This window comes from Eucyclogobius newberryi, unplaced genomic scaffold, assembly GCF_026437365.1.
Source record: "Eucyclogobius newberryi isolate DKJ021-1_F unplaced genomic scaffold, fEucNew1.0.hap1 SCAF_2, whole genome shotgun sequence".
Taxonomy (NCBI): domain Eukaryota; kingdom Metazoa; phylum Chordata; class Actinopteri; order Gobiiformes; family Gobiidae; genus Eucyclogobius; species Eucyclogobius newberryi.
The window spans coordinates 47,890,903-47,959,866 of record NW_027315834.1 but is presented as its reverse complement, the minus strand read 5'-3'; the positions used below and the strand labels follow the sequence as shown (position 1 = coordinate 47,959,866).

General features: G+C 48.4%; 2 protein-coding genes across 2 annotated transcripts; one reads left to right on the top strand and one right to left on the bottom strand.

The window, feature by feature from the left end:
* Positions 1-25,491: 25,491 nt before the first annotated feature.
* On the bottom strand, positions 25,492-68,585 carry glt8d2 (glycosyltransferase 8 domain containing 2). Its single transcript, XM_072454241.1, has 9 exons — positions 68,538-68,585; positions 57,077-57,160; positions 30,977-31,154; positions 30,361-30,478; positions 29,444-29,528; positions 27,346-27,458; positions 26,989-27,155; positions 26,553-26,665; positions 25,492-25,725 (listed from the first exon to the last, which is right to left on the bottom strand). The coding sequence occupies exons 1-9, from the start codon at positions 68,554-68,556 to the stop codon at positions 25,523-25,525; spliced, it is 1,080 nt and encodes a 359-aa protein (XP_072310342.1). The 5' UTR covers positions 68,557-68,585; the 3' UTR covers positions 25,492-25,522.
* Positions 64,564-66,311, top strand: LOC140367014 (uncharacterized). Its single transcript, XM_072453302.1, has 2 exons — positions 64,564-66,059; positions 66,131-66,311. Exon 1 carries the CDS (start codon positions 64,595-64,597, stop codon positions 65,612-65,614), a length of 1,020 nt encoding a protein of 339 aa, XP_072309403.1. The 5' UTR covers positions 64,564-64,594; the 3' UTR covers positions 65,615-66,059; positions 66,131-66,311.
* Positions 68,586-68,964: the final 379 nt, after the last annotated feature.

The following is a 68,964-nucleotide window of genomic DNA, read 5'->3' as shown; positions in this document are numbered from 1 at the left end:
CTGTTTTGGACTCTGTTGTGGACTGTTTTGGACTCTGTTTTGGACTCTGTTGTGGACTCTGTTGTGGACTCTGTTTGTGGACTCTGTTTTGGGACTCTGTTTTGGACTCTGTTGTGGACTGTTTTGGACTCTGTTGTGGACTGTTAGGACTCTGTTTTGGACTGTTTAGGACTCTGTTGTGGACTCTGTTTTGGACTCTGTTGTGGACTTGTTTTGGACTCTGTTTGGACTCTGTTGTGGACTGTTTTGGACTCTGTTGTGGACTGTTTTGGACTCCGTTTTGGACTCTGTTGTGGACTCTGTTGTGGACTCTGTTGTGGACTCTGTTTTGGACTCTGTTTTGGACTCTGTTTTGGACTCTGTTTTGGACTCTGTTGTGGACTGTTTGGACTCTGTTGTGGACTGTTTTGGACTCTGTTGTGGACTGTTTTGGACTCTGTTGTGGACTGTTTGGACTCTTTTGTGGACTCTGTTTTGGACTCTGTTTTGGACCTGTTTTGGACTCTGTTGTGGACTGTTTTGGACTCTGTTGTGGACTGTTTAGGACTCTGTTGTGGACTCTGTTGTGGACTCTGTTTTGGACTCTGTTTTGGACTCTGTTTTGGACTCTGTTGTGGACTGTTTGGACTCTGTTTTAGGACTCTGTTGTGGACTGTTTTGGACTCTGTTGTGGACTGTTTTGGACTCTGTTGTGGACTCTGTTGTGGACTCTGTTGTGGACTGTTTTGGACTCTGTTGTGGACTCTGTTTTGGACTCTGTTTTGGACTCTGTTGTGGACTCTGTTGTGGACTCTGTTGTGGACTCTGTTTTGGACTCTGTTTTGGACTCTGTTTTGGACTGTTTTGGACTCTGTTGTGGACTGTTTAGGACTCTGTTGTGGACTCTGTTTTGACTCTGTTGTGGACTCTGTTTTGGACTCTGTTTGGACTCTGTTGTGGACTGTTTTGGACTCTGTTGTGGACTGTTTTGGACTCTGTTTTGGACTCTGTTGTGGACTCTGTTTTGGACTCTGTTGACTCTGTTGTGGACTGTTTTGGACTCTGTTTTGGACTCTGTTGTGGACTGTTTTGGACTCTGTTGTGGACTCTGTTGTGGACTCTGTTGTGGACTCTGTTTTGGACTCTGTTGTGGACTGTTTTGGACTCTGTTGTGGACTCTGTTTTGGACTCTGTTTTGGACTCTGTTTTGGACTCAGTTGTGGACTCTGTTGTGGACTCTGTTTGGACTCTGTTTTGGACTCTGTTGTGGACTGTTTTGGACTCTGTTGTGGACTGTTTTGGACTCTGTTGTGGACTCTGTTTGGACTCTGTTTTGGACTCTGTTTTGGACTCTGTTGTGGACTCTGTTGTGGACTCTGTTGTGGACTGTTTTGGACTCTGTTGTGGACTGTTTTGGACTCTGTTGTGGACTGTTTAGGACTCTGTTTTGGACTCTGTTTTGGACTGTTTTGGACTCTGTTGTGGACTCTGTTGTGGACTCTGTTTTGGACTCTGTTTTGGACTCTGTTGTGGACTGTTTTTGGACTCTGTTGTGGACTGTTTTGGACTCTGTTGTGGACTGTTTTGGACTCTGTTTTGACTCTGTTGTGGACTGTTTTGGACTCTGTTGTGGACTGTTTTGGACTCTGTTGTGGACTCTGTTGTGGACTCTGTTGTGGACTGTTTTGGACTCTGTTGTGGACTCTGTTTTGGACTCTGTTTTGGACTCTGTTGTGGACTCTGTTGTGGACTCTGTTGTGGACTCTGTTGTGGACTCTGTTTTGGACTCTGTTGTGGGACTGTTTTGGACTCTGTTGTGGACTGTTTAGGACTCTGTTGTGGACTCTGTTTTGGACTCTGTTGTGGACTGTTTTGGACTCTGTTGTGGACTCTGTGTGGACTGTTTTGGACTCTGTTGTGGACTGTTTGGACTCTGTTTGGACTCTGTTGTGGACTCTGTTTTGGACTCTGTTGACTCTGTTGTGGACTGTTTTGGACTCTGTTTTGGACTCTGTTGTGGACTGTTTTGGACTCTGTTGTGGACTCTGTTGTGGACTCTGTTGTGGACTCTGTTTTGGACTCTGTTGTGGACTGTTTTGGACTCTGTTGTGGACTCTGTTTTGGACTCTGTTTTGGACTCTGTTTTGGACTCAGTTGTGACTCTGTTGTGGACTCTGTTGTGGACTCTGTTTTGGACTCTGTTGTGGACTGTTTTGGACTCTGTTGTGGACTGTTTTGGACTCTGTTGTGGACTCTGTTTGGACTCTGTTTTGGACTCTGTTTTGGACTCTGTTGTGGACTCTGTTGTGGACTCTGTTGTGGACTGTTTTGGACTCTGTTGTGGACTGTTTTGGAATCTGTTGTGGACTGTTTAGGACTCTGTTTTGGACTCTGTTTTGGACTGTTTTGGACTCTGTTGTGGACTCTGTTGTGGACTCTGTTTTGGACTCTGTTTTGGACTCTGTTGTGGACTGTTTTGGACTCTGTTGTGGACTGTTTTGGACTCTGTTGTGGACTGTTTAGGACTCTGTTGTGGACTCTGTTTTGGACTCTGTTGTGGACTGTTTTGGACTCTGTTTTGGACTCTGTTGTGGACTGTTTTGGACTCTGTTGTGGACTGTTTTGGACTCTGTTTTGGACTCTGTTGTGGACTCTGTTGTGGACTCTGTTGTGGACTCTGTTTTGGACTCTGTTTTGGACTCTGTTGTGGACTGTTTTGGACTCTGTTGTGGACTGTTTTGGACTCTGTTGTGGACTGTTTAGGACTCTGTTGTGGACTCTGTTTTGGACTCTGTTGTGGACTGTTTTGGACTCTGTTTTGGACTCTGTTGTGGACTGTTTTGGACTCTGTTGTGGACTGTTTTGGACTCTGTTTTGGACTCTGTTGTGGACTCTGTTGTGGACTCTGTTGTGGACTCTGTTTTGGACTCTGTTTTGGACTCTGTTGTGGACTGTTTTGGACTCTGTTGTGGACTGTTTAGGACTCTGTTTTGGACTGTTTAGGACTCTGTTGTGGACTCTGTTTTGGACTCTGTTGTGGACTGTTTTGGACTCTGTTTTGGACTCTGTTGTGGACTGTTTTGGACTCTGTTGTGGACTGTTTTGGACTCCGTTTTGGACTCTGTTGTGGACTCTGTTGTGGACTCTGTTGTGGACTCTGTTTTGGACTCTGTTTTGGACTCTGTTTTGGACTCTGTTTTGGACTCTGTTGTGGACTGTTTTGGACTCTGTTGTGGACTGTTTTGGACTCTGTTGTGGACTGTTTTGGACTCTGTTGTGGACTGTTTTGGACTCTTTTGTGGACTCTGTTTTGGACTCTGTTTTGGACTCTGTTTTTGGACTCTGTTGTGGACTGTTTTGGACTCTGTTGTGGACTGTTTTGGACTCTGTTGTGGACTCTGTTGTGGACTCTGTTTTGGACTCTGTTGTGGACTCTGTTTTGGACTCTGTTGTGGACTGTTTTGGACTCTGTTTTAGACTCTGTGTGGACTGTTTTGGACTCTGTTGTGGACTGTTTTGGACTCTGTTGTGGACTCTGTTGTGGACTCTGTTGTGGACTGTTTTGGACTCTGTTGTGGACTCTGTTTTGGACTCTGTTTTGGACTCTGTTGTGGACTCTGTTGTGGACTCTGTTGTGGACTCTGTTTTGGACTCTGTTTTGACTCTGTTTTGGACTGTTTGGACTCTGTTGTGGACTGTTTAGGACTCTGTTGTGACTCTGTTTTGGACTCTGTTGTGGACTGTTTTGGACTCGTTTTGGACTCTGTTGTGGACTGTTTTGGACTCTGTTGTGGACTGTTTTGGACTCTGTTTTGGACTCTGTTGTGGACTCTGTTTTGGACTCTGTTGACTCTGTTGTGGACTGTTTTGGACTCTGTTTTGGACTCTGTTGTGGACTGTTTTGGACTCTGTTGTGGACTCTGTTGTGGACTCTGTTGTGACTCTGTTTTGGACTCTGTGTGGACTGTTTTGGACTCTGTTGTGGACTCTGTTTTGGACTCTGTTTTGGACTCTGTTTTGGACTCAGTTGTGGGACTCTGTTGTGGACTCTGTTGTGGACTCTGTTTTGGACTCTGTTGTGGACTGTTTTGGACTCTGTTGTGGACTGTTTTGGACTCTGTTGTGGACTCTGTTTTGGACTCTGTTTTGGACTCTGTTTTGGACTCTGTTGTGGACTCTGTTGTGGACTCTGTTGTGGACTGTTTTGGACTCTGTTGTGGACTGTTTTGGACTCTGTTGTGGACTGTTTACCTGTTGGACTCTGTTTTGGACTTGTTTTGGACTCTGTTGTGGACTCTGTTGTGGACTCTGTTGTGGACTCTGTTTTGGACTCTGTTTTGGACTCTGTGTGACTGTTTTGGACTCTGTTGTGGACTGTTTTGGACTCTGTTGTGGACTGTTTTGGACTCTGTTTTAGACTCTGTTGTGGACTGTTTTGGACTCTGTTGTGGACTGTTTTGGACTCTGTTGTGGACTCTGTTGTGGACTCTGTTGTGGACTGTTTTGGACTCTGTTGTGGACTCTGTTTTGGACTCTGTTTTGGACTCTGTTGTGGACTCTGTTGTGGACTCTGTTGTGGACTCTGTTTTGGACTCTGTTTTGGACTCTGTTTTGGACTGTTTTGGACTCTGTTGTGGACTGTTTAGGACTCTGTTGTGGACTCTGTTTTGGACTCTGTTGTGGACTGTTTTGGACTCTGTTTTGGACTCTGTTTGTGGACTGTTTTGGACTCTGTTGTGGACTGTTTTGGACTCTGTTTTGGACTCTGTTGTGGACTCTGTTTTGGACTCTGTTGACTCTGTTGTGGACTGTTTTGGACTCTGTTTTGGACTCTGTTGTGGACTGTTTTGGACTCTGTTGTGGACTCTGTTGTGGACTCTGTTGTGGACTCTGTTTTGGACTCTGTTGTGGACTGTTTTGGACTCTGTTGTGGACTCTGTTTTGGACTCTGTTTTGGACTCTGTTTGGACTCAGTTGTGGACTCTGTTGTGGACTCTGTTGTGGACTCTGTTTTGGACTCTGTTGTGGACTGTTTTGGACTCTGTTGTGGACTGTTTTGGACTCTGTTGTGGACTCTGTTTTGGACTCTGTTTTGGACTCTGTTTTGGACTCTGTTGTGGACTCTGTTGTGGACTCTGTTGTGGACTGTTTTGGACTCTGTTGTGGACTGTTTTGGAATCTGTTGTGGACTGTTTAGGACTCTGTTTTGGACTCTGTTTTTGGACTGTTTTGGACTCTGTGTGGACTCTGTTGTGGACTCTGTTTTGGACTCTGTTTTGGACTCTGTTGTGGACTGTTTTGGACTCTGTTGTGGACTGTTTTGGACTCTGTTGTGGACTGTTTAGGACTCTGTTGTGGACTCTGTTTTGGACTCTGTTGTGGACTGTTTTGGACTCTGTTTTGGACTCTGTTGTGGACTGTTTTGGACTCTGTTGTGGACTGTTTTGGACTCTGTTTTGGACTCTGTTGTGGACTCTGTTGTGGACTCTGTTGTGGACTCTGTTTTGGACTCTGTTTTGGACTCTGTTGTGACTGTTTTGGACTCTGTTGTGGACTGTTTTGGACTCTGTTGTGGACTGTTTAGGACTCTGTTGTGGACTCTGTTTTGGACTCTGTTGTGACTGTTTTGGACTCTGTTTTGGACTCTGTTGTGGACTGTTTTGGACTCTGTTGTGGACTGTTTTGGACTCCGTTTTGGACTCTGTTGTGGACTCTGTTGTGGACTCTGTTGTGGACTCTGTTTTGGACTCTGTTGTGGACTGTTTTGGACTCTGTTGTGGACTCTGTTTGGACTCTGTTTTGGACTCTGTTTTGGACTCTGTTGTGGACTCTGTTGTGGACTCTGTTGTGGACTCTGTTTTGGACTCTGTTGTGGACTCTGTTTTGGACTCTGTTGTGGACTGTTTTGGACTCTGTTGTGGACTGTTTGGACTCTGTTGTGGACTCTGTTTTGGACTCTGTTTTGGACTCTGTTGTGGACTCAGTTTTGGACTCTGTTGTGGACTGTTTTGGACTCTGTTGTGGACTGTTTTGGACTCTGTTGTGGACTGTTTAGGACTCTGTTTTGGACTCTGTTTTGGACTGTTTTGGACTCTGTTGTGGACTCTGTTGTGGACTCTGTTTTGGACTCTGTTTTGGACTCTGTTGTGGACTGTTTTGGACTCTGTTGTGGACTGTTTTGGACTCTGTTGTGGACTGTTTAGGACTCTGTTGTGGACTCTGTTTTGGACTCTGTTGTGGACTGTTTTGGACTCTGTTTTGGACTCTGTTGTGGACTGTTTTGGACTCTGTTGTGGACTGTTTTGGACTCTGTTTTGGACTCTGTTGTGGACTCTGTTGTGGACTCTGTTGTGGACTCTGTTTTGGACTCTGTTTTGGACTCTGTTGTGGACTGTTTTGACTCTGTTGTGGACTGTTTTAGGACTCTGTTTTGGACTGTTTAGGACTCTGTTGTGGACTCTGTTTTGGACTCTGTTGTGGACTGTTTTGGACTCTGTTTTGGACTCTGTTGTGGACTGTTTTGGTCTCTGTTGTGGACTGTTTTGGACTCCGTTTTGGACTCTGTTGTGGACTCTGTTGTGGACTCTGTTGTGGACTCTGTTTTGGACTCTGTTTTGGACTCTGTTTTGGACTCTGTTTTGGACTCTGTTGTGGACTGTTTTGGACTCTGTTGTGGACTGTTTTGACTCTGTTGTGGACTGTTTTGGACTCTGTTGTGGACTGTTTTGGACTCTTTTGTGGACTCTGTTTTGGACTCTGTTTTGGACTCTGTTTTGGACTCTGTTGTGGACTCTGTTGTGGACTCTGTTGTGGACTCTGTTTTGGACTCTGTTGTGGACTCTGTTTTGGACTCTGTTGTGGACTGTTTTGGACTCTGTTGTGGACTGTTTTGGACTCTGTTGTGGACTGTTTAGGACTCTGTTGTGGACTCTGTTGTGGACTCTGTTTTGGACTCTGTTGTGGACTCTGTTTTGGACTCTGTTGTGGACTGTTTTGGACTCTGTTTTAGACTCTGTTGTGGACTGTTTTGGACTCTGTTGTGGACTGTTTTGGACTCTGTTGTGGACTCTGTTGTGGACTCTGTTGTGGACTGTTTTGGACTCTGTTGTGGACTCTGTTTTGGACTCTGTTTTGGACTCTGTTGTGGACTCTGTTGTGGACTCTGTTGTGGACTCTGTTTTGGACTCTGTTTTGGACTCTGTTTTGGACTGTTTTGGACTCTGTTGTGGACTGTTTAGGACTCTGTTGTGGACTCTGTTTTGGACTCTGTTGTGGACTGTTTTGGACTCTGTTTTGGACTCTGTTGTGGACTGTTTTGGACTCTTTTGTGGACTGTTTTGGACTCTGTTTTGGACTCTGTTGTGGACTCTGTTTTGGACTCTGTTGACTCTGTTGTGGACTGTTTTGGACTCTGTTTTGGACTCTGTTGTGGACTGTTTTGGACTCTGTTGTGGACTCTGTTGTGGACTCTGTTGTGGACTCTGTTTTGGACTCTGTTGTGGACTGTTTTGGACTCTGTTGTGGACTCTGTTTTGGACTCTGTTTTGGACTCTGTTTTGGACTCTGTTGTGGACTCTGTTGTGGACTCTGTTGTGGACTCTGTTTTGGACTCTGTTGTGGACTGTTTTGGACTCTGTTGTGGACTGTTTTGGACTCTGTTGTGGACTCTGTTTTGGACTCTGTTTTGGACTCTGTTTTGGACTCTGTTGTTGACTCTGTTGTGGACTCTGTTGTGGACTGTTTTGGACTCTGTTGTGGACTGTTTTGGACTCTGTTGTGGACTGTTTAGGACTCTGTTTTGGACTCTGTTTTGGACTGTTTTGGACTCTGTTGTGGACTCTGTTGTGGACTCTGTTTTGGACTCTGTTTTGGACTCTGTTGTGGACTGTTTTGGACTCTGTTGTGGACTGTTTTGGACTCTGTTGTGGACTGTTTAGGACTCTGTTGTGGACTCTGTTTTGGACTCTGTTGTGGACTGTTTTGGACTCTGTTTTGGACTCTGTTGTGGACTGTTTTGGACTCTGTTGTGGACTGTTTTGGACTCTGTTTTGGACTCTGTTGTGGACTCTGTTGTGGACTCTGTTGTGGACTCTGTTTTGGACTCTGTTTTGGACTCTGTTGTGGACTGTTTTGGACTCTGTTGTGGACTGTTTTGGACTCTGTTGTGGACTGTTTAGGACTCTGTTGTGGACTCTGTTTTGGACTCTGTTGTGGACTGTTTTGGACTCTGTTTTGGACTCTGTTGTGGACTGTTTTGGACTCTGTTGTGGACTGTTTTGGACTCCGTTTTGGACTCTGTTGTGGACTCTGTTGTGGACTCTGTTGTGGACTCTGTTTTGGACTCTGTTTTGGACTCTGTTTTGGACTCTGTTGTGGACTGTTTTGGACTCTGTTGTGGACTGTTTTGGACTCTGTTGTGGACTGTTTTGGACTCTGTTGTGGACTGTTTTGGACTCTGTTGTGGACTCTGTTTTGGACTCTGTTTTGGACTCTGTTTTGGACTCTGTTGTGGACTCTGTTGTGGACTCTGTTGTGGACTCTGTTTTGGACTCTGTTGTGGACTCTGTTTTGGACTCTGTTGTGGACTGTTTTGGACTCTGTTGTGGACTGTTTTGGACTCTGTTGTGGACTGTTTAGGACTCTGTTGTGGACTCTGTTGTGGACTCTGTTTTGGACTCTGTTGTGGACTCTGTTTTGGACTCTGTTGTGGACTGTTTTGGACTCTGTTTTAGACTCTGTTGTGGACTGTTTTGGACTCTGTTGTGGACTGTTTTGGACTCTGTTGTGGACTCTGTTGTGGACTCTGTTGTGGACTGTTTTGGACTCTGTTGTGGACTCTGTTTTGGACTCTGTTTTGGACTCTGTTTTGGACTCTGTTGTGGACTCTGTTGTGGACTCTGTTGTGGACTCTGTTTTGGACTCTGTTGTGGACTCTGTTTTGGACTCTGTTGTGGACTGTTTAGGACTCTGTTGTGGACTCTGTTGTGGACTCTGTTTTGGACTCTGTTGTGGACTCTGTTTTGGACTCTGTTGTGGACTGTTTTGGACTCTGTTTTAGACTCTGTTGTGGACTGTTTTGGACTCTGTTGTGGACTGTTTTGGACTCTGTTGTGGACTCTGTTGTGGACTCTGTTTTGGACTGTTTTGGACTCTGTTTTGGACTCTGTTTTGGACTCTGTTGACTCTGTTGTGGACTGTTTTGGACTCTGTTGTGGACTGTTTTGGACTCTGTTGTGGACTCTGTTGTGGACTCTGTTGTGGACTCTGTTTTGGACTCTGTTTTGGACTCTGTTGTGGACTGTTTTGGACTCTGTTGTGGACTGTTTTGGACTCTGTTGTGGACTGTTTAGGACTCTGTTGTGGACTCTGTTTTGGACTCTGTTGTGGACTGTTTTGGACTCTGTTTTGGACTCTGTTGTGGACTGTTTTGGACTCTGTTGTGGACTGTTTTGGACTCCGTTTTGGACTCTGTTGTGGACTCTGTTGTGGACTCTGTTGTGGACTCTGTTTTGGACTCTGTTTTGGACTCTGTTTTGGACTCTGTTTTGGACTCTGTTGTGGACTGTTTTGGACTCTGTTGTGGACTGTTTTGGACTCTGTTGTGGACTGTTTTGGACTCTGTTGTGGACTGTTTTGGACTCTGTTGTGGACTGTTTTGGACTCTTTTGTGGACTCTGTTTTGGACTCTGTTTTGGACTCTGTTTTGGACTCTGTTGTGGACTCTGTTGTGGACTCTGTTGTGGACTCTGTTTTGGACTCTGTTGTGGACTCTGTTTTGGACTCTGTTGTGGACTGTTTTGGACTCTGTTGTGGACTGTTTTGGACTCTGTTGTGGACTGTTTAGGACTCTGTTGTGGACTCTGTTGTGGACTCTGTTTTGGACTCTGTTGTGGACTCTGTTTTGGACTCTGTTGTGGACTGTTTTGGACTCTGTTTTAGACTCTGTTGTGGACTGTTTTGGACTCTGTTGTGGACTGTTTTGGACTCTGTTGTGGACTCTGTTGTGGACTCTGTTGTGGACTGTTTTGGACTCTGTTGTGGACTCTGTTTTGGACTCTGTTTTGGACTCTGTTGTGGACTCTGTTGTGGACTCTGTTGTGGACTGTTTTGGACTCTGTTTTGGACTCTGTTGTGGACTGTTTTGGACTCTGTTGTGGACTGTTTTGGACTCTGTTTTGGACTCTGTTGTGGACTCTGTTTTGGACTCTGTTGACTCTGTTGTGGACTGTTTTGGACTCTGTTTTGGACTCTGTTGTGGACTGTTTTGGACTCTGTTGTGGACTCTGTTGTGGACTCTGTTGTGGACTCTGTTTTGGACTCTGTTGTGGACTGTTTTGGACTCTGTTGTGGACTCTGTTTTGGACTCTGTTTTGGACTCTGTTTTGGACTCTGTTGTGGACTCTGTTGTGGACTCTGTTGTGGACTCTGTTTTGGACTCTGTTGTGGACTGTTTTGGACTCTGTTGTGGACTGTTTTGGACTCTGTTGTGGACTCTGTTTTGGACTCTGTTTTGGACTCTGTTTTGGACTCTGTTGTGGACTCTGTTGTGGACTCTGTTGTGGACTGTTTTGGACTCTGTTGTGGACTGTTTTGGACTCTGTTGTGGACTGTTTAGGACTCTGTTTTGGACTCTGTTTTGGACTGTTTTGGACTCTGTTGTGGACTCTGTTGTGGACTCTGTTTTGGACTCTGTTTTGGACTCTGTTGTGGACTGTTTTGGACTCTGTTGTGGACTGTTTTGGACTCTGTTGTGGACTGTTTAGGACTCTGTTGTGGACTCTGTTTTGGACTCTGTTGTGGACTGTTTTGGACTCTGTTTTGGACTCTGTTGTGGACTGTTTTGGACTCTGTTGTGGACTGTTTTGGACTCTGTTTTGGACTCTGTTGTGGACTCTGTTGTGGACTCTGTTGTGGACTCTGTTTTGGACTCTGTTTTGGACTCTGTTGTGGACTGTTTTGGACTCTGTTGTGGACTCTGTTGTGGACTCTGTTGTGGACTGTTTTGGACTCTGTTGTGGACTCTGTTTTGGACTCTGTTTTGGACTCTGTTGTGGACTCTGTTGTGGACTCTGTTGTGGACTGTTTTGGACTCTGTTTTGGACTCTGTTGTGGACTGTTTTGGACTCTGTTGTGGACTGTTTTGGACTCTGTTTTGGACTCTGTTGTGGACTCTGTTTTGGACTCTGTTGACTCTGTTGTGGACTGTTTTGGACTCTGTTTTGGACTCTGTTGTGGACTGTTTTGGACTCTGTTGTGGACTCTGTTGTGGACTCTGTTGTGGACTCTGTTTTGGACTCTGTTGTGGACTGTTTTGGACTCTGTTGTGGACTCTGTTTTGGACTCTGTTTTGGACTCTGTTTTGGACTCTGTTGTGGACTCTGTTGTGGACTCTGTTGTGGACTCTGTTTTGGACTCTGTTGTGGACTGTTTTGGACTCTGTTGTGGACTGTTTTGGACTCTGTTGTGGACTCTGTTTTGGACTCTGTTTTGGACTCTGTTTTGGACTCTGTTGTGGACTCTGTTGTGGACTCTGTTGTGGACTGTTTTGGACTCTGTTGTGGACTGTTTTGGACTCTGTTGTGGACTGTTTAGGACTCTGTTTTGGACTCTGTTTTGGACTGTTTTGGACTCTGTTGTGGACTCTGTTGTGGACTCTGTTTTGGACTCTGTTTTGGACTCTGTTGTGGACTGTTTTGGACTCTGTTGTGGACTGTTTTGGACTCTGTTGTGGACTGTTTAGGACTCTGTTGTGGACTCTGTTTTGGACTCTGTTGTGGACTGTTTTGGACTCTGTTTTGGACTCTGTTGTGGACTGTTTTGGACTCTGTTGTGGACTGTTTTGGACTCTGTTTTGGACTCTGTTGTGGACTCTGTTGTGGACTCTGTTGTGGACTCTGTTTTGGACTCTGTTTTGGACTCTGTTGTGGACTGTTTTGGACTCTGTTGTGGACTGTTTTGGACTCTGTTGTGGACTGTTTAGGACTCTGTTGTGGACTCTGTTTTGGACTCTGTTGTGGACTGTTTTGGACTCTGTTTTGGACTCTGTTGTGGACTGTTTTGGACTCTGTTGTGGACTGTTTTGGACTCCGTTTTGGACTCTGTTGTGGACTCTGTTGTGGACTCTGTTGTGGACTCTGTTTTGGACTCTGTTTTGGACTCTGTTTTGGACTCTGTTGTGGACTGTTTTGGACTCTGTTGTGGACTGTTTTGGACTCTGTTGTGGACTGTTTTGGACTCTGTTGTGGACTGTTTTGGACTCTGTTGTGGACTCTGTTTTGGACTCTGTTTTGGACTCTGTTTTGGACTCTGTTGTGGACTCTGTTGTGGACTCTGTTGTGGACTCTGTTTTGGACTCTGTTGTGGACTCTGTTTTGGACTCTGTTGTGGACTGTTTTGGACTCTGTTGTGGACTGTTTTGGACTCTGTTGTGGACTGTTTAGGACTCTGTTGTGGACTCTGTTGTGGACTCTGTTTTGGACTCTGTTGTGGACTCTGTTTTGGACTCTGTTGTGGACTGTTTTGGACTCTGTTTTAGACTCTGTTGTGGACTGTTTTGGACTCTGTTGTGGACTGTTTTGGACTCTGTTGTGGACTCTGTTGTGGACTCTGTTGTGGACTGTTTTGGACTCTGTTGTGGACTCTGTTTTGGACTCTGTTTTGGACTCTGTTTTGGACTCTGTTGTGGACTCTGTTGTGGACTCTGTTGTGGACTCTGTTTTGGACTCTGTTGTGGACTCTGTTTTGGACTCTGTTGTGGACTGTTTAGGACTCTGTTGTGGACTCTGTTGTGGACTCTGTTTTGGACTCTGTTGTGGACTCTGTTTTGGACTCTGTTGTGGACTGTTTTGGACTCTGTTTTAGACTCTGTTGTGGACTGTTTTGGACTCTGTTGTGGACTGTTTTGGACTCTGTTGTGGACTCTGTTGTGGACTCTGTTTTGGACTGTTTTGGACTCTGTTTTGGACTCTGTTTTGGACTCTGTTGACTCTGTTGTGGACTGTTTTGGACTCTGTTGTGGACTGTTTTGGACTCTGTTGTGGACTCTGTTGTGGACTCTGTTGTGGACTCTGTTTTGGACTCTGTTTTGGACTCTGTTGTGGACTGTTTTGGACTCTGTTGTGGACTGTTTTGGACTCTGTTGTGGACTGTTTAGGACTCTGTTGTGGACTCTGTTTTGGACTCTGTTGTGGACTGTTTTGGACTCTGTTTTGGACTCTGTTGTGGACTGTTTTGGACTCTGTTGTGGACTGTTTTGGACTCCGTTTTGGACTCTGTTGTGGACTCTGTTGTGGACTCTGTTGTGGACTCTGTTTTGGACTCTGTTTTGGACTCTGTTTTGGACTCTGTTTTGGACTCTGTTGTGGACTGTTTTGGACTCTGTTGTGGACTGTTTTGGACTCTGTTTTGGACTCTGTTGTGGACTCTGTTGTGGACTGTTGTGGACTCTGTTTTGGACTCTGTTTTGGACTGTTTTGGACTCTGTTGTGGACTCTGTTGTGGACTCTGTTTTGGACTCTGTTTTGGACTCTGTTGTGGACTGTTTTGGACTCTGTTGTGGACTGTTTTGGACTCTTTTGTGGACTGTTTAGGACTCTGTTGTGGACTCTGTTTTGGACTCTGTTGTGGACTGTTTTGGACTCTGTTTTGGACTCTGTTGTGGACTGTTTTGGACTCTGTTGTGGACTGTTTTGGACTCTGTTTTGGACTCTGTTGTGGACTCTGTTGTGGACTCTGTTGTGGACTCTGTTGTGGACTCTGTTTTGGACTCTGTTTTGGACTCTGTTTTGGACTGTTTTGGACTCTGTTGTGGACTGTTTAGGACTCTGTTGTGGACTCTGTTTTGGACTCTGTTGTGGACTGTTTTGGACTCTGTTTTGGACTCTGTTGTGGACTGTTTTGGACTCTGTTGTGGACTTTTTTGGACTCTGTTTTGGACTCTGTTGTGGACTCTGTTGTGGACTCTGTTGTGGACTCTGTTATGGACTCTGTTTTGGACTGTTTTGGACTCTGTTGTGGACTCTGTTGTGGACTCTGTTTTGGACTCTGTTTTGGACTCTGTTGTGGACTGTTTTGGACTCTGTTGTGGACTGTTTTGGACTCTGTTGTGGACTGTTTTGGACTCTGTTTTGGACTCTGTTGTGGACTCTGTTGTGGACTCTGTTGTGGACTCTGTTATGGACTCTGTTTTGGACTGTTTTGGACTCTGTTGTGGACTCTGTTGTGGACTCTGTTTTGGACTCTGTTTTGGACTCTGTTGTGGACTGTTTTGGACTCTGTTTTAGACTGTTTTGGACTCTGTTGTGGACTGTTTAGGACTATGTTGTGGACTCTGTTTTGGACTCTGTTGTGGACTGTTTTGGACTCTGTTTTGGACTCTGTTGTGGACTGTTTTGGACTCTGTTGTGGACTGTTTTGGACTCTGTTGTGGACTCTGTTGTGGACTCTGTTTTGGACTCTGTTTTGGACTGTTTTGGACTCTGTTGTGGACTGTTTAGGACTCTGTTGTGGACTCTGTTTTGGACTCTGTTGTGGACTGTTTTGGACTCTGTTTTGGACTCTGTTGTGGACTGTTTTGGACTCTGTTGTGGACTGTTTTGGACTCTGTTTTGGACTCTGTTGTGGACTCTGTTGTGGACTCTGTTTTGGACTCTGTTGTGGACTGTTTTGGACTCTGTTTTGGACTCTGTTGTGGACTGTTTTGGACTCTGTTGTGGACTGTTTTGGACTCTGTTTTGGACTCTGTTGTGGACTCTGTTGTGGACTCTGTTGTGGACTCTGTTGTGGACTCTGTTTTGGACTCTGTTTTGGACTCTGTTTTGGACTCTGTTGTGGACTGTTTTGGACTCTGTTGTGGACTGTTTTGGACTCTGTTTTGGACTCTGTTGTGGACTCTGTTGTGGACTCTGTTGTGGACTCTGTTATGGACTCTGTTTTGGACTGTTTTGGACTCTGTTGTGGACTCTGTTGTGGACTCTGTTTTGGACTCTGTTTTGGACTCTGTTGTGGACTGTTTTGGACTCTGTTGTGGACTGTTTTGGACTCTGTTGTGGACTGTTTAGGACTATGTTGTGGACTCTGTTTTGGACTCTGTTGTGGACTGTTTTGGACTCTGTTTTGGACTCTGTTGTGGACTGTTTTGGACTCTGTTGTGGACTGTTTTGGACTCTGTTGTGGACTCTGTTTTGGACTCTGTTGTGGACTATTTTGGACTCTGTTTTGGACTCTGTTGTGGACTGTTTTGGACTCTGTTGTGGACTGTTTTGGACTCTGTTGTGGACTCTGTTGTGGACTCTGTTTTGGACTCTGTTTTGGACTGTTTTGGACTCTGTTGTGGACTGTTTAGGACTCTGTTGTGGACTCTGTTTTGGACTCTGTTGTGGACTGTTTTGGACTCTGTTTTGGACTCTGTTGTGGACTGTTTTGGACTCTGTTGTGGACTGTTTTGGACTCTGTTTTGGACTCTGTTGTGGACTCTGTTGTGGACTCTGTTGTGGACTCTGTTGTGGACTCTGTTTTGGACTCTGTTTTGGACTCTGTTTTGGACTCTGTTGTGGACTGTTTTGGACTCTGTTGTGGACTGTTTTGGACTCTGTTTTGGACTCTGTTGTGGACTCTGTTGTGGACTCTGTTGTGGACTCTGTTTTGGACTCTGTTTTGGACTGTTTTGGACTCTGTTGTGGACTCTGTTGTGGACTCTGTTTTGGACTCTGTTTTGGACTCTGTTGTGGACTGTTTTGGACTCTGTTGTGGACTGTTTTGGACTCTGTTGTGGACTCTGTTGTGGACTCTGTTGTGGACTCTGTTTTGGACTCTGTTGTGGACTGTTTTGGACTCTGTTTTGGACTCTGTTGTGGACTGTTTTGGACTCTGTTGTGGACTGTTTTGGACTCTGTTGTGGACTCTGTTGTGGACTCTGTTGTGGACTCTGTTTTGGACTCTGTTTTGGACTCTGTTGTGGACTGTTTTGGACTCTGTTGTGGACTGTTTTGGACTCTGTTTTGGACTCTGTTGTGGACTCTGTTGTGGACTCTGTTTTGGACTCTGTTGTGGACTGTTTTGGACTCTGTTTTAGACTCTGTTGTGGACTGTTTTGGACTCTGTTGTGGACTGTTTTGGACTCTGTTTTGGACTCTGTTGTGGACTCTGTTTTGGACTCTGTTTTGGACTCTGTTTTGGACTCTGTTTTGGACTCTGTTGTGGACTGTTTTGGACTCTGTTGTGGACTGTTTAGGACTCTGTTGTGGACTCTGTTGTGGACTCTGTTGTGGACTCTGTTTTGGACTCTGTTGTGGACTGTTTTGGACTCTGTTGTGGACTGTTTTGGACTCTGTTGTGGACTGTTTAGGACTCTGTTGTGGACTCTGTTTTGGACTCTGTTGTGGACTGTTTTGGACTCTGTTTTGGACTCTGTTGTGGACTGTTTTGGACTCTGTTGTGGACTCTATTGTGGACTCTGTTGTGGACTCTGTTGTGGACTCTGTTGTGGACTCTGTTTTGGACTCTGTTTTGGACTCTGTTTTGGACTGTTTTGGACTCTGTTGTGGACTGTTTAGGACTCTGTTGTGGACTCTGTTTTGGACTCTGTTGTGGACTGTTTTGGACTCTGTTTTGGACTCTGTTGTGGACTGTTTTGGACTCTGTTGTGGACTGTTTTGGACTCTGTTTTGGACTCTGTTGTGGACTCTGTTGTGGACTCTGTTGTGGACTCTGTTTTGGACTCTGTTTTGGACTCTGTTGTGGACTGTTTTGGACTCTGTTGTGGACTGTTTTGGACTCTGTTTTGGACTCTGTTGTGGACTCTGTTGTGGACTCTGTTGTGGACTCTGTTTTGGACTCTGTTTTGGACTGTTTTGGACTCTGTTGTGGACTCTGTTGTGGACTCTGTTTTGGACTCTGTTTTGGACTCTGTTGTGGACTGTTTTGGACTCTGTTGTGGACTGTTTTGGACTCTGTTGTGGACTGTTTAGGACTATGTTGTGGACTCTGTTTTGGACTCTGTTGTGGACTGTTTTGGACTCTGTTTTGGACTCTGTTGTGGACTGTTTTGGACTCTGTTGTGGACTGTTTTGGACTCTGTTGTGGACTCTGTTGTGGACTCTGTTTTGGACTCTGTTTTGGACTGTTTTGGACTCTGTTGTGGACTGTTTAGGACTCTGTTGTGGACTCTGTTTTGGACTCTGTTGTGGACTGTTTTGGACTCTGTTTTGGACTCTGTTGTGGACTGTTTTGGACTCTGTTGTGGACTGTTTTGGACTCTGTTTTGGACTCTGTTGTGGACTCTGTTGTGGACTCTGTTGTGGACTCTGTTTTGGACTCTGTTTTGGACTGTTTTGGACTCTGTTGTGGACTCTGTTGTGGACTCTGTTTTGGACTCTGTTTTGGACTCTGTTGTGGACTGTTTTGGACTCTGTTGTGGACTGTTTTGGACTCTGTTGTGGACTGTTTAGGACTATGTTGTGGACTCTGTTTTGGACTCTGTTGTGGACTGTTTTGGACTCTGTTTTGGACTCTGTTGTGGACTGTTTTGGACTCTGTTGTGGACTGTTTTGGACTCTGTTGTGGACTCTGTTGTGGACTCTGTTTTGGACTCTGTTTTGGACTGTTTTGGACTCTGTTGTGGACTGTTTAGGACTCTGTTGTGGACTCTGTTTTGGACTCTGTTGTGGACTGTTTTGGACTCTGTTTTGGACTCTGTTGTGGACTGTTTTGTACTCTGTTGTGGACTGTTTTGGACTCTGTTTTGGACTCTGTTGTGGACTCTGTTGTGGACTCTGTTGTGGACTCTGTTGTGGACTCTGTTTTGGACTCTGTTTTGAACTCTGTTGTGGACTGTTTTGGACTCTGTTGTGGACTGTTTTGGACTCTGTTTTGGACTCTGTTGTGGACTCTGTTGTGGACTCTGTTGTGGACTCTGTTTTGGACTCTGTTTTGGACTGTTTTGGACTCTGTTGTGGACTCTGTTGTGGACTCTGTTTTGACTCTGTTTTGGACTCTGTTGTGGACTGTTTTGGACTCTGTTGTGGACTGTTTTGGACTCTGTTGTGGACTGTTTAGGACTATGTTGTGGACTCTGTTTTGGACTCTGTTGTGGACTGTTTTGGACTCTGTTTTGGACTCTGTTGTGGACTGTTTTGGACTCTGTTGTGGACTCTGTTGTGGACTCTGTTGTGGACTCTGTTTTGGACTCTGTTTTGGACTCTGTTGTGGACTCTGTTGTGGACTCTGTTTTGGACTCTGTTGTGGACTGTTTTGGACTCTGTTGTGGACTCTGTTGTGGACTCTGTTTTGGACTCTGTTTTGGACTGTTTTGGACTCTGTTGTGGACTGTTTAGGACTCTGTTGTGGACTCTGTTTTGGACTCTGTTGTGGACTGTTTTGGACTCTGTTTTGGACTCTGTTGTGGACTGTTTTGGACTCTGTTGTGGACTGTTTTGGACTCTGTTTTGGACTCTGTTGTGGACTCTGTTGTGGACTCTGTTGTGGACTCTGTTGTGGACTCTGTTTTGGACTCTGTTTTGGACTCTGTTTTGGACTCTGTTGTGGACTGTTTTGGACTCTGTTGTGGACTGTTTTGGACTCTGTTTTGGACTCTGTTGTGGACTCTGTTGTGGACTCTGTTGTGGACTCTGTTTTGGACTCTGTTTTGGACTGTTTTGGACTCTGTTGTGGACTCTGTTGTGGACTCTGTTTTGGACTCTGTTTTGGACTCTGTTGTGGACTGTTTTGGACTCTGTTGTGGACTGTTTTGGACTCTGTTGTGGACTGTTTAGGACTATGTTGTGGACTCTGTTTTGGACTCTGTTGTGGACTTTTTTGGACTCTGTTTTGGACTCTGTTGTGGACTGTTTTGGACTCTGTTGTGGACTGTTTTGGACTCTGTTGTGGACTCTGTTGTGGACTCTGTTGTGGACTCTGTTTTGGACTCTGTTTTGGACTCTGTTGTGGACTGTTTTGGACTCTGTTGTGGACTGTTTTGGACTCTGTTTTGGACTCTGTTGTGGACTCTGTTGTGGACTCTGTTTTGGACTCTGTTGTGGACTGTTTTGGACTATGTTTTAGACTCTGTTGTGGACTGTTTTGGACTCTGTTGTGGACTGTTTTGGACTCTGTTTTGGACTCTGTTGTGGACTCTGTTTTGGACTCTGTTTTGGACTCTGTTGTGGACTGTTTTGGACTCTGTTGTGGACTGTTTTGGACTCTGTTGTGGACTGTTTAGGACTCTGTTGTGGACTCTTTTTTGGACTCTGTTGTGGACTGTTTTGGACTCTGTTTTGGACTCTGTTGTGGACTGTTTTGGACTCTGTTGTGGACTGTTTTGGACTCCGTTTTGGACTCTGTTGTGGACTCTGTTGTGGACTCTGTTGTGGACTCTGTTTTGGACTCTGTTTTGGACTCTGTTTTGGACTCTGTTGTGGACTGTTTTGGACTCTGTTGTGGACTGTTTTGGACTCTGTTTTGGACTCTGTTGTGGACTCTGTTGTGGACTGTTGTGGACTCTGTTTTGGACTCTGTTTTGGACTCTGTTGTGGACTGTTTTGGACTCTGTTGTGGACTGTTTTGGACTCTGTTGTGGACTCTGTTGTGGACTCTGTTGTGGACTCTGTTTTGGACTCTGTTTTGGACTCTGTTGTGGACTGTTTTGGACTCTGTTTTGGACTGTTTTGGACTCTGTTTTGGACTCTGTTGTGGACTCTGTTGTGGACTCTGTTTTGGACTCTGTTGTGGACTGTTTTGGACTATGTTTTAGACTCTGTTGTGGACTGTTTTGGACTCTGTTGTGGACTGTTTTGGACTCTGTTTTGGACTCTGTTGTGGACTCTGTTTTGGACTCTGTTTTGGACTCTGTTGTGGACTGTTTTGGACTCTGTTGTGGACTGTTTTGGACTCTGTTGTGGACTGTTTAGGACTCTGTTGTGGACTCTGTTTTGGACTCTGTTGTGGACTGTTTTGGACTCTGTTTTGGACTCTGTTGTGGACTGTTTTGGACTCTGTTGTGGACTGTTTTGGACTCCGTTTTGGACTCTGTTGTGGACTCTGTTGTGGACTCTGTTGTGGACTCTGTTTTGGACTCTGTTTTGGACTCTGTTTTGGACTCTGTTTTGGACTCTGTTGTGGACTGTTTTGGACTCTGTTGTGGACTGTTTTGGACTCTGTTGTGGACTCTGTTGTGGACTCTGTTGTGGACTGTTGTGGACTCTGTTTTGGACTCTGTTTTGGACTGTTTTGGACTCTGTTGTGGACTCTGTTGTGGACTCTGTTTTGGACTCTGCTTTGGACTCTGTTGTGGACTGTTTTGGACTCTGTTGTGGACTGTTTTGGACTCTGTTGTGGACTGTTTAGGACTCTGTTGTGGACTCTGTTTTGGACTCTGTTGTGGACTGTTTTGGACTCTGTTTTGGACTCTGTTGTGGACTGTTTTGGACTCTGTTGTGGACTGTTTTGGACTCTGTTTTGGACTCTGTTGTGGACTCTGTTGTGGACTCTGTTGTGGACTCTGTTGTGGACTCTGTTTTGGACTCTGTTTTGGACTCTGTTTTGGACTGTTTTGGACTCTGTTGTGGACTGTTTAGGACTCTGTTGTGGACTCTGTTTTGGACTCTGTTGTGGACTGTTTTGGACTCTGTTTTGGACTCTGTTGTGGACTGTTTTGGACTCTGTTGTGGACTGTTTTGGACTCTGTTTTGGACTCTGTTGTGGACTCTGTTGTGGACTCTGTTGTGGACTCTGTTTTGGACTCTGTTTTGGACTCTGTTTTGGACTCTGTTGTGGACTGTTTTGGACTCTGTTGTGGACTGTTTTGGACTCTGTTTTGGACTCTGTTGTGGACTCTGTTGTGGACTCTGTTGTGGACTCTGTTTTGGACTCTGTTTTGGACTGTTTTGGACTCTGTTGTGGACTCTGTTGTGGACTCTGTTTTGGACTCTGTTTTGGACTCTGTTGTGGACTGTTTTGGACTCTGTTGTGGACTGTTTTGGACTCTGTTGTGGACTGTTTAGGACTATGTTGTGGACTCTGTTTTGGACTCTGTTGTGGACTGTTTTGGACTCTGTTTTGGACTCTGTTGTGGACTGTTTTGGACTCTGTTGTGGACTGTTTTGGACTCTGTTGTGGACTCTGTTGTGGACTCTGTTGTGGACTCTGTTTTGGACTCTGTTTTGGACTCTGTTGTGGACTGTTTTGGACTCTGTTGTGGACTGTTTTGGACTCTGTTTTGGACTCTGTTGTGGACTCTGTTGTGGACTGTTGTGGACTCTGTTTTGGACTCTGTTTTGGACTGTTTTGGACTCTGTTGTGGACTCTGTTGTGGACTCTGTTTTGGACTCTGTTTTGGACTCTGTTGTGGACTGTTTTGGACTCTGTTGTGGACTGTTTTGGACTCTGTTGTGGACTGTTTAGGACTCTGTTGTGGACTCTGTTTTGGACTCTGTTGTGGACTGTTTTGGACTCTGTTTTGGACTCTGTTGTGGACTGTTTTGGACTCTGTTGTGGACTGTTTTGGACTCTGTTTTGGACTCTGTTGTGGACTCTGTTGTGGACTCTGTTGTGGACTCTGTTGTGGACTCTGTTTTGGACTCTGTTTTGGACTCTGTTTTGGACTGTTTTGGACTCTGTTGTGGACTGTTTAGGACTCTGTTGTGGACTCTGTTTTGGACTCTGTTGTGGACTGTTTTGGACTCTGTTTTGGACTCTGTTGTGGACTGTTTTGGACTCTGTTGTGGACTGTTTTGGACTCTGTTGTGGACTCTGTTGTGGACTCTGTTGTGGACTCTGTTGTGGACTCTGTTTTGGACTCTGTTTTGGACTCTGTTTTGGACTCTGTTGTGGACTGTTTTGGACTCTGTTGTGGACTGTTTTGGACTCTGTTTTGGACTCTGTTGTGGACTCTGTTGTGGACTCTGTTGTGGACTCTGTTTTGGACTCTGTTTTGGACTGTTTTGGACTCTGTTGTGGACTCTGTTGTGGACTCTGTTGTGGACTCTGTTTTGGACTCTGTTTTGGACTCTGTTGTGGACTGTTTTGGACTCTGTTGTGGACTGTTTTGGACTCTGTTGTGGACTGTTTTGGACTCTGTTTTGGACTCTGTTGTGGACTGTTTTGGACTCTGTTGTGGACTGTTTTGGACTCTGTTGTGGACTCTGTTGTGGACTCTGTTGTGGACTCTGTTTTGGACTCTGTTTTGGACTCTGTTGTGGACTGTTTTGGACTCTGTTGTGGACTGTTTTGGACTCTGTTTTGGACTCTGTTGTGGACTCTGTTGTGGACTCTGTTGTGGACTCTGTTTTGGACTCTGTTTTGGACTCTGTTGTGGACTGTTTTGGACTCTGTTGTGGACTGTTTTGGACTCTGTTTTGGACTCTGTTGTGGACTCTGTTGTGGACTCTGTTGTGGACTCTGTTTTGGACTCTGTTTTGGACTCTGTTGTGGACTGTTTTGGACTCTGTTGTGGACTGTTTTGGACTCTGTTTTGGACTCTGTTTTGGACTCTGTTCTGGTCACGTGAGGTTACAGTGTGAAAAAAGCCTTTTGTTTCACCGGTTTTGCTCTGTGTTGATTTAAAGAGAAATGAACATGAATCAAACAGAATCTCGTTTTCTGTTTTTGGCAATGATTCAGTTCAAACGTCGACAGTTCAGGATAAAATACCACAAAGTATCTTAAGTACTATAAGTATTCAGTTACTTCTGTCTGTAAAACTGCAGGAACATGTTGTCGTGAAGTACTTTCTTGTTTACGAATTACGACATAAAGTGTTTTTATCTGGAACAACACACTTTACACGCTGATATTTAATGTTACTTTCTTATTTTTGATGAATAAAAGTGATCGTGAGGTCAGATCTGTGGAGAGGCGGCGCTTGCTCTCAGGGAGAATACACATTTTATGAGGTTTACACAAAGTATTTTAGCAGCTGTAAACGATGCGTGAGCTTAAAGCCGCACTGTGGAACATTCCCGCCGCTTCAATCGTCTTCATGTTGTTCCGGGACCAGAGTTTGTGAAGCGATTTATTCTGTTTTGAGGACGAGCTCAAAAACCGACGACAGAAATATGAAAACAGAGACGTATTTGAAATGAGGCCCAAAAACACGGAGAGATTTGCAGTTTTTCAGCTGAACTTTTAGTCTGAACGATGAAAAGTGGCACTTTATTCAGTGTGTGACGGGCACGTGGCGCCCCCTGGTGGAGAGTGGAGGTCACTGCAAACCTCTAAACTGTCTCGGTTTCAGGACTTTGTAACTAATATATTGAACTTCCAGTGTAGAAATGTGAGTTATTTTGCTTTTCTGTTACAAACGATGGAAAAAATACTACTTTTGAGCTTCAGAATCAGATTATTTTTGATAAATGTCATATGTCTGTGGATAAAATGAAAAACTGTTGTGGTTTGTCAAGTAAAACCTAAAAGTCTGAATTTTACTTTCATCAAAAGGGAAAGAGTCAATACTAAATGTATTTCAAATGTACAAATGCAGTAAAATCCAGTGTTGACGTGTTTAAATCTGCTTTTTTTAGGCTTTTATTTGGACTAAAACAACTGGATTTGTGCCATTTCGTGCCATTCTCAGGTTAATCTGAGTTTATCCATTAAAATAACATTATGTTCTGGTGAAACTTTTGCTCCATTCTGCGATTTAGAAGGGTTTTGTTTACAACAGATTAGATTAGGTCCTGTTGAAATCATAATTACGGTTCACATGGCAAAGGCTGCGGTTTTTCGATGACAGAACGTCCTCTGCAAAGAACACGGCGTTTTTAAAGAAAACGCTGCTGAACACGTGGGTTTCTTGTGTTGGTTTATCACTTCATATTTCAGTTAAAGTGCTGGAGTTATTCTTTAAACATAAATATACTCAGAAATATCACAGTTATCGCTGAAACAAGCACAAGTTTGTTCGTCTTTTAGCGACAAAATCACTCAAATGTTAAAATCCTGTCCACTGTCATCAGCGTAATGTCATCAGTGCGATGTCATCAGCGTGATGTCATCAGTGTGATGTCATCAGCGTGATGTCATCAGCGTGATGTCATCAGTGTGATATCATCAGCGTGATGTCATCAGCGTGATGTCATCAGTGTGATTTCATCAGCGTGATGTTATCAGCGTGATGTCATCAGTGTGATGTCATCAGTGTGATATCATCAGCGTGATGTCATCAGCGTGATGTCATCAGTGTGGTGTCATCAGCGTGATGTCATCAGTGTGATGTCATCAGTGTGATATCATCAGTGTGATGTCATCAGTGTGATGTCATCAGTGTGATAAGCGTGATGTCATCAGCGTGATGTCATCAATGTGATGTCATTAGTGTGATAAGCGTGATGTCATCAGCGTGATGTCATCAATGTGATGTCATCAGTGTGATAAGCGTGATGTCATCAGCGTGATGTCATCAATGTGATGTCATTAGTGTGATAAGCGTGATGTCACCAGCGTGATGAAGGTAAGGTAATAAAGGTGTTTTATGGTCTTGTTGTGTCATTTATGTGGAGCTTGGCTCTTGTTTACAGTCTGGTTGCTATGGTAACAGCTGTGTCATATTTGTGCTCACGTCCAACCAGGAAGTGACATTATAAACTTTGTTATATATATATATATATATATATATATATATATATATACATGTTATATTTACGTTGATAAAAAGTCACATCCTCTTTTATTATTTCTTAATTATTTTAAAAGAAATGTAATAGTTAAATATAGAAGAACATCAACGTCACGAATAGTGTCGTTTTTAGTATTTTTAAATGTTTTAAATGTTTCAAAAGTTTTAAAAGTGACACATTTACACTCGACCAGAAAAGACTGTTTTATTGTGTTTAATGAAATCACACTTTTCATCTTCATCACATTTTGTGTCGAATCCGACAGTTTTATAGACTCCAGTTCACAGCATGTTTAAGTCTTCCTCCTCCTCCTCTTCTTCCTCCTCCTTCCTCCTCCTCCTCTTCCTCCTCCTTCCTCCTCCTCTTCTTCCTCCTCTTCCTCCTCCTCTTCTCCCTCCTCCTTCCTCCTCCTCTTCTTCCTCCTCCTTCCTCCTCCTCCTCTTCCTCCTCCTCTTCCTCCTCTTCCTCCTCCTCTTCCTCCTCCTCCTCCTCTTCCTCATCTTCCTCCTCCTCTTCTTCCTCCTCTTCTTCCTCCTCTTCCTCCTCTTCCTCCTCATCCTTCCTCCTCCTCTTCCTTCTCCTCTTCCTCCTCATCCTTCCTCCTCTTCCTCCTTCTTCCTCTTCCTCCTCCTTCCTCCTCTTCTTCCTCCTCCTTCCTCCTCCTCCTCTTCCTCCTCCTTCCTCCTCCTCTTCTTCCTCCTCTTCCTCCTCCTCTTCTTCCTCCTCCTTCCTCCTCCTCCTCTTCCTCCTCCTCTTCCTCCTCATCCTTCCTCCTCCTCTTCCTCCTCCTCTTTCCTCCTCATCCTTCCTCAACCTCTTCCTCCTCCTCTTCCTCCTCCTCTTTCCTCCTCATCCTTCCTCAACCTCTTCCTCCTCTTCTTCTTCCTCCTCCTCTTCATCCTCTTCCTCCTCCTCATCCTTCCTCCTCTTCTTTCTCATCTTTCCTCTTCTTCCTCCTCCTCCTCTCTTTCTTTGGCCCGCAGCACTCTGAACCTTCCGCAGGGGTCAGGGATGAACCATCGCTCCCACAGGTCAGAGTGGGCCACGGGGAAGGTCCAGGGTTTGAAGGGGCCGTTCCAGTGCAGCAGCTGCGCCTCCTGCAGCTCTTTGTCTGCGTAGTACCAGTCCGGGCTGAAGCCTGGAAACACCAGAGTCAAACAAACGCTTTCATTGAGGTCAGATGACACGACAGTAAAGTGGATCATTGACCTCCGGCCTGTGACCTCCGGCCTGTGACCTCCGGCCTGTGACCAATAACTGAACACCGCTCGGGTTCAGACGGGCAAGCCGTTCTTCCCGATCACCCGTCTCCTGGAGTCACTGTCATTATCCACATGGATGTTGAAGTCCCCCAGTAGAAGTCCCTGGTCCGTGGACTGTCCAGTCAATTTCAAATCAAATCAATTTATTTTTGTAAGGCCCAAAATCACAACAACAGTTGCCTCTGAGGGCCTCCAGTACCCCTGGGTTTGGGTTAACAAGTCCAACAAGGCCGGGTACAAACAGTGACCTGTCCCAGACCCGAAGGCGCAACCCTCTTATTTGGTTTAATTATTACCTTTAGCCATTTATCACTTAGATTTACAGTATTGGGAGTGAGTTCACATTTGTCCTGGTTTGTACCTGGTTTAGTCCTGGTTTAGTCCTGGTTTGTACCTGGTTTAGTCCTGGTTTAGTCCTGGTTTGTACCTGGTTTAGTCCTGGTTTAGACCTGGTTTAGTCCTGGTTTAGTCCTGGTTTGTACCTGGTTTAGTCCTGGTTTAGACCTGGTTTAGTCCTGGTTTAGTCCTGGTTTAGTCCTGGTTTAGTCCTGGTTTAGACCTGGTTTAGACCTGGTTTAGACCTGGTTTAGTCCTGGTTTAGACCTGGTTTAGTCCTGGTTTAGTCCTGGTTTAGTCCTGGTTTAGTCCTGGTTTAGACCTGGTTTAGTCCTGGTTTAGTCCTGGTTTAGTCCTGGAGTCTCACCCAGGTGCCGGACGTGCCACAGCGGCTCCAGTCGAGTGAATCGATCATGAAACACGATGAGCATCGGAGGAGAGGCCACGCCCCCAACCAGAGCGCTGCTGTACAGGTTCAACCTGAGCACACGAAGGGACTCTGTCAGACCCGGTTCAGACCCGGTTCAGTCCCAGTTCAGACCCGGTTCAGACCCGGTTCAGACCCAGTTCAGACCCGGTTCAGACCCGGTTCAGACCCGGGTTAGACCCGGTTCAGACCCGGTTCAGACCCAGTTCAGACCCGGTTCAGACCCGGTTCAGACCCGGTTCAGACCTGGTTCAGACCCGGTTCAGACCCGGTTCAGACCCGGGTTAGACCCGGTTCAGACCTGGTTCAGACCCGGTTCAGACCCGGTTCAGACCCGGGTTAGACCCGGTTCAGACCCGGTTCAGACCTGGTTCACCTGTAGTTCAGGCTCATCCACTTCTCCAGTTCCTTGGTGATGGTTTGTCTCTTCCACTCGTCGACGTCGGCCACAAACACTCCGGGGTTGAAGCTGCAGTCATTTGGGTTTATGCCCAGGTCTCGCACTTCCTGTTTCCTGTAGTCGAGGAAGCCCATGTACGTCGTCTGAAAAGGAAACACAAAAAGAGGAAATGACCCGGGATTTAAAGCCAAACACTGGAGAGACATCTTCTGGCTGAGCTCACAGTAATTAGCATATTTTCTATAAAGTTAACGATCAGAGAATGAATGACCTCTCACCAGGAAGTACAACTATAAACTTTACACACAGGGTCAAAGGGTCAAAGGGTCAAACCTGCATGCCGATGCTGCGGACGCTCTCGTGGGACTGGGGCAGGTCGCAGTCGGAGGCGAAGGCCGCGGCGTGGCCGGGTTTGAGCTGCACGTGGAACAGCTCTCGGATGTCGCCTGCAAACATCAGACACGTTTTGTGCTCTTCACATTTCAATTCAAAAGATCTGAGAGAAAGACCGAGGGCGACGTTTGGGTGCGGTCTACGGGGCGTGGCCTGCAGCGTAAAGTCTATGCTTTTGTATTTATGACGACGTTTGGTGAGTTTGTCCACGTGGTAAACTATTATCAGAGTTTTACATCAGTTAATTTGCAGATATTAAAGAACATTTGACAAAGATGAAAATGTCAACACCTCTGTGATGTCATCAAAAAGCGCCATTGCACTCTTCATAAACTCTTCATAAACTCTTCATAAACTCTTCGTAAACTCTTGGTAAACTCTTCATAAACTCTTGGTAAACTCTTCATAAACTCTTGGTAAACTCTTCATAAACTCTTCGTAAACTCTTGGTAAACTCTTCATAAACTCTTCATAAACTCTTGGTAAACTCTTCATAAACTCTTCATAATCTCTTGGTAAACTCTTCATAAACTCTTCATAAACTCTTCACAAACTCTTCGTAAACTCTTGGTAAACTCTTCATAAACTCTTCATAAACTCTTGGTAAACTCTTCATAAACTCTTCATAATCTCTTGGTAAACTCTTCATAAACTCTTCATAAACTCTTCACAAACTCTTCGTAAACTCTTGGTAAACTCTTCATAAACTCTTCATAAACTCTTCATAAACTCTTCATAATCTCTTGGTAAACTCTTCATAAACTCTTCATAAACTCTTCATAAACTCTTGGTAAACTCTTCATAAACTCTTCATAAACTCTTCATAAACTCTTGGTAAACTCTTCATAAACTCTTCATAAACTCTTCATAAACTCTTCATAAACTCTTCATAAACCCTTCATAAACCCTTCATAAACCCTTCATAAACTCTTCATAAACTCTTCATAAACTCTTCATAAACTCTTGGTAAACTCTTCATAAACTCTTCATAAACTCTTCGTAAACTCTTCATAAACCCTTCATAAACTCTTCATAAACTCTTCATAAACTCTTCATAAACTCTTGGTAAACTCTTCATAAACTCTTCATAAACTCTTCATAAACTCTTCATAAACTCTTGGTAAACTCTTCATAAACTCTTCATAAACTCTTCATAAACTCTTCATAAACTCTTCATAAACTCTTCGTAAACTCTTCATAAACTCTTCATAAACTCTTCACAAACTCTTCGTAAACTCTTGGTAAACTCTTCATAAACTCTTCATAATCTCTTGGTAAACTATTCATAAACTCTTCATAAACTCTTCATAAACTCTTGGTAAACCCTTCATAAACTCTTCATAAACTCTTCATAAACTCTTCATAAACTCTTCACAAACTCTTCATAAACTCTTCATAATCTCTTGGTAAACTCTTCATAAACTCTTCATAAACTCTTCATAAACTCTTCATAATCTCTTGGTAAACCCTTCATAAACTCTTCATAAACTCTTCATAAACTCTTCATAATCTCTTGGTAAACTCTTCATAAACTCTTCATAAACTCTTCATAAACTCTTGGTAAACTCTTCATAAACTCTTCATAAACTCTTCATAAACTCTTCATAAACTCTTGGTAAACTCTTCATAAACTCTTCATAAACTCTTCATAAACTCTTGGTAAACTCTTCATAAACTCTTCATAAACTCTTCATAAACTCTTCATAATCTCTTGGTAAACTCTTCATAAACTCTTCATAAACTCTTCATAAACTCTTCATAAACTCTTCATAAACTCTTCATAATCTCTTGGTAAACTCTTCATAAACTCTTCATAAACTCTTCATAAACTCTTGGTAAACTCTTCATAAACTCTTCATAAACTCTTCATAAACTCTTGGTAAACCCTTCATAAACTCTTCATAAACTCTTCATAAACTCTTCATAAACTCTTCATAAACTCTTCATAAACTCTTGGTAAACTCTTCATAAACTCTTCATAAACTCTTCGTAAACTCTTCATAAACTCTTCATAAACTCTTCATTAAGACGTGGTCACCTTGCACAATGACGTCGTCGTCCACGTAGATGAGTTTCTTGTGGTTAATGTCCAGCAGGGGGAGGTAGAAGCGCACAAAGTTCAGCTGAAAGACAGTAATGAAGCATGAAGAGCTCTGAAGCTCTGAAGCTCTGAAGCTCTGAAGCTCTGAAGTTCTGAAGCTCTGAAGCTCTGAAGCTCTGAAGCTCTGAAAGCTCTGAAAGCTCTGAAGCTCTGAAGCTCTGAAGCTCTGAAGCTCTGAAGCTCTGAAGCTCTGAAAGCTCTGAAGCTCTGAAGCTCTGAAGCTCTGAAGCTCTGAAGCTCTGAAAGCTCTGAAGTTCTGAAGCTCTGAAGCTCTGAAGCTCTGAAGCTCTGAAAGCTCTGAAGCTCTGAAAGCTCTGAAGCTCTGAAAGCTCTGAAGCTCTGAAGCTCTGAAGCTCTGAAGCTCTGAAGCTCTGAAAGCTCTGAAGTTCTGAAGCTCTGAAGCTCTGAAGCTCTGAAGCTCTGAAATCTCTGAAGCCCTGAAGCTCTGAAGCTCTGAAAGCTCTGAAAGCTCTAAAGCTCTGAAGCTCTGAAAGCTCTGAAGCTCTGAAGCTCTGAAAGCTCTGAAAGCTCTAAAGCTCTGAAGCTCTGAAAGCTCTGAAGCTCTGAAAGCTCTGAAGCTCTGAAGCTCTGAAGCTCTAAAGCTCTGAAGCTCTGAAGCTCTGAAAGCTCTGAAGCTCTGAAAGCTCTGAAGCTCTGAAGCTCTGAAGCTCTGAAAGCTCTGAAAGCTCTGAAAGCTCTGAAGCTCTGAAGCTCTGAAGCTCTGAAAGCTCTGAAAGCTCTGAAGCTCTGAAAGCTCTGAAGCTCTGAAGCTCTGAAGCTCTAAAGCTCTGAAGCTCTGAAGCTGTGAAGCTCTGAAGCTCTGATGCTTTGACAGTCTTTGGTCTTCATCTCACCGGGTGCAGCAGCTCCGGGCGGGCGGAGTCGGGCTTCACTTTCTCTCTGAGCACCATCGGGTTGAACTCCAGCAGCTTGTACTTGATCCTTCTGAGTTTAGTCTTCTCGATGTACTGTCTGTGGGGAGGGGGAGGAGCCACGTGCCACACCCAAAATGACAGAATACAGGTTGTACTTTTGCCATGTATATTCTGTAAATGTACTTATAAAAGTGTCCTGGTCACGAACAGAGACGTGTGAGGGACATTTCACTCGAAGCATCAGGTCCAAGTCGAGTCCTAAACCTCGATCTTAAATGTTTCAGGTCATTTTGTTTCATTTCCGGTCATAAAGTGTTTAAATAAATAAAGTAATGTCATGTTTTATAACTTCATAAATTGCAGTGTCTGTAGTTAAACCAGGTCAGGCCAGCAGAGGGAGCATGGAACAGAGTGAGGCAGTTCAAATGAGGCTAAAAGTAAAGCTGCTATGTAGAGGGAAGACAAGCTTTGAGGTGAGGTGTGTGTAAAAACACAGAGGAGCACCTCATGACATCACCCGGTGGAACAGACCGTTCTGAGGAAGCATCTTTGTGAGAACGCTCCTTGACCTCTGACCTGCTCTTCAGGGTCGTACCGTGTGAGTTTGACGGCGTCGTGCAACGTGACGATGTAGAAGAAGACGTCGGCGTCCGTGTTGCTGTGGATGCTGTTGACGGTCGCCATGGCAGCGCCGAGCCTCTCCTCCGCGGCACAAAGCAGCACCGGGATCACGGCGTCGGGACGAGGAGGACGCTCCAGGCTCCTGAGAGGCTCTGAGGACGTGACAGGACAAAGATAAACTGTTTGTGTTACAGCGCCCTCTGCTGACCGCTGTAGGCCTGAGACTGTAGGTCCGAGACTGTAGGCCTGAAACTGTAGGCCTGAGACTGTAGGTCCGAGACTGTAGGCCTGAGACTGTAGGTCCGAGACTGTAGGCCTGAAACTGTAGGCCTGAGACTGTAGACCTGAGACTGTGGGCCTGAGACTGTAGACCTGAGACTGTAGGCCTGAGATTGTAGGCCTGAGACTGTTGGCCCGAAACTGTAGGACTGAGACTGTAGGTCCGAGACTGTAGGCCTGAGACTGTAGGTCCGAGACTGTAGGCCTGAAACTGTTGACCTGAGACTGTTGACCTGAGACTGTAGGCCGGAGACTGTAGGCCTGAGACTAGGCCTGAGACTGTTGACCTGAGACTGTAGGCCTGAGACTGTTGACCTGAGACAGTAGGCCTGAGACTGTAGACCTGAGACAGTAGGCCTGAAACTGTGGGCCTGAGACTGTTGACCTGAGCCTGTAGGCCTGTGACTGTTAACCTGAGACTGTAGGCCTGATACTGTGGGCCTGAGACTGTTGACCTGAGCCTGTAGGCCTGTGACTGTTAACCTGAGACTGTAGGCCTGATACTGTGGGCCTGAGACTGTTGACCTGAGACTGTAGGCCTGAGACTGTTGGCCTGAGACTGTTGACCTGAGACTGTAGGCCTAAGACTGTGGGCCTGAGACTGTTGGCCTGAGACTATTGACCTGAGACTGTAGGCCTGAGACTGTGGGCCTGAGACTGTTGGCCTGAGACTGTTGACCTGAGACTGTAGGCCTGAGACTGTAGACCTGAGACTGTGGGCCTGAGACTGTAGACCTGAGACTGTAGGCCTGAGATTGTAGGCCTGAGACTGTTGGCCCGAAACTGTAGGACTGAGACTGTAGGTCCGAGACTGTAGGCCTGAGACTGTAGGTCCGAGTCTGTAGGCCTGAAACTGTTGACCTGAGACTGTGGGCCTGAGACTGTAGGCCTGAGACTGTAAGCCTGAGACTGTTGACCTGAGACTGTAGGCCGGAGACTGTAGGCCTGAGACTAGGCCTGAGACTGTTGACCTGAGACTGTAGGCCTGAGACTGTTGACCTGAGACAGTAGGCCTGAGACAGTAGGCCTGAAACTGTGGGCCTGAGACTGTTGACCTGAGCCTGTAGGCCTGTGACTGTTAACCTGAGACTGTAGGCCTGATACTGTGGGCCTGAGACTGTTGACCTGAGCCTGTAGGCCTGAGACTGTAGGCCTGAGACTGTAGGCCCTAGACTGTAGGCCTGAGACTGTTGGCCTGAGACTGTTGACCTGAGACTGTAGGCCTAAGACTGTGGGCCTGAGACTGTTGGCCTGAGACTATTGACCTGAGACTGTAGGCCTGAGACTGTGGGCCTGAGACTGTTGGCCTGAGACTGTTGACCTGAGACTGTAGGCCTGAGACTGTAGGCCTGAGACTGTAGACCTGAGACTGTAGGCCTGAGACTGTAGACTTGAGACTGTAGGCCTGAGACTGTTGGCCTGAGACTGTTGTCCTGAGACTGTAGGCCTGAGACTGTTGACCTGAGACTGTAGGCCTGAGACTGTAGACCTGACACTGTAGGCCTGAGACTGTTGGCCTGAGACTGTAGGCCTGAGACTGTGGGCCTGAGACTGTTGGCCGAAACTGTAGGTCTGAGACTGTTGACCTGAGCCTGTAGGCCTGAGACTGTAGGCCTGAGACTGTAGGCCTGAGACTGTTGACCTGAGACTGTAGTCCTGAGACTGTAGACCTGAGACTGTAGGCCTGAGACTGTTGAACTGAGACTGTAGGCCTGAGACTGTAGGCCTGAGACTGTTGCCCCGAGACTCTAGGCCTGAGACTGTGGGCCTGAGACTGTTGACCTGAGACTGTAGGCCTGAGACTGTAGGCCTGAGACTCTATGCCTGAGACTGTAGGCCTGAGACTGTAGGCCTGAGACTGTAGGCTTGAGACTGTAGACCTGAGACTGTAGGCCTGAGACTGTTGCCCTGAGACTCTAGGCCTGAGACTGTGGGCCTGAGACTGTAGACCTGAGACTGTAGGCCTGAGACTGTAGGCCTGAGACTGTAGGCCTGAGTCTGTTGCCCTGAGACTCTAGGCCTGAGACTGTAGGCCTGAGACTGTTGACCTGAGACTGTAGGCCTGAGACTGTAGGCTTGACACTGTAAGCCTGAGTCTGTTGCCCTGAGACTCTAGGCCTGAGACTGTAGGCCTGAGACTGTGGGCCTGAGACTGTGGGCCTGAGACTCTAGGCCTGAGACTGTAGGCCTGATACTGTGGGCCTGAGACTGTTGACCTGAGCCTGTAGGCCTGAGACTGTAGGCCTGAGACTGTGGGCCTGAGACTGTGGGCCTGAGACTGTTGACCTGAGACTGTAGGCCTGATACTGTGGGCCTGAGACTCTAGGCCTGAGACTGTAGGCCTGAGACTCTAGGCCTGAGACTGTTGGCCTGAGACTGTAGGCCTGAGACTGTGGGCCTGAGACTGTTGACCTGAAACTGTAGGCCTGAGACTGTAGGCCTGAGACTGTAGGCCTGAGACTGTTGGCCTGAGACTCTAGGCCTGAGACTGTTGGCCTGAGACTGTAGGCCTGAGACTGTGGGCCTGAGACTGTTGACCTGAAACTGTAGGCCTGAGACTGTAGGCCTGAGACTGTAGGCCTGAGACTGTTGACCTGAGACTGTAGGCCTGAGACTGTTGACCTGAGACTGTAGGCCTGAGACTGTAGGCCTGAGACTCTAGGCCTGAGACTGTGGGCCTGAGACTGTAGGCTTGAGACTCTAGGCCTGAGACTGTAGGCCTGAGACTGTTGACCTGAAACTGTAGGCCTGAGACTCTAGGCCTGAGACTGTTGACCTGAGACTGTAGGCCTGAGACTGTAGGCCTGAGACTCCAGGCCTGAGACTGTAGGCCTGAGACTGTAGGCCTGAGACTCTAGGCCTGAGACTGTAGGCCTGAGACTGTTGACCTGAGACTGTAGGCCTGAGACTCTAGGCCTGAGACTGTTGGCCTGAGACTGTAGGCCTGAGACTGTTGACCTGAAACTGTAGGCCTGAGACTGTTGGCCTGAGACTGTTGACCTGAGACTGTAGGCCTGAGACTGTAGGCCTGAGAATGTTGACCTGAAACTGTAGGCCTGAGACTGTGGGCCTGAGACGGTTGACCTGAGACTGTAGGCCTGCGACTCTAGGCCTGAGACTGTTGATCTGAGACTCTAGGCCTGAGACTGTAGGCCTGAGACTGTAGGCCTGAGACTCTAGGCCTGAGACTGTGGGCCTGAGACTCTAGGCCTGAGACTGTAGGCCTGAGACTGTTGACCTGAAACTGTAGGCCTGAGACTCTAGCCCTGAGACTGTTGACCTGAGACTGTAGGCCTGAGACTCTAGGCCTGAGACTGTAGGCCTGAGACTGTAGGCCTGAGACTCTAGGCCTGAGACTGTAGGCCTGAAACTGTTGACCTGAGACTGTAGGCCTGAGACTCTAGGCCTGAGACTGTAGGCCTGAGACTCTAGGCCTGAGACTGTTGGCCTGAGACTGTAGGCCTGAGACTATAGGCCTGAGACTGTTGACCTGAAACTGTAGGCCTGAGACTGTTGGCCTGAGACTGTTGACCTGAGACTGTAGGCCTGAGACTGTTGACCTGAAACTGTAGGCCTGAGACTGTGGGCCTGAGACTGTTGACCTGAGACTGTAGGCCTGAGACTGTAGGCCTGAGACTGTTGACCTGAGACTGTTGACCTGAGACTGTAGGCCTGCGACTCTAGGCCTAAGACTGTTGACCTGAGACTCTAGGCCTGAGACTGTAGGCCTGAGACTCTAGGCCTGAGACTGTGGGCCTGAGACTGTAGGCCTGAGACTCTAGCCCTTAGACTGTTGACCTGAGACTGTAGGCCTGAGACTGTGGGCCTGAGACTGTGGGCCTGAGACTGTAGGCCTGAGACTCTAGGTCTGAGACTGTGGGCCTGAGACTGTAGGGCTGAGAATGTAGGCCTGAGACTGTGGGCCTGAGACTGTAGGCCTGAGACTGTAGGCCTGAGACTGTTGACCTGAGACTGTTGACCTGAGACTGTAGGCCTGAGACTGTTGACCTGAGACTGTAGGCCTGAGACTGTAGGCCTGAGACTCTAGGCCTGAGACTGTAGGCCTGAGACTGTAGGCCTGAGACTCTAGGCCTGAGACTGTAGGCCTGAAACTGTTGACCTGAGACTGTAGGCCTGAGACTCTAGGCCTGAGACTGTAGGCCTGAGACTCTAGGCCTGAGACTGTTGGCCTGAGACTGTAGGCCTGAGACTATAGGCCTGAGACTGTTGACCTGAAACTGTAGGCTTGAGACTGTTGGCCTGAGACTGTTGACCTGAGACTGTAGGCCTGAGACTGTTGACCTGAAACTGTAGGCCTGAGACTGTGGGCCTGAGACTGTTGACCTGAGACTGTAGGCCTGAGACTGTAGGCCTGAGACTGTTGACCTGAGACTGTTGACCTGAGACTGTAGGCCTGAGACTGTGGGCCTGAGACTGTTGACCTGAAACTGTAGGCCTGAGACTGTAGGCCTGAGACTGTAGGCCTGAGACTGTTGACCTGAGACTGTAGGCCTGAGACTGTTGACCTGAGACTGTAGGCCTGAGACTGTAGGCCTGAGACTCTAGGCCTGAGACTGTGGGCCTGAGACTGTAGGCTTGAGACTCTAGACCTGAGACTGTAGGCCTGAGACTGTTGACCTGAAACTGTAGGCCTGAGACTCTAGGCCTGAGACTGTTGACCTGAGACTGTAGGCCTGAGACTGTAGGCCTGAGACTCCAGGCCTGAGACTGTAGGCCTGAGACTGTAGGCCTGAGACTCTAGGCCTGAGACTGTAGGCCTGAGACTGTTGACCTGAGACTGTAGGCCTGAGACTCTAGGCCTGAGACTGTTGGCCTGAGACTGTAGGCCTGAGACTGTTGACCTGAAACTGTAGGCCTGAGACTGTTGGCCTGAGACTGTTGACCTGAGACTGTAGGCCTGAGACTGTAGGCCTGAGAATGTTGACCTGAAACTGTAGGCCTGAGACTGTGGGCCTGAGACGGTTGACCTGAGACTGTAGGCCTGAGACTGTTGACCTGAGACTGTTGACCTGAGACTGTAGGCCTGAGACTGTTGACCTGAGACTGTTGACCTGAGACTGTAGGCCTGCGACTCTAGGCCTGAGACTGTTGATCTGAGACTCTAGGCCTGAGACTGTAGGCCTGAGACTGTAGGCCTGAGACTCTAAGCCTGAGACTGTGGGCCTGAGACTCTAGGCCTGAGACTGTAGGCCTGAGACTGTTGACCTGAAACTGTAGGCCTGAGACTCTAGCCCTGAGACTGTTGACCTGAGACTGTAGGCCTGAGACTCTAGGCCTGAGACTGTAGGCCTGAGACTGTAGGCCTGAGACTCTAGGCCTGAGACTGTAGGCCTGAAACTGTTGACCTGAGACTGTAGGCCTGAGACTCTAGGCCTGAGACTGTAGGCCTGAGACTCTAGGCCTGAGACTGTTGGCCTGAGACTGTAGGCCTGAGACTATAGGCCTGAGACTGTTGACCTGAAACTGTAGGCCTGAGACTGTTGGCCTGAGACTGTTGACCTGAGACTGTAGGCCTGAGACTGTTGACCTGAAACTGTAGGCCTGAGACTGTGGGCCTGAGACTGTTGACCTGAGACTGTAGGCCTGAGACTGTAGGCCTGAGACTGTTGACCTGAGACTGTTGACCTGAGACTGTAGGCCTGAGACTGTAGGCCTGAGACTCTAGGCCTGAGACTGTGGGCCTGAGACTGTAGGCCTGAGACTCTAGCCCTTAGACTGTTGACCTGAGACTGTAGGCCTGAGACTGTGGGCCTGAGACTGTAGGCCTGAGACTGTAGGGCTGAGAATGTAGGCCTGAGACTGTGGGCCTGAGACTGTAGGCCTGAGACTGTAGGCCTGAGACTGTTGACCTGAGACTGTTGACCTGAGACTGTAGGCCTGAGACTGTTGACCTGAGACTGTAGGCCTGAGACTGTAGGCCTGAGACTCTAGGCCTGAGACTGTAGGCCTGAGACTGTAGGCCTGAGACTCTAGGCCTGAGACTGTAGGCCTGAAACTGTTGACCTGAGACTGTAGGCCTGAGACTCTAGGCCTGAGACTGTAGGCCTGAGACTCTAGGCCTGAGACTGTTGGCCTGAGACTGTAGGCCTGAGACTATAGGCCTGAGACTGTTGACCTGAAACTGTAGGCCTGAGACTGTTGGCCTGAGACTGTTGACCTGAGACTGTAGGCCTGAGACTGTTGACCTGAAACTGTAGGCCTGAGACTGTGGGCCTGAGACTGTTGACCTGAGACTGTAGGCCTGAGACTGTAGGCCTGAGACTGTTGACCTGAGACTGTTGACCTGAGACTGTAGGCCTGCGACTCTAGGCCTGAGACTGTAGGCCTGAGACTCTAGGCCTGAGACTGTAGGCCTGAGACTCTAGGCCTGAGACTGTAGGCCTGAGACTGTGGGCCTGAGACTGTTGACCTGAGACTGTTGACCTGAGACTGTAGGCCTGCGACTCTAGGCCTGAGACTGTTGACCTGAGACTCTAGGCCTGAGACTGTAGGCCTGAGACTGTAGACCTGAGACTCTAGGCCTGAGACTGTGGGCCTGAGACTGTAGGCCTGAGACTCTAGGCCTGAGACTGTTGACCTGAGACTCTAGGCCTGAGACTGTTGACCTGAGACTGTAGGCCTGAGACTGTGGGCCTGAGACTGTGGGCCTGAGACTGTAGGCCTGAGACTCTAGGTCTGAGACTGTGGGCCTGAGACTGTAGGGCTGAGACTGTAGGCCTGAGACTGTGGGCCTGAGACTGTAGGCCTGAGACTGTAGGCCTGAGACTGTAGACCTGAGACTGTAGGCCTGAGACTGTAGGCCTGAGACTGTTGGCCTGAGACTGTTGGCCTGATACTGTAGACCTGACACTGTAGGCCTGAGACTGTTGGCCTGAGACTGTAGGCCTGAGACTGTAGGCCTGAGACTGTGGGCCTGAGACTGTTGGCCGAAACTATAGGTCTGAGACTGTTGACCTGAGCCTGTAGGCCTGAGACTGTAGGCCTGAGACTGTAGGCCTGAGACTGTAGGCCTGAGACTGTTGGCCTGAGACTGTTGACCTGAGACTGTAGGCCTGAGACTGTGGGCCTGAGACTGTTGGCCTGAGACTGTTGACCTGAGACTGTAGGCCTGAGACTGTTGGCCTGAGACTGTAGACCTGAGACTGTAGGCCTGAGACATTTGGCCTGAGACATTTGGCCTGAGACTGTTGACCTGAGACTGTTGTCCTGAGACTGTAGGCCTGAGACTGTTGACCTGAGACTGTAGGCCTGAGACTGTAGACCTGAGACTGTAGTCCTGAGACTGTAGGCCTGAGACTGTTGCCCTGAGACTCTAGGCCTGAGACTGTGGGCCTGAGACTGTTGCCCTGAGACTGTAGGCCTGAGACTGTTGACCTGAGACTGTTGACCTGAGACTGTAGGCCTGAGACTGTAGTCCTGAGACTGTAGGCCTGAGACTGTAGACCTGAGACTGTAGGCCTGAGACTGTTGAACTGAGACTGTAGGCCTGAGACTCTAGGCCTGAGACTGTTGCCCCGAGACTCTAGGCCTGAGACTGTGGGCCTGAGACTGTAGGCCTGAGACTGTAGGCCTGAGACTCTATGCCTGAGACTGAAGGCCTGAGACTGTAGGCCTGAGACTGTAGGCCTGAGACTGTAGGCCTGAGACTGTTGATCTGAGACTGTAGGCCTGAGACTGTGGGCCTGAGACTGTTGACCTGAGACTGTAGGCCTGAGACTGTAGGCTTGACACTGTAGGCCTGAGTCTGTTGCCCTGAGACTCTAGGCCTGAGACTGTAGGCCTGAGACTGTTGACCTGAGACTGTAGGCCTGAGACTGTAGGCCTGAGACTGTTGATCTGAGACTGTAGGCCTGAGACTGTAGGCTTGACACTGTAGGCCTGAGTCTGTTGCCCTGAGACTCTAGGCCTGAGACTGTAGGCCTGAGACTGTTGACCTGAGACTGTAGGCCTGAGACTGTAGGCCTGAGACTGTAGGCCTGAAACTGTGGGCCTGAGACTGTTGGCCTGAGACTGTTGACCTGAGACTGTTGACCTGAGACTGTTGTCCTGAGACTGTAGGCCTGAGACTGTTGACCTGAGACTGTGGGCCTGAGACTGTGGACCTGAGACTGTAGTCCTGAGACTGTAGGCCTGAGACTGTTGCCCTGAGACTCTAGGCCTGAGACTGTGGGCCTGAGACTGTTGCCCTGAGACTGTAGGCCTGAGACTGTTGACCTGAGACTGTTGACCTGAGACTGTAGGCCTGAGACTGTAGTCCTGAGACTGTAGACCTGAGACTGCAGGCCTGAGACTGTTGAACTGAGACTGTAGGCCTGAGACTCTAGGCCTGAGACTGTTGCCCCGAGACTCTAGGCCTGAGACTGTGGGCCTGAGACTGTAGGCCTGAGACTGTAGGCCTGAGACTCTATGCCTGAGACTGAAGGCCTGAGACTGTAGGCCTGAGACTGTAGGCCTGAGACTGTTGATCTGAGACTGTAGGCCTGAGACTGTAGGCTTGACACTGTAGGCCTGAGTCTGTTGCCCTGAGACTCTAGGCCTGAGACTGTTGACCTGAGACTGTGGGCCTGAGACTGTTGACCTGAGACTGTAGGCCTGATACTGTGGGCCTGAGACTGTTGACCTGAGTCTGTAGGCCTGAGACTGTGGGCCTGAGACTGTGGGCCTGAGACTGTTGACCTGAGACTGTAGGCCTGATACTGTGGGCCTGAGACTGTGGGCTTGAGACTCTAGGCCTGAGACTGTAGGCCTGATACTGTTGACCTGAGCCTGTAGGCCTGAGACTGTAGGCCTGAGACTGTGGGCCTGAGACTGTTGACCTGAGACTGTAGGCCTGATACTGTTGACCTGAGACTGTAGGCCTGAGACTGTTGACCTGAGACTGTTGACCTGAGACTGTAGGCCTGAGACTGTGGGCTTGAGACTCTAGGCCTGAGACTGTAGGCCTGAGACTGTTGACCTGAGCCTGTAGGCCTGAGACTGTAGGCCTGAGACTGTGGGCCTGAGACTGTTGACCTGAGACTGTAGGCCTGATACTGTTGACCTGAGACTGTAGGCCTGAGACTGTAGGCCTGAGACTGTTGACCTGAGACTGTTGACCTGAGACTTTAGGCCTGCGACTCTAGGCCTGAGACTGTTGACCTGAGACTGTTGACCTGAGACTGTAGGCCTGCGACTCTAGGCCTGAGACTGTAGGCCTGAGACTCTAGGCCTGAGACTCTAGGCCTGAGACTGTAGACCTGAGACTGTAGGCCTGAGACTGTAGGCCTGAGACTGTTGACCTGAGACTGTAGGCCTGAGACTGTAGACCTGAGACTGTAGTCCTGAGACTGTAGGCCTGCGACTCTAGGCCTGAAACTTTTGACCTGAGCTTGTAGGCCTGAGACTAGGCCTGAGACTGTAGGCCTGAGACTGTTGCCCTGAGACTCTAGGCCTGAGACTGTGGGCCTGAGACTGTTGCCCTGAGACTGTTGACCTGAGACTGTAGGCCTGAGACTGTTGACCTGAGACTGTTGACCTGAGACTGTAGACCTGAGACTGTAGTCCTGAGACTGTAGACCTGAGACTGTAGGCCTGAGACTGTTGAACTGAGACTGTAGGCCTGAGACTCTAGGCCTGAGACTGTTGCCCCGAGACTCTAGGCCTGAGACTGTGGGCCTGAGACTGTAGGCCTGAGACTCTATGCCTGAGACTGTTGCCCCGAGACTCTAGGCCTGAGACCGTAGGCCTGAGACTGTAGGCCTGAGACTCTATGCCTGAGACTGAAGGCCTGAGACTGTAGGCCTGAGACTGTAGGCCTGAGACTGTAGGCCTGAGACTGTTGATCTGAGACTGTAGGCCTGAGACTGTTGATCTGAGACTGTAGGCCTGAGACTGTAGGCCTGAGACTCTAGGCCTGAGACTGTAGGCCTGAGACTGTGGGCCTGAGACTGTTGACCTGAGACTGTAGGCCTGATACTGTTGACCTGAGACTGTAGGCCTGAGACTGTAGGCCTGAGACTGTTGACCTGAGACTGTTGACCTGAGACTGTAGGCCTGCGACTCTAGGCCTGAGACTGTAGGCCTGAGACTCTAGGCCTGAGACTGTAGGCCTGAGACTGTTGACCTGAGACTGTAGGCCTGAGACTCTAGGCCTGAGACTGTAGACGTGAGACTGTAGGCCTGAGACTGTAGGCCTGAGACTGTTGACCTGAGACTGTAGGCCTGAGACTGTAGACCTGAGACTGTAGTCCTGAGACTGTAGGCCTGCGACTCTAGGCCTGAAACTTTTGACCTGAGCTTGTAGGCCTGAGACTAGGCCTGAGACTGTTGACCTGAGACTGTAGGCCTGAGACTGTTGCCCTGAGACTCTAGGCCTGAGACTGTGGGCCTGAGACTGTTGCCCTGAGACTGTAGGCCTGAGACTGTAGGCCTGAGACTGTTGACCTGAGACTGTTGACCTGAGACTGTAGGCCTGAGCCTGTAGTCCTGAGACTGTAGACCTGAGACTCTAGGCCTGAGACTGTTGCCCTGAGACTCTAGGCCTGAGACTGTGGGCCTGAGACTGTAGGCCTGAGACTGTAGGCCTGAGACTCTATGCCTGAGACTGTAGACCTGAGACTGTAGGCCTGAGACTGTTGAACTGAGACTGTAGGCCTGAGACTCTATGCCTGAGACTGTTGCCCCGAGACTCTAGGCCTGAGACTGTAGGCCTGAGACTGTAGGCCTGAGACTCTATGCCTGAGACTGAAGGCCTGAGACTGTAGGCCTGAGACTGTAGGCCTGAGACTGTTGATCTGAGACTGTAGGCCTGAGACTGTTGATCTGAGACTGTAGGCCTGAGACTGTAGGCCTGAGACTCTAGGCCTGAGACTGTAGGCCTGATACTGTGGGCCTGAGACTGTTGACCTGAGCCTGTAGGCCTGAGACTGTAGGCCTGAGACTGTGGGCCTGAGACTGTTGACCTGAGACTGTAGGCCTGATACTGTTGACCTGAGACTGTAGGCCTGAGACTGTAGGCCTGAGACTGTAGGCCTGAGACTGTTGCCCTGAGACTCTAGGCCTGAGACTGTGGGCCTGAGACTGTTGCCCTGAGACTGTAGGCCTGAGACTGTTGACCTGAGACTGTTGACCTGAGACTGTAGGCCTGAGACTGTAGTCCTGAGACTGTAGACCTGAGACTGCAGGCCTGAGACTGTTGAACTGAGACTGTAGGCCTGAGACTCTAGGCCTGAGACTGTTGCCCCGAGACTCTAGGCCTGAGACTGTGGGCCTGAGACTGTAGGCCTGAGACTGTTGACCTGAAACTGTAGGCCTGAGACTGTGGGCCTGAGACTGTTGACCTGAGACTGTAGGCCTGAGACTGTAGGCCTGAGACTGTTGACCTGAGACTGTTGACCTGAGACTGTAGGCCTGCGACTCTAGGCCTGAGACTGTAGGCCTGAGACTCTAGGCCTGAGACTGTAGGCCTGAGACTCTAGGCCTGAGACTGTAGGCCTGAGACTGTGGGCCTGAGACTGTTGACCTGAGACTGTTGACCTGAGACTGTAGGCCTGCGACTCTAGGCCTGAGACTGTTGACCTGAGACTCTAGGCCTGAGACTGTAGGCCTGAGACTGTAGACCTGAGACTCTAGGCCTGAGACTGTGGGCCTGAGACTGTAGGCCTGAGACTCTAGGCCTGAGACTGTTGACCTGAGACTCTAGGCCTGAGACTGTTGACCTGAGACTGTAGGCCTGAGACTGTGGGCCTGAGACTGTGGGCCTGAGACTGTAGGCCTGAGACTCTAGGTCTGAGACTGTGGGCCTGAGACTGTAGGGCTGAGACTGTAGGCCTGAGACTGTGGGCCTGAGACTGTAGGCCTGAGACTGTAGGCCTAAGACTGTTGACCTGAGACTGTAGGCCTGAGACTGTAGACCTGAGACTGTAGGCCTGAGACTGTAGGCCTGAGACTGTTGGCCTGAGACTGTTGGCCTGATACTGTAGACCTGACACTGTAGGCCTGAGACTGTTGGCCTGAGACTGTAGGCCTGAGACTGTAGGCCTGAGACTGTGGGCCTGAGACTGTTGGCCGAAACTATAGGTCTGAGACTGTTGACCTGAGCCTGTAGGCCTGAGACTGTAGGCCTGAGACTGTAGGCCTGAGACTGTAGGCCTGAGACTGTTGGCCTGAGACTGTTGACCTGAGACTGTAGGCCTGAGACTGTGGGCCTGAGACTGTTGGCCTGAGACTGTTGACCTGAGACTGTAGGCCTGAGACTGTTGGCCTGAGACTGTAGACCTGAGACTGTAGGCCTGAGACATTTGGCCTGAGACATTTGGCCTGAGACTGTTGACCTGAGACTGTTGTCCTGAGACTGTAGGCCTGAGACTGTTGACCTGAGACTGTAGGCCTGAGACTGTAGACCTGAGACTGTAGTCCTGAGACTGTAGGCCTGAGACTGTTGCCCTGAGACTCTAGGCCTGAGACTGTGGGCCTGAGACTGTTGCCCTGAGACTGTAGGCCTGAGACTGTTGACCTGAGACTGTTGACCTGAGACTGTAGGCCTGAGACTGTAGTCCTGAGACTGTAGGCCTGAGACTGTAGACCTGAGACTGTAGGCCTGAGACTGTTGAACTGAGACTGTAGGCCTGAGACTCTAGGCCTGAGACTGTTGCCCCGAGACTCTAGGCCTGAGACTGTGGGCCTGAGACTGTAGGCCTGAGACTGTAGGCCTGAGACTCTATGCCTGAGACTGAAGGCCTGAGACTGTAGGCCTGAGACTGTAGGCCTGAGACTGTAGGCCTGAGACTGTTGATCTGAGACTGTAGGCCTGAGACTGTGGGCCTGAGACTGTTGACCTGAGACTGTAGGCCTGAGACTGTAGGCTTGACACTGTAGGCCTGAGTCTGTTGCCCTGAGACTCTAGGCCTGAGACTGTAGGCCTGAGACTGTTGACCTGAGACTGTAGGCCTGAGACTGTAGGCCTGAGACTGTTGATCTGAGACTGTAGGCCTGAGACTGTAGGCTTGACACTGTAGGCCTGAGTCTGTTGCCCTGAGACTCTAGGCCTGAGACTGTAGGCCTGAGACTGTTGACCTGAGACTGTAGGCCTGAGACTGTAGGCCTGAGACTGTAGGCCTGAAACTGTGGGCCTGAGACTGTTGGCCTGAGACTGTTGACCTGAGACTGTTGACCTGAGACTGTTGTCCTGAGACTGTAGGCCTGAGACTGTTGACCTGAGACTGTGGGCCTGAGACTGTGGACCTGAGACTGTAGTCCTGAGACTGTAGGCCTGAGACTGTTGCCCTGAGACTCTAGGCCTGAGACTGTGGGCCTGAGACTGTTGCCCTGAGACTGTAGGCCTGAGACTGTTGACCTGAGACTGTTGACCTGAGACTGTAGGCCTGAGACTGTAGTCCTGAGACTGTAGACCTGAGACTGCAGGCCTGAGACTGTTGAACTGAGACTGTAGGCCTGAGACTCTAGGCCTGAGACTGTTGCCCCGAGACTCTAGGCCTGAGACTGTGGGCCTGAGACTGTAGGCCTGAGACTGTAGGCCTGAGACTCTATGCCTGAGACTGAAGGCCTGAGACTGTAGGCCTGAGACTGTAGGCCTGAGACTGTTGATCTGAGACTGTAGGCCTGAGACTGTAGGCTTGACACTGTAGGCCTGAGTCTGTTGCCCTGAGACTCTAGGCCTGAGACTGTTGACCTGAGACTGTGGGCCTGAGACTGTTGACCTGAGACTGTAGGCCTGATACTGTGGGCCTGAGACTGTTGACCTGAGTCTGTAGGCCTGAGACTGTGGGCCTGAGACTGTGGGCCTGAGACTGTTGACCTGAGACTGTAGGCCTGATACTGTGGGCCTGAGACTGTGGGCTTGAGACTCTAGGCCTGAGACTGTAGGCCTGATACTGTTGACCTGAGCCTGTAGGCCTGAGACTGTAGGCCTGAGACTGTGGGCCTGAGACTGTTGACCTGAGACTGTAGGCCTGATACTGTTGACCTGAGACTGTAGGCCTGAGACTGTTGACCTGAGACTGTTGACCTGAGACTGTAGGCCTGAGACTGTGGGCTTGAGACTCTAGGCCTGAGACTGTAGGCCTGAGACTGTTGACCTGAGCCTGTAGGCCTGAGACTGTAGGCCTGAGACTGTGGGCCTGAGACTGTTGACCTGAGACTGTAGGCCTGATACTGTTGACCTGAGACTGTAGGCCTGAGACTGTAGGCCTGAGACTGTTGACCTGAGACTGTTGACCTGAGACTTTAGGCCTGCGACTCTAGGCCTGAGACTGTTGACCTGAGACTGTTGACCTGAGACTGTAGGCCTGCGACTCTAGGCCTGAGACTGTAGGCCTGAGACTCTAGGCCTGAGACTCTAGGCCTGAGACTGTAGACCTGAGACTGTAGGCCTGAGACTGTAGGCCTGAGACTGTTGACCTGAGACTGTAGGCCTGAGACTGTAGACCTGAGACTGTAGTCCTGAGACTGTAGGCCTGCGACTCTAGGCCTGAAACTTTTGACCTGAGCTTGTAGGCCTGAGACTAGGCCTGAGACTGTAGGCCTGAGACTGTTGCCCTGAGACTCTAGGCCTGAGACTGTGGGCCTGAGACTGTTGCCCTGAGACTGTTGACCTGAGACTGTAGGCCTGAGACTGTTGACCTGAGACTGTTGACCTGAGACTGTAGACCTGAGACTGTAGTCCTGAGACTGTAGACCTGAGACTGTAGGCCTGAGACTGTTGAACTGAGACTGTAGGCCTGAGACTCTAGGCCTGAGACTGTTGCCCCGAGACTCTAGGCCTGAGACTGTGGGCCTGAGACTGTAGGCCTGAGACTCTATGCCTGAGACTGTTGCCCCGAGACTCTAGGCCTGAGACCGTAGGCCTGAGACTGTAGGCCTGAGACTCTATGCCTGAGACTGAAGGCCTGAGACTGTAGGCCTGAGACTGTAGGCCTGAGACTGTAGGCCTGAGACTGTTGATCTGAGACTGTAGGCCTGAGACTGTTGATCTGAGACTGTAGGCCTGAGACTGTAGGCCTGAGACTCTAGGCCTGAGACTGTAGGCCTGAGACTGTGGGCCTGAGACTGTTGACCTGAGACTGTAGGCCTGATACTGTTGACCTGAGACTGTAGGCCTGAGACTGTAGGCCTGAGACTGTTGACCTGAGACTGTTGACCTGAGACTGTAGGCCTGCGACTCTAGGCCTGAGACTGTAGGCCTGAGACTCTAGGCCTGAGACTGTAGGCCTGAGACTGTTGACCTGAGACTGTAGGCCTGAGACTCTAGGCCTGAGACTGTAGACGTGAGACTGTAGGCCTGAGACTGTAGGCCTGAGACTGTTGACCTGAGACTGTAGGCCTGAGACTGTAGACCTGAGACTGTAGTCCTGAGACTGTAGGCCTGCGACTCTAGGCCTGAAACTTTTGACCTGAGCTTGTAGGCCTGAGACTAGGCCTGAGACTGTTGACCTGAGACTGTAGGCCTGAGACTGTTGCCCTGAGACTCTAGGCCTGAGACTGTGGGCCTGAGACTGTTGCCCTGAGACTGTAGGCCTGAGACTGTAGGCCTGAGACTGTTGACCTGAGACTGTTGACCTGAGACTGTAGGCCTGAGCCTGTAGTCCTGAGACTGTAGACCTGAGACTCTAGGCCTGAGACTGTTGCCCCGAGACTCTAGGCCTGAGACTGTGGGCCTGAGACTGTAGGCCTGAGACTGTAGGCCTGAGACTCTATGCCTGAGACTGTAGACCTGAGACTGTAGGCCTGAGACTGTTGAACTGAGACTGTAGGCCTGAGACTCTATGCCTGAGACTGTTGCCCCGAGACTCTAGGCCTGAGACTGTAGGCCTGAGACTGTAGGCCTGAGACTCTATGCCTGAGACTGAAGGCCTGAGACTGTAGGCCTGAGACTGTAGGCCTGAGACTGTTGATCTGAGACTGTAGGCCTGAGACTGTTGATCTGAGACTGTAGGCCTGAGACTGTAGGCCTGAGACTCTAGGCCTGAGACTGTAGGCCTGATACTGTGGGCCTGAGACTGTTGACCTGAGCCTGTAGGCCTGAGACTGTAGGCCTGAGACTGTGGGCCTGAGACTGTTGACCTGAGACTGTAGGCCTGATACTGTTGACCTGAGACTGTAGGCCTGAGACTGTAGGCCTGAGACTGTAGGCCTGAGACTGTTGCCCTGAGACTCTAGGCCTGAGACTGTGGGCCTGAGACTGTTGCCCTGAGACTGTAGGCCTGAGACTGTTGACCTGAGACTGTTGACCTGAGACTGTAGGCCTGAGACTGTAGTCCTGAGACTGTAGACCTGAGACTGCAGGCCTGAGACTGTTGAACTGAGACTGTAGGCCTGAGACTCTAGGCCTGAGACTGTTGCCCCGAGACTCTAGGCCTGAGACTGTGGGCCTGAGACTGTAGGCCTGAGACTGTAGGCCTGAGACTCTATGCCTGAGACTGAAGGCCTGAGACTGTAGGCCTGAGACTGTAGGCCTGAGACTGTTGATCTGAGACTGTAGGCCTGATACTGTAGGCTTGACACTGTAGGCCTGAGTCTGTTGCCCTGAGACTCTAGGCCTGAGACTGTTGACCTGAGACTGTGGGCCTGAGACTGTTGACCTGAGACTGTAGGCCTGATACTGTGGGCCTGAGACTGTTGACCTGAGTCTGTAGGCCTGAGACTGTGGGCCTGAGACTGTGGGCCTGAGACTGTTGACCTGAGACTGTAGGCCTGATACTGTGGGCCTGAGACTGTGGGCTTGAGACTCTAGGCCTGAGACTGTAGGCCTGATACTGTTGACCTGAGCCTGTAGGCCTGAGACTGTAGGCCTGAGACTGTGGGCCTGAGACTGTTGACCTGAGACTGTAGGCCTGATACTGTTGACCTGAGACTGTAGGCCTGAGACTGTAGGCCTGAGACTGTTGACCTGAGACTGTTGACCTGAGACTGTAGGCCTGAGACTGTGGGCTTGAGACTCTAGGCCTGAGACTGTAGGCCTGAGACTGTTGACCTGAGCCTGTAGGCCTGAGACTGTAGGCCTGAGACTGTGGGCCTGAGACTGTTGACCTGAGACTGTAGGCCTGATACTGTTGACCTGAGACTGTAGGCCTGAGACTGTAGGCCTGAGACTGTTGACCTGAGACTGTTGACCTGAGACTTTAGGCCTGCGACTCTAGGCCTGAGACTGTAGGCCTGAGACTCTAGGCCTGAGACTCTAGGCCTGAGACTGTAGACCTGAGACTGTAGGCCTGAGACTGTAGGCCTGAGACTGTTGACCTGAGACTCTAGGCCTGAGACTGTGGGCCTGAGACTGTTGCCCTGAGACTGTTGACCTGAGACTGTAGGCCTGAGACTGTTGACCTGAGACTGTTGACCTGAGACTGTAGACCTGAGACTGTAGTCCTGAGACTGTAGACCTGAGACTGTAGGCCTGAGACTGTTGAACTGAGACTGTAGGCCTGAGACTCTAGGCCTGAGACTGTTGCCCCGAGACTCTAGGCCTGAGACTGTGGGCCTGAGACTGTAGGCCTGAGACTCTATGCCTGAGACTGTTGCCCCGAGACTCTAGGCCTGAGACCGTAGGCCTGAGACTGTAGGCCTGAGACTCTATGCCTGAGACTGAAGGCCTGAGACTGTAGGCCTGAGACTGTAGGCCTGAGACTGTAGGCCTGAGACTGTTGATCTGAGACTGTAGGCCTGAGACTGTTGATCTGAGACTGTAGGCCTGAGACTGTAGGCCTGAGACTCTAGGCCTGAGACTGTAGGCCTGAGACTGTGGGCCTGAGACTGTTGACCTGAGACTGTAGGCCTGAGACTGTTGACCTGAGACTGTTGACCTGAGACTGTAGGCCTGCGACTCTAGGCCTGAGACTGTAGGCCTGAGACTCTAGGCCTGAGACTGTAGGCCTGAGACTGTTGACCTGAGACTGTAGGCCTGAGACTCTAGGCCTGAGACTGTAGACGTGAGACTGTAGGCCTGAGACTGTAGGCCTGAGACTGTTGACCTGAGACTGTAGGCCTGAGACTGTAGACCTGAGACTGTAGTCCTGAGACTGTAGGCCTGCGACTCTAGGCCTGAAACTTTTGACCTGAGCTTGTAGGCCTGAGACTAGGCCTGAGACTGTTGACCTGAGACTGTAGGCCTGAGACTGTTGCCCTGAGACTCTAGGCCTGAGACTGTGGGCCTGAGACTGTTGCCCTGAGACTGTAGGCCTGAGACTGTAGGCCTGAGACTGTTGACCTGAGACTGTTGACCTGAGACTGTAGGCCTGAGCCTGTAGTCCTGAGACTGTAGACCTGAGACTCTAGGCCTGAGACTGTTGCCCCGAGACTCTAGGCCTGAGACTGTGGGCCTGAGACTGTAGGCCTGAGACTGTAGGCCTGAGACTCTATGCCTGAGACTGTAGACCTGAGACTGTAGGCCTGAGACTGTTGAACTGAGACTGTAGGCCTGAGACTCTATGCCTGAGACTGTTGCCCCGAGACTCTAGGCCTGAGACTGTAGGCCTGAGACTGTAGGCCTGAGACTCTATGCCTGAGACTGAAGGCCTGAGACTGTAGGCCTGAGACTGTAGGCCTGAGACTGTTGATCTGAGACTGTAGGCCTGAGACTGTTGATCTGAGACTGTAGGCCTGAGACTGTAGGCCTGAGACTCTAGGCCTGAGACTGTAGGCCTGATACTGTGGGCCTGAGACTGTTGACCTGAGCCTGTAGGCCTGAGACTGTAGGCCTGAGACTGTGGGCCTGAGACTGTTGACCTGAGACTGTAGGCCTGATACTGTTGACCTGAGACTGTAGGCCTGAGACTGTAGGCCTGAGACTGTAGGCCTGAGACTGTTGCCCTGAGACTCTAGGCCTGAGACTGTGGGCCTGAGACTGTTGCCCTGAGACTGTAGGCCTGAGACTGTTGACCTGAGACTGTTGACCTGAGACTGTAGGCCTGAGACTGTAGTCCTGAGACTGTAGACCTGAGACTGCAGGCCTGAGACTGTTGAACTGAGACTGTAGGCCTGAGACTCTAGGCCTGAGACTGTTGCCCCGAGACTCTAGGCCTGAGACTGTGGGCCTGAGACTGTAGGCCTGAGACTGTAGGCCTGAGACTCTATGCCTGAGACTGAAGGCCTGAGACTGTAGGCCTGAGACTGTAGGCCTGAGACTGTTGATCTGAGACTGTAGGCCTGAGACTGTAGGCTTGACACTGTAGGCCTGAGTCTGTTGCCCTGAGACTCTAGGCCTGAGACTGTTGACCTGAGACTGTGGGCCTGAGACTGTTGACCTGAGACTGTAGGCCTGATACTGTGGGCCTGAGACTGTTGACCTGAGTCTGTAGGCCTGAGACTGTGGGCCTGAGACTGTGGGCCTGAGACTGTTGACCTGAGACTGTAGGCCTGATACTGTGGGCCTGAGACTGTGGGCTTGAGACTCTAGGCCTGAGACTGTAGGCCTGATACTGTTGACCTGAGCCTGTAGGCCTGAGACTGTAGGCCTGAGACTGTGGGCCTGAGACTGTTGACCTGAGACTGTAGGCCTGATACTGTTGACCTGAGACTGTAGGCCTGAGACTGTAGGCCTGAGACTGTTGACCTGAGACTGTTGACCTGAGACTGTAGGCCTGAGACTGTGGGCTTGAGACTCTAGGCCTGAGACTGTAGGCCTGAGACTGTTGACCTGAGCCTGTAGGCCTGAGACTGTAGGCCTGAGACTGTGGGCCTGAGACTGTTGACCTGAGACTGTAGGCCTGATACTGTTGACCTGAGACTGTAGGCCTGAGACTGTAGGCCTGAGACTGTTGACCTGAGACTGTTGACCTGAGACTTTAGGCCTGCGACTCTAGGCCTGAGACTGTTGACCTGAGACTGTTGACCTGAGACTGTAGGCCTGCGACTCTAGGCCTGAGACTGTAGGCCTGAGACTCTAGGCCTGAGACTCTAGGCCTGAGACTGTAGACCTGAGACTGTAGGCCTGAGACTGTAGGCCTGAGACTGTTGACCTGAGACTGTAGGCCTGAGACTGTAGACCTGAGACTGTAGTCCTGAGACTGTAGGCCTGCGACTCTAGGCCTGAAACTTTTGACCTGAGCTTGTAGGCCTGAGACTGTAGACCTGAGACTGTAGTCCTGAGACTGTAGGCCTGCGACTCTAGGCCTGAAACTTTTGACCTGAGCTTGTAGGCCTGAGACTAGGCCTGAGACTGTAGGCCTGAGACTGTTGCCCTGAGACTCTAGGCCTGAGACTGTGGGCCTGAGACTGTTGCCCTGAGACTGTTGACCTGAGACTGTAGGCCTGAGACTGTTGACCTGAGACTGTTGACCTGAGACTGTAGACCTGAGACTGTAGTCCTGAGACTGTAGACCTGAGACTGTAGGCCTGAGACTGTTGAACTGAGACTGTAGGCCTGAGACTCTAGGCCTGAGACTGTTGCCCCGAGACTCTAGGCCTGAGACTGTGGGCCTGAGACTGTAGGCCTGAGACTCTATGCCTGAGACTGTTGCCCCGAGACTCTAGGCCTGAGACCGTAGGCCTGAGACTGTAGGCCTGAGACTCTATGCCTGAGACTGAAGGCCTGAGACTGTAGGCCTGAGACTGTAGGCCTGAGACTGTAGGCCTGAGACTGTTGATCTGAGACTGTAGGCCTGAGACTGTTGATCTGAGACTGTAGGCCTGAGACTGTAGGCCTGAGACTCTAGGCCTGAGACTGTAGGCCTGAGACTGTGGGCCTGAGACTGTTGACCTGAGACTGTAGGCCTGATACTGTTGACCTGAGACTGTAGGCCTGAGACTGTAGGCCTGAGACTGTTGACCTGAGACTGTTGACCTGAGACTGTAGGCCTGCGACTCTAGGCCTGAGACTGTAGGCCTGAGACTCTAGGCCTGAGACTGTAGGCCTGAGACTGTTGACCTGAGACTGTAGGCCTGAGACTCTAGGCCTGAGACTGTAGACGTGAGACTGTAGGCCTGAGACTGTAGGCCTGAGACTGTTGACCTGAGACTGTAGGCCTGAGACTGTAGACCTGAGACTGTAGTCCTGAGACTGTAGGCCTGCGACTCTAGGCCTGAAACTTTTGACCTGAGCTTGTAGGCCTGAGACTAGGCCTGAGACTGTTGACCTGAGACTGTAGGCCTGAGACTGTTGCCCTGAGACTCTAGGCCTGAGACTGTGGGCCTGAGACTGTTGCCCTGAGACTGTAGGCCTGAGACTGTAGGCCTGAGACTGTTGACCTGAGACTGTTGACCTGAGACTGTAGGCCTGAGCCTGTAGTCCTGAGACTGTAGACCTGAGACTCTAGGCCTGAGACTGTTGCCCCGAGACTCTAGGCCTGAGACTGTGGGCCTGAGACTGTAGGCCTGAGACTGTAGGCCTGAGACTCTATGCCTGAGACTGTAGACCTGAGACTGTAGGCCTGAGACTGTTGAACTGAGACTGTAGGCCTGAGACTCTATGCCTGAGACTGTTGCCCCGAGACTCTAGGCCTGAGACTGTAGGCCTGAGACTGTAGGCCTGAGACTCTATGCCTGAGACTGAAGGCCTGAGACTGTAGGCCTGAGACTGTAGGCCTGAGACTGTTGATCTGAGACTGTAGGCCTGAGACTGTTGATCTGAGACTGTAGGCCTGAGACTGTAGGCCTGAGACTCTAGGCCTGAGACTGTAGGCCTGATACTGTGGGCCTGAGACTGTTGACCTGAGCCTGTAGGCCTGAGACTGTAGGCCTGAGACTGTGGGCCTGAGACTGTTGACCTGAGACTGTAGGCCTGATACTGTTGACCTGAGACTGTAGGCCTGAGACTGTAGGCCTGAGACTGTTGACCTGAGACTGTAGGCCTGCGACTCTAGGCCTGAGACTGTAGGCCTGAGACTCTAGGCCTGAGACTGTAGGCCTGAGACTGTTGACCTGAGACTGTAGGCCTGAGACTCTAGGCCTGAGACTGTAGACCTGAGACTGTAGGCCTGAGACTGTAGGCCTGAGACTGTTGACCTGAGACTGTAGGCCTGAGACTGTAGGCCTGAGACTCTATGCCTGAGACTGAAGGCCTGAGACTGTAGGCCTGAGACTGTAGGCCTGAGACTGTAGGCCTGAGACTGTTGATCTGAGACTGTAGGCCTGAGACTGTTGATCTGAGACTGTAGGCCTGAGACTGTAGGCCTGAGACTCTAGGCCTGAGACTGTAGGCCTGATACTGTGGGCCTGAGACTGTTGACCTGAGCCTGTAGGCCTGAGACTGTAGGCCTGAGACTGTGGGCCTGAGACTGTTGACCTGAGACTGTAGGCCTGATACTGTTGACCTGAGACTGTAGGCCTGAGACTGTAGGCCTGAGACTGTTGACCTGAGACTGTTGACCTGAGACTGTAGGCCTGAGACTCTAGGCCTGAGACTGTAGGCCTGAGACTCTAGGCCTGAGACTGTAGGCCTGAGACTGTTGACCTGAGACTGTAGGCCTGAGACTCTAGGCCTGAGACTGTAGACCTGAGACTGTAGGCCTGAGACTGTAGGCCTGAGACTGTTGACCTGAGACTGTAGGCCTGAGACTGTAGACCTGAGACTGTAGTCCTGAGACTGTAGGCCTGCGACTCTAGGCCTGAAACTTTTGACCTGAGCTTGTAGGCCTGAGACTAGGCCTGAGACTGTTGACCTGAGACTGTAGGCCTGAGACTGTTGCCCTGAGACTCTAGGCCTGAGACTGTGGGCCTGAGACTGTTGCCCTGAGACTGTAGGCCTGAGACTGTAGGCCTGAGACTGTTGACCTGAGACTGTTGACCTGAGACTGTAGGCCTGAGACTGTAGTCCTGAGACTGTAGACCTGAGACTGTAGGCCTGAGACTGTTGAACTGAGACTGTAGGCCTGAGACTCTAGGCCTGAGACTGTTGCCCCGAGACTCTAGGCCTGAGACTGTGGGCCTGAGACTGTAGGCCTGAGACTGTAGGCCTGAGACTCTATGCCTGAGACTGTAGACCTGAGACTGTAGGCCTGAGACTGTTGAACTGAGACTGTAGGCCTGAGACTCTATGCCTGAGACTGTTGCCCCGGAGACTCTAGGCCTGAGACTGTAGGCCTGAGACTGTAGGCCTGAGACTCTATGCCTGAGACTGAAGGCCTGAGACTGTAGGCCTGAGACTGTAGGCCTGAGACTGTTGACCTGAGACTGTAGGCCTGAGACTGTAGGCTTGACACTGTAGGCCTGAGTCTGTTGCCCTGAGACTCTAGGCCTGAGACTGTAGGCCTGAGACTGTTGACCTGAGACTGTAGGCCTGCGACTCTAGGCCTGAGACTGTAGGCCTGAGACTCTAGGCCTGAGACTGTAGGCCTGAGACTGTTGACCTGAGACTCTAGGCCTGAGACTGTAGACCTGAGACTGTAGGCCTGAGACTGTAGGCCTGAGACTGTTGACCTGAGACTGTAGGCCTGAGACTGTAGGCCTGAGACTGTAGGCCTGAGACTGTAGGCCTGAAACTTTTGACCTGAGCTTGTAGGCCTGAGACTAGGCCTGAGACTGTTGCCCTGAGACTCTAGGCCTGAGACTGTGGGCCTGAGACTGTTGCCCTGAGACTGTAGGCCTGAGACTGTAGGCCTGAGACTGTTGACCTGAGACTGTTGACCTGAGACTGTAGGCCTGAGACTGTAGTCCTGAGACTGTAGACCTGAGACTGTAGGCCTGAGACTGTTGAACTGAGACTGTAGGCCTGAGACTCTAGGCCTGAGACTGTTGCCCCGATACTCTAGGCCTGAGACTGTGGGCCTGAGACTGTAGGCCTGAGACTGTAGGCCTGAGACTCTATGCCTGAGACTGTAGACCTGAGACTGTAGGCCTGAGACTGTTGAACTGAGACTGTAGGCCTGAGACTCTATGCCTGAGACTGTTGCCCCGAGACTCTAGGCCTGAGACTGTAGGCCTGAGACTGTAGGCCTGAGACTCTATGCCTGAGACTGAAGGCCTGAGACTGTAGGCCTGAGACTGTAGGCCTGAGACTGTAGGCCTGAGACTGTTGAACTGAAACTGTAGGCCTGAGACTCTATGCCTGAGACTGTTGCCCCGGAGACTCTAGGCCTGAGACTGTAGGCCTGAGACTGTAGGCCTGAGACTCTATGCCTGAGACTGAAGGCCTGAGACTGTAGGCCTGAGACTGTAGGCCTGAGACTGTAGGCCTGAGACTGTTGATCTGAGACTGTAGGCCTGAGACTGTTGATCTGAGACTGTAGGCCTGAGACTGTAGGCCTGAGACTGTAGGCCTGAGACTGTTGACCTGAGACTGTAGGCCTGAGACTGTAGGCTTGACACTGTAGGCCTGAGTCTGTTGCCCTGAGACTCTAGGCCTGAGACTGTAGGCCTGAGACTGTTGACCTGAGACTGTAGGCCTGAGACTGTAGGCCTGAGACTGTGGGCCTGAGACTATGGGCCTGAGACTGTTGACCTGAGACTCTAGGCCTGAGACTGTAGGCCTGATACTGTGGGCCTGAGACTGTTGACCTGAGCCTGTAGGCCTGAGACTGTAGGCCTGAGACTGTTGACCTGAAACTGTAGGCCTGAGACTGTAGGCCTGAGACTGTAGGCCTGAGACTGTTGACCTGAGACTGTAGGCCTGAGACTGTTGACCTGAAACTGTAGGCCTGAAACTGTAGGCCTGAGACTCTAGGCCTGAGACTGTAGGCCTGAGACTGTAGGCCTGAGACTCTAGGCCTGAGACTGTAGGCCTGAGACTGTTGACCTGAGACTGTAGGCCTGAGACTCTAGGCCTGAGACTGTAGGCCTGAGACTCTAGGCCTGAGACTGTTGGCCTGAGACTGTAGGCCTGAGACTGTAGACCTGAGACTGTTGACCTGAAACTGTAGGCCTGAGACTGTTGACCTGAGACTGTAGGCCTGAGACTGTAGGCTTGACACTGTAGGCCTGAGTCTGTTGCCCTGAGACTCTAGGCCTGAGACTGTAGGCCTGAGACTGTTGACCTGAGACTGTAGGCCTGAGACTGTAGGCCTGAGACTGTGGGCCTGAGACTGTGGGCCTGAGACTGTTGACCTGAGACTGTAGGCCTGATACTGTGGGCCTGAGACTGTGGGCCTGAGACTCTAGGCCTGAGACTGTAGGCCTGATACTGTGGGCCTGAGACTGTTGACCTGAGCCTGTAGGCCTGAGACTGTAGGCCTGAGACTGTGGGCCTGAGACTGTGGGCCTGAGACTGTTGACCTGAGACTGTAGGCCTGATACTGTGGGCCTGAGACTGTAGGCCTGAGACTCTAGGCCTGAGACTGTAGGCCTGAGACTGTTGACCTGAAACTCTAGGCCTGAGACTGTGGGCCTGAGACTGTGGGCCTGAGACTGTTGACCTGAGACTGTAGGCCTGAGACTGTTGACCTGAAACTGTAGGCCTGAGACTGTAGGCCTGAGACTGTAGGCCTGAGACTGTTGACCTGAGACTGTAGGCCTGAGACTGTAGGCCTGAGACTGTTGACCTGAGACTGTAGGCCTGAGACTGTTGACCTGAGACTGTAGGCCTGAAACTGTAGGCCTGAGACTCTAGGCCTGAGACTGTAGGCCTGAGACTCTAGGCCTGAGACTGTAGGCCTGAGACTGTTGACCTGAGACTGTAGGCCTGAGACTCTAGGCCTGAGACTGTAGGCCTGAGACTCTAGGCCTGAGACTGTAGGCCTGAGACTGTAGGCCTGAGACTGTTGGCCTGAGACTGTAGGCCTGAGACTGTAGGCCTGAGACTGTAGACCTGAGACTGTTGCCCTGAGACTGTAGGCATGAGACTGTTGACCTGAGACTGTAGACCTGAGACTGTAGACCTGTAAATGAAGGTGAATAAAGAACATAGAAGCACCTGTGTGTGTGTTTCCTCTGAGCAGAGCCGAGTGCAGCAGGAGACACAGAAACAGCAGCAACAGCGCCACCAGCAGCCTGTTTACTGAACAACAACGACACGGACAATGCTACAGTCACGTGCAAACATGTAAACACCACAGGTTTATGAGCATCAGGACGTGGTTTAGAGCTGTGCACGTGGTTTGAGCTGCAGTTTATTTTATGTACGTTTTGTGCTTCAGCCTCGTCCTCCTCCACGAGCACAAACATCCTGAGCAGGTTTATCATTTAAGCGTTTGCGCAAAGATCCACAGAAAACAAAACTGTTGACTAAATAAATACATCATGTTCCCATTTAGTCATTTTAAGTGTCCAAATGGTATAATTTACATGCGCTGCACCTGATTTATAGTCTTTAGAACAGAACTGGTTCATTTGAAACCGTTTGCCGTGGAAAAAGTGTAAAACTGTCACGCTAACACTGACAACAACTAGCATGTTAACAACAACTAGCATGTTGACAACAACTAGCATGCTAACAACAACTATCATGTTAACAACAACTAGTATGCTGAAAACAACTAGCATGCTAACAACAACTAGCATGTTGACAATAACTAGCATGTTAACAACAACTAGTATGCTGAAAACAACTAGCATGCTTACAACAACAAGCATGCTGACAACAACCAGCATGCTGACAACAACTAGCATGTTGACAACAACTAGCATGCTAGCAACAACTAGCATGCTAAAAACAACTAGCATGCTAACAACAACTAGCATGCTAACAACAACTAACATGCTGACAACAACCAGCATGCTAACAACAACTAGTATGCTGAAAACAACTAGCATGCTAACAACAACCAGCATGCTGACAACAACTAGCATGTTGACAACAACTAGCCTGCTAGCAACAACTAGCATGCTAACAACAACTGGCATGCTGACAACAACTAGCATGCTGACAACAACAAGCATGCTAACAACAACTATTATGCTAACAAACAACTAGCATGCTGACAACAACTAGCATGCTAACAACTAGCATGCTAACAGCGCACTCCAGTAAAAAGTAGTTAATAGTAAAGTAGTTTTACGGCGTTTAGTTTATTTACAGTCAACATCTCATTTTTAACGGTTTTTAAATTGTACTAATGTGTTATTCATTGTGTTAACGAGTTTATTTAATTACAAAATGGCCGTGCTTTGGAAACGGCCGTAAAGTCGGTTGATATTAAACCCTGCTGAAGCTTTGAGCGGCTAAACGCCGTCTGCTCTTGAACGTTTCAGGTTTGATTGCAAATCTGAAAACTGAAGATGATTTAAACGTGTTGAACTGAAGATGATTTAAACGTGTTGAACAAACGATGATTTAAACGTGTTGAACTGAAGATGATTTAAACATGTTGAACTGAAGATGATTTAAACGTGTTGAACTCAAGATGATTTAAACGTGTTGAACTGAGGATGATTTAAACGTGTTGAACTGAAGATGATTTAAACGTGTTGAACTGAAGATGATTTAAACGTGTTGAACTGAAGATGATTTAAACGTGTTGAACTGAAGATGATTTAAACGTGTTGAACTGAAGATGATTTAAACGTGTTGAATAAACGATGATTTAAACATGTTGAACTGAAGATGATTTAAACGTGTTGAACTGAAGATGATTTAAACGTGTTGAACTGAAGATGATTTAAACGTGTTGAACTGAAGATGATTTAAACGTGTTGAACTGAAGATGATTTAAACTTGTTGAACTGAGGATGATTTAAACGTGTTGAACTCAAGATGATTTAAACGTGTTGAACTGAAGATGATTTAAACGTGTTGAACTGAGGATGATTTAAACGTGTTGAACTGAAGATGATTTAAACGTGTTGAACTGAGGATGATTTAAACGTGTTGAACTGAAGATGATTTAAACGTGTTGAACTGAGTGTAACCAGTTCATGTATAATCACACAAAATCTTATATTATTTTTGTTTAATATTATGTTCAACATGCCTGGTGTTTGTTTTATTGTGCTGTCGATGTCCTCCAGCCCCCTTCTTCTTCTTCGTGTGTTTCCTTATATTTCCCCTATAAATGTGATGGACGTGACTTCCTCTTCCCTTCTGTTATCTCCGTGCGGGGAAGAGGTCAGTCATCCTTCGGGTCGTCCTTCATGTTTTCTATGTAGTGTGATTTAATTGTGTTATATCCCTTTTAGTTTGGGCTGGAGTTGCCTCGTGGCACGTTTGACTTTATTTTTGTGTTTCTGTTTACCAGGTATGTTTTATTTGCCCTTCTGTTATCTCCGTGCGGGGAAGAGTTTGGGCTGGAGTTGCCTCGTGGCACGTTTGACTTTATTTTTGTGTTTCTGTTTACCAGAATAAACGGATAAAACCGTGTCTCGTGGCCACTCAATTAAGACACAACGCAGGAACGATCCGGTCACACTTGGTGCCGTTCGACCCGTGCCAGCGCCATTCAGTGGTCCTCTCATCCCGGGCTGCTGCCTTCGGCTTCTCTGCTGGTGCCGCCCCCCTCTTCACTTTCGGCGCGCTGCGTGCTGTGGTCCTGTGACGTCATCGCGTCGCCGAGGAGTGCTGCCCTCAGCACTGTCTGCCAGGTTTTAGGCTTGCAGTGCGGAGTTATGGTTTATTGACTGTGTGAAGTGACTTTGTGAAAAAAAAAAAGAGACTGAGTTTGAAACGTATATATATTGGCCAAGATGTTTAACCCTAATCCACCTTGCATTGGTAGAGGCATGGCACTGAATGCTGGTGTTAATGATGTACGCTCTGTTAGTGATAAGACTGTATTGAGCCCACCGATTGCCACTTCTACTCCTATTGCTAATGCACACTCAGATCCCACACGTGTTCTTACACATGATGCGCTTAGTGGCATAATAACTGATTTGGCAAAACAAATTGGGGATAGTATCGCAAACAGTCTGAACACGATGCACAAACCGCCCTGCCACACCCAGCTACCTGCTACTGACAGTATGTTCCCCAGTCGCCTGGAGGCTTCACAGCTCAAAGTAATGGTGCAGTCTGAAGCCAAAGCCCCACCGTTCTTCAGGGGTGACCGCACTGATACATTCTCCATTCAAGAATGGGAGGGAATGATGAGATGTTACCTGTCTAGAACAAGCTGTGAGACGTCTGAGCAAAAGTATGAACTGATTATGTCCAGATTGACAGGCAAAGCTCGGGATATGGTTAAGGTGTCACTCCGCTGCCGCTCTGACCTGAGTGGGAGTGAGTTGATCGCTGCTGTATTTGACATCCTAAAACGAAACTTCAGTGAGATCACATGTTCCAACATGCCAATGAGAGACTTTTATAGCACTATACCGAGGGGTGGTGAGGATGCCATGGACTATTGGATCCGTCTCAATAAGTCTATTGATGCTGTGGATGAGTGCCTCAGGAGGCGCGGGAAATGTGTGGACGACCCCACCGCTGAGGTTGTGATGATGTTCATAAGTCACTGTCCTGACCCTGCTCTTTCTCTGTCATTTCAAATCAAGCCCCCCGAGGAGTGGACAGCTGCTGAGGTCCAGCGCCGCTTGGATAGTCATGTGGGGCGGATAAAAGGTGTTGCGGCCAACACGCACTTGGTGACTAGTGCCTTGTCTGCTCAAGCCCCTGTTTATTCCTGCGATCTTCAGGACTCTGCTGAACTGACTCCCTTTTGTCCACCCAAAGCTGCCTATGAGTCTCCACAACCGCCGTCGGGAACAGTGGGCCCGCCACACAATTCAGCTAATGCCACACCAGAACCTGTCACTCAGCAAATGGTGACCATGTTTGACAAAGTTCTCTCCCTGTGCACTGCTTCAGTAACTAACAACAGGCAGAGGGCAGGTCGCGGTCAATTCCCTCAGCGTCCCCAAAGCAGAGCGTGCCAGGTTTGTGGTTCCAGCGAACACACCACTCACTCTCATTGTAGATTGTACAGACTGTGTCTTAACTGTTTTGGGCCCGGTCATATGAGAAATGAATGTGTGCAGAAGACCAGACCCGCGTCAGTCACCGCTCCGCCTGCTGTTGATTTAAACTAGTCAGCCTATGTGATAAGAGGGGCAACATGGGCAGTGATATAGATACCCTCGACAATCCTCCTGATCCTCACTCTGTGTATGTTGACTGTTGTAAAAGCTACCCCAAGGACAAGACTGTCGTTCTGGTTGGGTCTCAAAGAATTGAGGGAGCTAGTGAACTGTTTTATGCTCCTGTTTCAGTGAACAATCAAATATCTTTGAGAGGGATGCTTGATTCAGGTAGCATGTCATGTACACTTAGTGAATTAGCTGAGGCCAGGTTGAAAGCAGGTGTGGTCTTAATTCCACAACCTGTCCCCGAGCAGGTGGTTCTCATTGGTTGTGGTGGTCTTGTTACTCAACCTAAATGTATCTATGATTTGGACATTGAGATCTATGGCTTGAAGTTTGTGGTGCCAACGTTTCTAGTGCCTGGGCAGAGGGATGAGTTTATTGTTGGCACTAATGTTATCCGTCCCGTTGTCCAGAAGATGAAATCTGAGGAGAAATATTGGGAAATGCTATCTTCGCCTACATCCGACCCTGACTGTGAACTGTTTCTTCAAATACTGAGTTGCTCCTCCCGGTGGTTGGGCCCAGAGGTTCCTGATATGGTGGGAACGGTGAGATTACAACAGGCTGTGACGCTGCTTCCTCAGAAGGAATACATTGTTTGGGGGAAGCTGCCAGCATCTGCTCCTGTGTCCCCTGGCAGCACGGTCATTGTTGAGCCTACATCCGCACGCTCCACACCCAAGAACATCATGGTTGGTCGAATTGTTACGCCAATGTGGGGTGATCGCTGGGTTCCCATGAAGGTCCTCAATCCCACGCAGACTGCTGTTACCTTGCGGCGTAATGCAAAGCTAGCTGACGTGTTCCCCTGTGTGGCCATGGAAGACTTTCCTGTTACCCAGGGCCTGTGTAAGACCCAGTTAGGTTCAGCACCTGTTTTCTCTGGACACCAAAGTAGCCAGTTTGACCCTGTGCAGCTACTGAAGGACTGTGGACTCGGTGACATTGACATGGATGGTTGTGAAGTGTCAGATGAGTGGAAGTGCAAGCTGGCTGACCTACTGTTGGGCTTTAAGGATGTGTTTTCTAGGGATAGTCTGGATTGTGAGGAGGCTAAGGAGTTTGTCCATCGGATTCACTTAGCTGATGATCGTCCCTTTCGGCTGCCGTTCCGCAGAGTTCCGCCAGCTCACTATCAGAAATTGAGGGAAGTTTTGTCTGAAATGGAAATAAGAGGCATAATCAGCAAGTCCATCAGTGAATATGCCTCTCCCCTGGTGTTGGTGTGGAAGAAGTCAGGAGACTTGCGGTTATGTACGGACTTTCGTTGGCTTAATGCTAGGTCTGTTAAAGATGCTCATCCACTACCACACCAGTCAGACTGCCTTGCTGCCCTTGGAGGAAATGCCTTCTTCAGCACTATGGATTTGACTTCAGGGTTCTACAACATTCCTCTTCATGAGTCTGACAGGCATTACACTGCCTTTACTACGCCCCTCGGCCTTTATGAGTACAATCGCTTGCCCCAGGGCCTCTGCAACAGTCCAGCCTCCTTTATGCGAATGATGCTTAGCATTTTCGGTGATCTCAACTTCTCAAACCTTCTTTGCTACCTTGATGACTTGTTGGTGTTTGCACCTTCTGAGGAGGAGTCTTTGAGTCGTCTCAGTGTTGTCTTCTCCCGGTTGAGATCCAGTAACCTGAAGCTTTCTCAAAAGAAGTGTCACTTTCTCAGAAGATCTGTTAGATTTCTGGGTCATGTTGTTAGCGCTGGCGGCGTTTCTGTGGATCAGGAGAAGGTGAGCACAATCTCTGGGTTCAGGAGGGAGGACTTGATGGACTCTGATGGCTGTACTCCATCCCAGCAGAAGGTCAGATCCTTCCTCGGAATGGTCCTGTTTTACCAACATTTCATCCCTGCATGTTCCCGTATTGCCAAGCCACTCTATGCCTTGACAGCTGGCCAAAAGCGGAGGACCAAGGGTGGTCAGGGCCGATGTAAACCTGGTACATACAGACAGTTAACACCACAGGATTGGACCCCAGAGTGCGAGGGAGCTTTTGTGAAATTAAAAACCGCTCTCCTTGATTGTGTGGTTCTGGCTCACCCAGATTTTGATAGACCTTTTATCCTCTCCACTGACGCTTCCACGGGCTTGGGGCTGTTCTTTCTCAGGTGCCTGCTGGTGAGGAGAGGGCAAGACCGGTTGCTTTTGCTAGCAAGTCCTTAAGCCGCGGCCAGGCTAAATACCCTGCTCATAGACTTGAATTTTTGGCTCTCAAGTGGGCAGCTTGTGATAAATTCAGTCATTGGCTCAAAGGTCATCAGTTCACCGTCTGGACTGACAATAACCCGCTCACGTACATCTTGACCAAGCCGAAACTGGATGCCTGTGAACAGCGGTGGGTCTCCAAACTGGCCCCGTACAACTTTGACATTAAGTATGTCCCTGGTAGGCTGAATGTTGTTGCAGATGCCCTTAGTCGACGGCCTTTTGTCAAACCTTTAGCTGAGCGTCTCCTTTCTGAGCCATACATTGATCTGTTGAAGCAGGCTTGTGAAATGAGGGAGGAGTCTGTGCAGGATGCTTTTCATCTGACCTGTCAGCCTCAGTCATTGGTTGGCCCCGCTTTCTCAACTGCAGTCAATGTCTCCATGTCTGAGGATGAAGTCTCCACTGTCCTATCGGCGTCCAATGACTGGGAGGTTGCGTCCAGACATCGTGCTGTTTCTTTAGCCGGCCATCTAGGTGCGCTTGTTGGCCCTGAGCCTTGCCTGTCGTCAGTGTTGTCCAAGCATGAGCTCCAATCCCACCAGGAGAGTGATATTGTTGTTTCCAGGGTTACCTTCTTTGTGAACCGGAAACGCAGGCCTTCCAGACGTGAGCGTGACCATGAAAACCAGCAGGTCCTTAGGATTTTGAAGCAGTGGGAGAGGCTGACGGTTCTTGAAGGAATTCTGTACCGTGTCACTAAGGATCCTCTGACCAAGCACAAGCGCTTCCAGTTTGTTGTTCCAGAGTCCCTCAAGTCGTCTGTACTCGCTGGCATCCATGACAATGCAGGTCACCAAGGGCAGCCACGTACTCTGTCATTGGCACGTCAGCGGTTCTTTTGGTATGAGATGGAAAAAGACGTCCGCAACTATGTAAGACAGTGTCCACGTTGTGTCCTCAGTAAGGCTCCAGAACCGTCTGCCAGAGCCCCACTGGAGAACATTAAGACCAGTGTGCCACTGGAGTTGGTATGCATTGACTTTTGGTCTGCTGAGGACAACAACAATGAATCGGTTGATGTTCTTGTGGTCACTGACCATTTCACTAAATTGGCACATGCATTCCCTTGCCGCGACCAAACTGCAAAGAATGTGGCTAAGAAGCTTTGGGAGGGATTCTTCTGCATTTATGGCTTTCCTCAGCGCATCCACTCCGACTAAGGTGCTACATTTGAGAGTGAGTTGGTGGCAGAGTTGCTAGAAATGGGCGGCATCATCAAATCTCATACCACACCGTACCACCCCATGGGCAATGGCATCACTGAGCGGTTTAACAGGACGTTGGGGTGCATGTTGAGATCTTTGCCCCCAAGGACGAAGCAGAGATGGCCGCAGATGATTCAATCGTTGACATTTGCTTATAATTGTACTGCTCATGAAACAACAGGATTTGCGCCCTTCTATTTGATGTTCGGGAGGGTTCCCCGGTTACCTGTTGATCTCCTCTTCAAGAGTGTTCTCCATGATGGCTCAGTGTGCGACTACAATACCTATGTCAAGTCACTTGTGGATGACCTTCGTTCCGCCATGATCTTGGCACACGGAAACAGTGCAGTTGAACAGAAACACCAGTCGGACCAGTACAATAAGCGAACCAAGGGCTTACCTCTTTCTGTTGGGGATCGTGTACTGCTGGCAAATAAAGGAGTCAAAGGAAAAAGGAAGCTGTCAGACAAGTGGGAGGCAGTTGTTTACGATGTTATTGCTTCGAAACCAGACCTCCACATATACAAAATCCGAGACCGAGCGGGTAATGAAAAGACTGTGCATCGCAACTTACTTCTTCAAGTCAACTTCTTGCCGCTAGATACTTCAATGGACGTGACAAAAGCGCAGTCTATCGCTGATGTCGATGTTGTCCCAGAGGAACCCAGAGTGTCCGTGGTGGGTGGGGAATCTGAATCCTCCCTGCCCTATGCCCCCCCAAGTTTGAGTGAGTCTAGTGTTGACCGCACCACGTCTTGGGTCCAGCAGCAGTCCCCCAATGAAAGAATACAACCTGATGTGATGTCCTGTGACTCTCCCACCGAGTTTGCTGGTGCTCCCTTGGCCCCGTGTGATGAGGTACACAAACTTTCCGATGACCTTTCTGATTTGGGTCACAACCTTACCACTCGTTTTGGTAGGATTGTTAAGCCAGTCTGTAGATTGATTGAATCTATGACTCAGGTGGAGTCTTTGTTCGGACCTGAGAGAGTTCATGCTCCTATTATTACTATTTGATTTCAGTGGCTTCCTTTCTCTTGATTGGTGCCAGCACTTGTGATTCTGTTGGGCTACTTGATATTTATGTATAACACTCCTATGCACATTGTGAATGGTTGCTATTTTGTGGTGTAAATGGCACCGCTTATTGCCTTTTATTCTTTGAGTAGATTATCTTTGATATATTGGCCGTTTTCCTTTTTCTTTTTAGCAGCCGATGTTATGTGCTTTTGGTATTTTGTGTAATTCTAAGGGGGTGAATGTAACCAGTTCATGTATAATCACACAAAATCTTATATTATTTTTGTTTAATATTATGTTCAACATGCCTGGTGTTTGTTTTATTGTGCTGTCGATGTCCTCCAGCCCCCTTCTTCTTCTTCGTGTGTTTCCTTATATTTCCCCTATAAATGTGATGGACGTGACTTCCTCTTCCCTTCTGTTATCTCCGTGCGGGGAAGAGGTCAGTCATCCTTCGGGTCGTCCTTCATGTTTTCTATGTAGTGTGATTTAATTGTGTTATATCCCTTTTAGTTTGGGCTGGAGTTGCCTCGTGGCACGTTTGACTTTATTTTTGTGTTTCTGTTTACCAGGTATGTTTTATTTGCCCTTCTGTTATCTCCGTGCGGGGAAGAGTTTGGGCTGGAGTTGCCTCGTGGCACGTTTGACTTTATTTTTGTGTTTCTGTTTACCAGAATAAACGGATAAAACCGTGTCTCGTGGCCACTCAATTAAGACACAACGCAGGAACGATCCGGTCACATGAGGATGATTTAAACGTGTTGAACTGAAGATGATTTAAACGTGTTGAACTGAGGATGATTTAAACGTGTTGAACTGAAGATGATTTTAACGTGTTGAACTGAGGATGATTTAAACGTGTTGAACTGAAGATGATTTAAAGATGTTGAACTGAAGATGATTTAAACGTGTTGAACTGAGGATAATTTAAACGTGTTGAACTGAAGATGATTTAAACGTGTTGAACTGAAGATGATTTAAACGTGTTGAACAAACGATGATTTAAACGTGTTGAACTGAGGATGATTTAAACATGTTGAACTGAAGATGATTTAAACGTGTTGAGCTGAAGATGATTTAAACGTGTTGAACTGAAGATGATTTAAACGTGTTGAACTGAAGATGATTTAAACGTGTTGAAAAAACGATGATTTAAACGTGTTGAACTGAGGATGATTTAAACGTGTTGAACTGAAGATGATTTAAACGTGTTGAACTGAGGATGATTTAAACGTGTTGAACTGAAGATGATTTAAACATGTTGAACAAACGATGATTTAAACGTGTTGAACTGAAGATGATTTAAACGTGTTGAACTGAGGATGATTTAAACGTGTTGAACTGAAGATGATTTAAACGTGTTGAACTGAAGATGATTTAAACGTGTTGAACTGAGGATGATTTAAACGTGTTGAACTGAGGATGATTTAAACGTGTTGAATTGAGGATGATTTAAACGTGTTGAACTGAGGATGATTTAAACGTGTTGAACTGAAGATGATTTAAACGTGTTGAACTGAAGATGATTTAAACGTGTTGAACTGAAGATGATTTAAACGTGTTGAACTGAAGATGATTTAAACGTGTTGAACTGAAGATGATTTAAACGTGTTGAACTGAGGATGATTTAAACGTGTTGAACTGAGGTTGATTTAAACGTGTTGAGCTGAAGATGATTTAAACGTGTTGAACTGAAGATGATTTAAACGTGTTGAACTGAAGATGATTTAAACGTGTTGAAAAAACGATGATTTAAACGTGTTGAACTGAGGATGATTTAAACGTGTTGAACTGAAGATGATTTAAACGTGTTGAACTGAGGATGATTTAAACGTGTTGAACTGAAGATGATTTAAACGTGTTGAACTGAAGATGATTTAAACGTGTTGAACTGAAGATGATTTAAACGTGTTGAACTGAGGATGATTTAAACGTGTTGAACTGAAGATGATTTAAACCTGTTGAACAAACGATGATTTAAACGTGTTGAACTGAAGATGATTTAAACGTGTTGAACTGAAGATGATTTAAACTTGTTGAACTGAGGATGATTTAAACGTGTTGAACTGAAGATGATTTAAACGTGTTGAACTGAAGATGATTTAAACGTGTTGAACTGAAGATGATTTAAACGTGTTGAACAAACGATGATTTAAACGTGTTGAACTGAGGATGATTTAAACGTGTTGAACTGAAGATGATTTAAACGTGTTGAACTGAGGATGATTTAAACGTGTTGAACAAACGATGATTTAAACGTGTTGAACTGAAGATGATTTAAACGTGTTGAACTGAAGATGATTTAAACGTGTTGAACAAACGATGATTTAAACGTTTTGAACTGAGGATGATTTAAACGTGTTGAACTGAAGATGATTTAATGTGTTGAACTGAATATGATTTAAACGTGTTGAACAAACGATGATTTAAACGTGTTGAACTGAAGATGATTTAAACGTGTTGAACTGAAGATGATTTAAATGTGTTGAACTGAAGATGATTTTAACGTGTTGAACTGAGGATGATTTAAACGTGTTGAACTGAGGATGATTTAAACGTGTTGAACTGAGGATGATTTAAACGTGTTGAACTGAAGATGATTTAAACGTGTTGAACTGAAGATGATTTAAACGTGTTGAACTGAGGATGATTTAAACGTGTTGAACTGAGGATGATTTAAACGTGTTGAACTGAGGATGATTTAAACGTGTTGAACTGAGGATGATTTAAACGTGTTGAACTGAGGATGATTTAAACGTGTTGAACTGAAGATGATTTAAACGTGTTGAACTGAGGATGATTTAAACGTGTTGAATAAACGATGATTTAAACGTGTTGAACTGAAGATGATTTAAACGTGTTGAATATACGATGATTTAAATGTGTTGAACAAACGATTATTTAAACGTGTTGAACTTACTTTTCCTGAGCAGCGCCATGTCCCATATCGACTTCTATGTCTGAGAAACAAAAGAGAAACAAACGGTCAAACAAAATGTAACGTTTCAGCTTCTCCTTCCACCAGATCGAGCGAAAGATTCCACGTGGTTTTATTTGAGACGTTTGTAAATGAACCTTAAGGACTCTCTGTTGAAGGGTTATGAGTCAGATCTGAGGAGAGGTGATATCATACTTTTTCCATGGTGTTTTTCAGGTAAACATCTTTGAAGCGTTTTCATGCCGAACTGTGGAACCTTCCAGAAGCAGATCGTCCACCACTAAAGTCAAACATCTAAACCAGGCATGTCCAAACTATGGCTCGGGGGCCAAATGCGGCCCTCAGACCAATTTTCATTGGCCCCAGGCTTCCTGCTAACTTGACCCAAACAACAAAAAGTAGTATTTTT

Excerpts from the sequence above, each read along its gene's own strand:
- glt8d2 (XM_072454241.1), bottom strand. Across the intron at positions 31,155-57,076 it reads CAGAGGAAACACACACACAG|AGCCTCTCAGGAGCCTGGAG; the intron begins GTGCTTCTATGT and ends TCACGTCCTCAG. Across the intron at positions 29,529-30,360 it reads GCCCGGAGCTGCTGCACCCG|CTGAACTTTGTGCGCTTCTA; the intron begins GTGAGATGAAGA and ends ACTGTCTTTCAG.
- LOC140367014 (XM_072453302.1), top strand. The coding sequence starts at position 64,595 with ATGGGCGGCATCATCAAATCTCATACCACACCGTACCACCCCATGGGC.